Raw genomic sequence first — 72,089 nt, forward strand, 5'->3', positions numbered from 1 at the left:
AACTCCGGCGAGAAATTAGAAATTGCTTCGCAATTGCAATAATGGTAGGCGAATCACTTACTACTCGGCTAGCCAGAGAGCGGCTAGCGGCGCTTAAAAAGTTTATACCGTTACGAGACAGGGTCCGAGAGCAACTTCAAACGCGGCAGCAACTACAAACCGATTTTACTGTTGGAAGCGAACAACTGTTTGCCCCGGTAACTAAAGCGACCAAAGATGTTACGGCGGCAACTGTACCCGTCCTCGATGCGCTTGAAAAGATAGCGGCAGAGACAAAACAAACAAAAAGGTCTTTAGAAACACTCCCTGCGAAAATAGCGGCTGCTACAACACGGAGGCCACCACCACTCGCTATAACGGAACCACAAGAACCTTATGTTACAATGGCCGACGAAGAAGAACTAGGCGCCACCGCAAGAGAACCAGAAGAAGAAATACCGGAAGAAACACCAGAAAAAGAAACACCGGAAGAAAAAAAGAAAGAGGGGAATATACCCCGTAATGTTCTTAAAAAGTCCGCAATAGATCAAATTAGAGACATCGACGACGATGAAGAATTAATTAATTTTGTTGTAACAACATCAACTAAGAGCCTTCGAGATGAGTATATCAGTGAAGGTTACAAGAAAAAAATAACCTCGACGGAGAACTGGGCAAGAATAGTGTATTTAGCGAGTAAACATAGAGACGCATTACCACATCGTGGTGATCCCAATTACGATGAATTCCTCGAGAAAGTTAAGAGTAGAACACCAAAAAAAGGAAAAGGATACTCTGTTGGTAAAGAATCCTACGGCGTTACCTGTCCTGGTAGTGTTCTCAGTGATATATCACGGCTGGAAGTACTAATTGGAGGAAAACGAGCCGGAAATAACTCTCCGGAAATAATCAATGAAGCCGCTGATATTTGCAAGCGGTTATTTGCAGGCGGTATCATGGACATTAATGCATATCGAACGCTCATAGACGAACTCGTGGATGATTAAAAAAATTATAAAATTATCGTTTTTGTTAATTTTTAACCGTTTTTTGACTGTTTTTGGCCATTTTTTGACTGTTTTTGGCCATTTTTTGACTGGTTTTGGCCATTTTTTGAGGGTAAAAACCCAAGGAAATCATTTAGAGAAAATCGATGTTTTTCTGAAAAATCGAGAAAAAAACGACTATAGGCAACAAAAAACGACCAAAAATGACTAAAAATCAAGAAAAAACCAGATTTTTATCGAGGGCAAAAACCCAAGGAAATTTTGATAAAATTTATTCCGGTTTTTGATTCGGTGGGGGGGGGGGTAATCAATCACTGGTGATCACAATCACTAATTGGAAAACTGGTGTTTTTAATAAGGATGATCATACACTACAACCACGATAAACCAGTACTCGTCTACGTGGTAAACTCGCGATTGCCTGTTTACCGCGCGTACTATGGAGATGGTCTCGGTAGCACCATTGCGGGGTTATTTACAAGAATGGCTCCAAAAGTAGCGCCGTTAGCCAAACAATTAGGAATGAAGGCTATTGATGTTATTCGTGATAAGGGTATTAGTGCCATTGGAGATGTTGCCGGAAAGGCGCTTTCAGCCGCGCGGGACAAACTAATGTCGTTGGTGAAATCCAAGAGATTTTCAAGAAAAAAACAGATGCCATCAACGACAGTGATGCCTGCAAACGTCAGTAAAGTAATAAATAACGCCGTGGAAGAAAAACTAGATTCGTTGGCGGCGACTCAGTCGTTGGCGACGACTCCGTCGTTGGCGACTTCGCCATCAGCCGATGCGGCAACCAACGCGCTCATGAACGCGATAGCGGGGAGTGGTCTACGACGAAAAATTCGCAATTGAAAACATCAACATGATAAATAATAAAATGTTTGCGCGAACCGCTGATCCCACGTTTGATATGGACGCCCCAGTGCGCAGGGATGATTCTGTCCGTGATTATCAATTTTATTCTTATTATGCAGCGCAACCTGACCTACGATCGCGAATTGAACTTCAAGTCCAAGATACCAGTAAATATTTTTTACCGTGTGAAGCGTTTATCGAAATTGAGGGAGAACTCGTGACAAATGCTGCCGATAATGCACCATACGCAGATGACCATCGTGTTCGAGTTGGCTTCGTCAACAACGGTATCATGGCGTTATTTGAGAGCGCCAGATATCTTATTGACGGGCGAGAAATTGAGTCAATAGAACGCGAGGTTGATGTTGCAACGACGATAATTGGGTTGGCGAGATACTTGGATGATTATACAAGATCGGCGGGCCCATCTATAATGTTCGCAAAGGACACCACCGATAACGCTGACCATTTTCAGTACGTTAACGTGCTAATAAAAGAAAATACCACAATTGACCAGGATGAAGCAACCAATCCAGATCGCAGAGCAAAACCAGGCGCTAATTTCACTGTTATAAAAAGTCTTAACGATAATTACAATCTAGGATTCGCAGCACGAGTAGGAATGTTGCAAGGACCACGCCGAAAGTTTTCATGCGCGATTCCACTCCATCACATATTTGGATTCTGCAGAAATGTCAGAAAAGTCATCTATGGGGCTAAGCATACAATCGCGCTGACGCGAAGGGGCGATGATAACAATGCAATATGGCATGCTGCTGGCGTCGCTGCCGGTAAAGTCATTTTAACTAAAATGGCATTGTGGATGCCGGTGCTGACTCCATCAGTTACCACGGAAGCACGATTGTTAGCATTTATGGAACAGGGAGGGAAATCGTTGTTGAGTTGGCTAGCGGTAACAACTGATGCTAAAGAGGATAACGTCGCCGATACGTTTACATGGCACCTGGCATCAAAACAAGGTGTTTCAGCCCCGCGTCATATATTCATAGCGCTACAGAATAGGGAACGATTGGGCAGTCAAGAACGCAGCCATATGATATTTGATCAATTAGGAGTCAGGGATGTTTCGCTGAGAATAAACGGACAACAGGAACCATCCGAGGATATACAGCTTAATTACGGCGACAACCATATCGCACGTGTGTACCATCGATTGCTGTCGTATATGGGTCGTGATCAAAACGTCGACACTGGTTTGCAAATATCACAACTTGATTTTAAAAACCTGTATCCGATTTATTATTTTTCGTTGGAGCATCTTGATTTAACGAGACAATCCGTCGTTGATATACACTTCCGAGCTCGTATAGCCCCGGGTGGTGTTAATTATAGAGCGGTTGCTGTCATTCTCAGCGATAAATCAATGCTGCTAGAAGGTGTTGGTGGACGATTGAGAATCGTTGATGCGCCAGTGGAAAACATGTAATTGAAAGCACAAAACGCGTTTACAATAAATGTCGTATAGTGTCGTCAGTGTAGAGTTGACTGATGGTCAAGTCAAGAAATTACGATCAAAGTCGGCTAAACAATGCGGGACCACAATAACGCTGAAGCCGTCGCAGATGGCGGGTGGTAATCATAAGATATCGTTGACGGCGCGTCAAATAAAACATTTCAGTAATGCGATGGAGAATAAAAAAGGTGTTCAAATAGATTTTTCAGCCGCAGCAATTAAAAACATGGAAAAGACCGGTGGGATATTTCCGCTGTTAGCTGCGATTCCAGCGTTGATTGCCGCGGCGGCCCCAGCAGTGGCTAAGGCGGCGGCGTTGGGGGCCGTTGGTACCGCGGCAGGGATGGCATTGAAGAAAGCAACCGGGAAAGGCTACAAAAAAAAACGACCCGTGGCCGGAAAGGGTCTAAGACTACCGGGAACCCCGTATTCATGGTACTCGGGAAAGGGTCTAAGACTACCGGGAACCGTTTATTAACTCAAGAGTCAATGACTCCCATGTCTAATTTTGATTTAATAGACGCCGCAAACGCGCTAGCGATAAAAAACTTCAGAGGTGTTTTTATGAGGGATCAATTACCGGCGGCCCCAAGGAATATTGAAACCGGCATAATTAACCTCGATGGGTCCTCCGGAGCGGGAACTCATTGGGTTGCGTACGCGATTGATCCGCGTACGATCGTCTATTTTGATTCATACGGGTTAGCTCCGCCGAAAGAGTTCATGCGGTATATCCGGGCGTGTTCAGCCCGGGTTTTTTATTCCACGCTGCCAACACAGCGATTAAGCGACCCACCGATATGTGGCCGTGAGGTATTGAACGTACTCGCGGCGATTTCATCATCGCGGAAACCACCTCATGTGGTTGTAAACGAATACACTAGTGGGGTCGTAGAAGCTCAACGGATTTTAGAGAATAACATTTACAATAATAATGATTGACATCTGGGGGCGACCGGTTTCGGCGCTGAAAGAATCCACGGAAACGGCCGCCGCCGACATAAAAAAAATAATTGAGGATGAAATCGCTGATATGTTGAATCTAACAAGTATTGACCCGGGCGAAATAGTTGTATTTCAAGACCGCCAGGGTAAATTGAAATCCGGTAATGTGTCACTGAATGATGTTTTAACATGACAGCGTGATGCCACCGAGGACACTATCGCGTTGTATACCAGCGACGGACGACTCAGACCGGGTAAACATATATTGGAGATAGAGGATATGATAAAATTAGTCCAAGACGGTCTTATAAGGTTAAATGAATTTGTGATCGAACTCAACGCGCATGTGAAAAAAACTACCGATAGTTTTTTTGGGATCCCGACGGTAACCGAACCAAATCTTGCAACAATAAAAAATACTATTTCGGAGTTTACAACGCTGTCGGGCCAATTTTACACGTTACGAAAAAATTTTAACAGGGTTGATAGCGCCGTTGATAAATTCCTTGGTAAAAAGAATGTCAAACCGGATGAGATTACAACAACTATAAATGATATCACTGCGTATAGACAGGAAATAGAAACAATCAAAACTGATGTTGCAACGAACAAAAAGAGTGTAGACTCGCATGAACGGGAAATAGAAATAATCGGCGCTAATGTTGCAACGATCATAAATAATGTAGACTCGCATGGACGGAAAATAGAAACAATCAAAACTGATATTGAAGCGAACAAAAAGAGTGTGGACGCGCATACACAGGAAATAGGAACAATCAAAACTGATGTTGAAGCGAACAAAAAAAATGTAGACGCGTATTGGCGGGGAATAGGATTAATCAAAACTGATGTTGCAGCGAACAAAAAAGGTATAGACGTGCATACATATGAAATAGAAACAATCAAACTTGATGTTGCGGCGAACAAAAAAAGTATGACCGAGAATACACGGGAAATAGAAACAATCAAAACTAATGTTGTAACGATCATAAATAATGTAGACGCGCATAGACAGAGAATAGAAACAATTAACACTAATGCTATAGCGAGCAAAAAAAGTATAGACGTGCATGAAGGGGAAATAGAAGTACTCAAAATTAATGTTATAGCGAACAAAAAAAGTATAGACACGCATATACAGGAAATAAATACACTCATTACTAGGGTTGCAGCGAACAAAAAAGATGTGGACACGCATATACAGGAAATAGGAACGATTAAAACTGATGTTGAAGGGATTAAAGACGGACTACCGAGAGTAGCAGAGCAATTCGAAAAAATAAAAATCCCTCATGAGAACATCATCAACACAGTATACACAATTCGGCATGGATCATTCGATTGGACTCCTACGAATAATACAGTAAATATTACCGCAACTGTTAAGGGTATTTATCGATTGACACTGGTTTCAATGATGCAGTTTAATATATTATCGTCGAGTTCATCCGGGTTTAACAATACAATATCAACAATCATTGACAAGAACGCAACTGAACAGTTTACAATTTATGCCGTTGATAGAAATCTAGCCGGGGCAAACATTACATGGTATGTGGAATTTGTAGCGAATCTAAGTAATTAAAAACACTAGCTCTTTTAAAATAAAAATGACCACCAAGGAAGTTGAATCAGAGGTATCACCGACGTCACATCAATATCGATTCGATACCGCAAAAGAATTTTCCGCAAACTTGAAAACGCTTTCCGAACAATACCGTGCAAAAATAAAAAAATACCGCCGAAAAATAACCGCCATCGACGCGGTCGTGTACTCGGTGTCGGGTATAGTAGCTGGCGCCGGTGTTATTTTATCCACGGTGACCACGATAGCCCCGATCGCTGTTCCAATCGCTGTCTCCGCAATGACAACAGTTGCTGGAGTCGCCAACGCAATCACTAGGAAGATATCATCGTGTTTTCAGAAAAAACTCAACGAGTATACAGTAAAACATCAAATAGTATCCGACGCGTACTCGAAATTATCCGGGTTGATCTCGTTATCGATTGATAATTTGTTCGTATCCGATGTTGTATTCTCCACGATGGTCCAGTTATATAGCTCCGCGATGTCAAAAATCGAGGATTTTCAACTGGAAGCCGAAACCACCTGGTTGTTGAAATTAGACACTAAAGACAACGAATAATAATAATGTCGCTGAACCCCGAAGGGTCTCAATTACTTCAGCGGATCGCGGAGAACACCACTCCGGTACAAACAAATATGATATCGATAACGTCAACGAAGCCAGAATTCAGTGTGAACTTCCCGTCGCCGGTTCCAGTGAAGGAAATAGCGCTGGCAAAATTGCGAATATATCACAGTTGGCCTAATATTCGAGCGAACGCATTTAACGGACAACAACCTAATAACTCGCTGGTTTTTGCACGGACAAATAAACCCGATGGGACCCCAAACTGGGAGGAGGTTACAATACCAAATGGGTCATACCAAATAGAACAAATCAATAAAGAATTTCAACGCAGGATAAAATCGATCACAGGAAAGGAATCAAAAATAGCTATTACGGTTCATGAACCGACGTTATCGTCGACGATTGAAATAAGCACACCGGGGTATATGGTTGATATTTATAACAGTTCAATAAGTACCATACTAGGATGGCCTGAGAATCCACCCGCGGACACCCCACCCCCCCATCAACTATCCTCAGACACGATAACGGAGATGGTGGTAGGCATATTGCTCCATACAACGTAAATATTGCATCGGTGATAGCGATTAATCTAGTGTGTGATGTTATCGAAAGGAGTTACCAGGTGGATACCAAGCAATCAAATCAAGCTCAACAGGGATATATCCTTTATTCGTTTTCACCAACAGCCCCTCCGGGATTTTTAATCGTTGAGAGTCCGATTAATCCGGTCTATATGCGATGCCATGATCGGTTTTTAACGAGAATTAATTTTAGAGTTACCGATCAGTCAAATAACCTAATTGACCTACAAGAGGAGGAGTTAGTGATCACTCTGTTTGTAAGATCATAGCAGCAGAGGGGGCGATGACATCGACGCGGTCGTCGATGTGCTTACCGGACGCTGACAACGCTGGGATCGGCGCGCAGAAGGTGTTAATTAAACCAAATGACGATTGGACGATCCCCCGACGACGACGTCGTTTTTTTTTACCAGGCGCTGACGACACTAGATCGTTGAGTGCAGAAAGTAATAATTAAGCAAAATAACGATTGGACAAAATGTCCGATTCGCCCCCTCTGCTGCTCAACAAACAAAGTAACCAAATTTTCAATATTTAACAAAATTTCATTTTAAAACATTGAATACATGGAGTAGAAAATAATAATGCATTCCATTTTTAGTATTTGAAAAGTACGTTTGCCCCAAAAATTTGCGACGGTGAATCAAACCAAACAAAAAAGAGAGAGAGAGAAGTGTAAATTGGAATGATATTTGTTTGAATGAGCGTGCAAATATAGTACATAGCACATAGCGATGTCAGTACTGACTTCGCAATATCTCATGAGGCTATAACGTAAGGTCAGTAACAATTGGGTGATGTTCTAAAGTTGACTATGTATGTATGTATGTATGTATGTAATGATGTATGTATGTATGCATGTATGTATGTATGTATGCATGCATGTATGGTTGTTGATGGTGATAGAATATTATATTGATAGAAGGTGGCTGCAATGGCTTGAAGGTACATATTTCAACCGAATCATATCAGAAACCTACTCTTCATGAAAGTCCATTTATATATTGTTCTGGTTAACTTCACTGAATTAAATTCCTAACATTCCAGATTCCAGGTATCATAGACTTGTTCTGTATCAGTAATATTTATACTAAAACAATACTAATAATACTATACTATAACAATACAAATACTAATAACGTTGATAAAGTATGGGACTAATATATAATGGTTCCTATGATGTAAGTTTTTGAGGGCCAAATATATGTATTATATACCACGCTTCTCTATATTTAACCGATGTTTTTTATACTGATGAACGTCATTACACGAAACTATAATTTTAGTCAGAACAAAATCTTGCACTTTTATGAAGCTGGTCAAAGGTCAATAAATGCATGAAGGCAATATTTGGATACATATTCCATTTAAATTCTAATACGATATCACATAGAAGTGTAAATAGAATAACGTCATACCATTTGCCTAGATGAATTTAAAGTGTTAGATGACATCAGAGTGAGACTTATTTAAATAATAGCACATAGCTGCATATATTATCTGAGGCATATATATTGTTTAAAAATCATGTAAAGCTCACAATATAATTTTTTTTAGCGCTACTATATATGGCATACTGAATGGAGCTCAATAGCAAAGAACGTATGTTGTATAGTGCGTCACAGAGACCGTGCATAATGTTAGCCGTAGTAAATATACATGTTCTTAAACCGTGTCCTACTGTTCATTCGATCGAGTTGTTATGTAAGGTATAAAGAAAATAATTAGTTGTAATAGGTAATCTTGAATTTGATTAACTTTTCACTAATGAGATGATTACTGATCGAGTCCAACCAGAATTTCAAAGAATGTGAATGAATGGAGTTAAAAGGCCGTTGAGTTTGACTATTACGGATATAGGATGCTGACTTTAAACGTTAGGTTAGTCTCCATCACATAATGAGAGAATGTAATTGTTTTCTCATTTATGTGTTCTATTGGAAACTGATTATAAAAAAAATAGCTTTTATGACATGATTATATCAGAATCAGAATGTATGAAATACGAGCTGCTGATAATCCTGGACACTCGACGATAAATGAGGAAATGTACATAGGCAGGATATACATTAAAACTGATATTTGATATACATTAGGCGAGAGGAGAAGGAACATAGAAAAATGGACCGAAAACCAATTTAATAATTCGATTTTTGAATGGAGAAAGAAAACGATGTCAACAACTCTAAATACGAATATTCTGCCATTGCTAAATCAAAGTCATAGATTTTACAAATATACATTAAATTCTGCCTTATAAACATAAAAATAGACTAAACCTGTTAGCTATCATTCATTATATGTGGCTTTAAAATTCTTATTACATTTTAGTGTTTCCTGGCCTTGTATGGAAATATAATTTCAGTATTTTCATAATTAGACGGTGACTTGTTCTGGTAAAATTAACTTACAAGCTGTCACTGTTACGCTACCATGATATGGGAACAAAATCAATATTCTACTGAGACTATAACTGGAATGAGCGAAAGAAAAAGAAAACATTGCTACAGTTGACAGCGATGCTCAGTAGAGCTTGTATATTGTAGATAGTTTGGGACATATTCGATAGCATGTGAGTGCATCGTCGATGCAGTAGGAACATGCTGATTTGGCACACCGCTACCGAAACAAGCGTCACAGTCACTAACTGCAACCTTTCTTCTCATGTCATTTTTGCTATTCAACAGAGGAGAGATGAACACGATGTTGGGATCACTCAAGGTCGCAGATCAAATTAGGATTAAGAAGACTTGGACTAGCAGAATTTAATCCATAAATCAAACCAATATACATTTTTAAAGTGAGTATGGCGAAACTTCCACCCACATCCAAAGAGAACAAAAATACTAAAATAGATGACCGAAAGGAAAAGTCTTATTATCAAGTGATTATTATTAACACTCTTGCTCAGTTTCAAAACAGTCTTAAAGATTTGAATAAATTTGTCACTTCTCTAAGTTTAGCGCTTTCAAATTGTGTTCCTAAAGCAGGAAATAATGTAGTTGATCAAGACTATTAAGTCCTTCCGGAGACCTGCGTCTCTCCAAACATCCAATGACTTGCCTCTACATATGTATGCCGTTGCACCCAAAAAGCGGGCCTACTTCTCCATTTCAACAAGCAGTATATATATATATATATATATATATATATATATATATATATAGCTTCAACCAACATCACTTTCTTCTTCCACCCAAATCACCACCACCGGACAAAAGAATGATTTGTATGGGTCGACTTTGAGGGCAAAGGTGTTTGAAACAAAATGCTAATATCGTTGTTCACTCAGTCTACAAATATGAAGATATACAAGACCAATTAGGGTAATACGTTACAAGATATTTACAAAGATGGAAACTATGCGAAATAAACTGGAGGAAACTTGTTACGATGAAGTGGTTATATATAAAAATAAAGCAAAACACTTATAAACTGGTCACATAATGGTATAGCATATTTAATGTCAAGCTTTTATGACTGAAACAGCAGAGAGAACATTATAAAATTTGTTAAAGGCCAATCATAGAAAATCGTAGGCAATCATGTGCAATTTTGTTTCTTCTATCGTCAGTATCTTATATTTCATCTGGGAATGGAGTCCAGAAACAGCTTCTGAGGTTGGAGAAACACCTGCTAAACTTAGATGCAGAGTTTATGAGCCTACACAAAGACTTGCTTCAGGATCGTATGAACAGACATAGTCTTATTGAAACATTGAATCATACCATTTATCAGTGCACGGGTAATTGTAAGGGTACGGGTCTTCAAGAAAAAGCTGTTGGATTTATTTAAAAAAATGTGACCGAAAAATCATATATTTCAGGTTTAACTGCTTTATATAATTTTCAGATATTGCAAATATTTGTCCAAGCTGAGAAAGCAAACCGAAGGACTTTTGAAAAGAAACGTGTGGCTTTTGAAAATAAATCTGCAGAGCTGATGTTGAAAGTGGAAAACGTTACAACATTTAAAGAAAAGCAAAATGCACGGAACAGTAAGTAGCAGAGAGGGCAAACAGACTCTAATTGGTATACGCTGAAATTGTTAAAAAAAGGGATCGCGATGATTAGACATCTATTTGGAGACGCATTTCTCTGCTATCATTAAAATAAAAAATTGACTTTTCCTGGAATTAAAAAAATATTCTCCTAAAAATCGATACAATGACCGGTACTAAATTGGAGTTAAGCCCTCTCTGCTGCTATAAATTAAAAAATTATAATATCAAGAATGGCAAATATTGGAGAAGCACGTTCCGTTAGATTAGCTCGAGAGCGACTAGAAGCAATCAAAAAATTTCTTCCTGTTCGTGATTCTGTTAGAGAAAAATTACAAGAACGTCAGCAAGTACAAGTTGAATTTGCTACGGGTACAGAACAGTTATTTAAACCCATTACAGCGGTTACTGAAAAAGCTATATGGGGAGATATTAAGGATGAGGATGAGAGGAAGAGGGGTATTCTTCCAGTATTAGAACATACCGCTGAGCGGGCTAAAAAAACAAAAATGATTTTACGAGAACTTCCAACAAATATAGCTGCAGCTCACCCTCCACCCGTCGGCGAAGAAATACTTGAGGGTATTCAAAAAATTCGTACTGAAATCGGTGATATAAAAGATCGTGTACCAGAAACACAAACAGAACAGAAGCCAGGGCTAAAGTTAATATAAACGAAAAATTTACCGAAATTGGTATTAAATCCATAAAGGCACTTAAAAACAAAACGATTTAGGTGTGTATGCCGCGCTAAGTTTTGATGAACGAGGCAGACTCTTAAAATCCGAGTATACCGGTGATGCTATAAGTCGTGATAATTGGTACAAGTGGATATTTCGTATATACTATAACGATGATCAGGCTAGAAGCATGGATACTAGATATATTGAATTTTCTAATGCAATATATAGATATCTTGCACGAATACAACAACCACAACCTCCTCCCCAGCAAAAGAAAAAAAAAACAACCACAACCTCCTCCCCAGCAACAGATAAAACAACAACAACAACCTCCTCCCCAGCAACAGAAAATACAACGACCACAATCTTCAGAAGAAGAATTTTACGATATATCTGACACCGTGCTACTGGTAGTAGTTTGGGAAGTGGTCTTATTGCTTGTCCTAACAATATCCTCGATGACGTGCAACGGTTACGAGTTCTCATAGGAGGAAAACGGGCTGGAAATAACTAACCGGAAATAATCAATGAAGCAGCTGATATCTGTCGACGATTATTTCAAGGCGGTATCATGGATACCGGTGTTGATCGGGGGCTCATTGATGAAATCGTTGATGATTACAGTGACTAGTTGTTAGATAAATGAATAACAAATAAGATGATTATACACAAATATCACCGCAGACCGATCGCGGTTAGAGTAATAAACTCATGGTTACCAGTATATGACTTACGGAAGTGGAATCGGTGATGATATTAAGGGTTTATTTACGAGGATAGCTCCTAAAGTAATACCGATCATAAAACAATTATCAATGACAGCCATTGATTTTGTTCGTGATAAAACCCCTGCTGCTGTTGGTAATGTTGCTAGTAAAGCGTTTCTGGCAGTCAAGGACAGACTAGAACGATTAATACGTAGACGACAACAACCAGTAAAATTACCAAGTAATGAAGTGACGCCTGCAGATGTTAGTAAAGTAATTAATCAAGCAGCAAATCAAAAAATAACAGAGCTGATAAACCATGAAGATGAGCAAATAAATACAAGTCAGATATTAGGAAGTGGTCTTCGTTTAAGAAGATAACAAATTATAATAAAATGTTTAAACGGATACCCGACCCAGCGTTTGGCGTAGATGCAGCAGTACTTAAGGATGAGTCCTTTACAGAATTATCAATATTATTCCTATGAAGCAGTATCACCAAATCAACATGGACGAATTGAATTACGAGTTCAAGATACAAGTAGGTATTTCTTACCTGCTGAAGCATTTATTGAAGTCGAAGGTGAACTTGTAACAAACGTCGTCACTAATACAGCATACGGAGATAATGTCAGAGTTGGTTTTGTTAAAAATGGTATTATGGCGTTATTCAAATGTGTCATATAGATGATTGATGGAAAAGAAATTGAAACAATCCAAGATAAATGTTGACGTTGCTGCAACGATTGTAGGTCGCGCGAGATATTCAGGTGATTGCACTAGATCAGCTGATCCGACTATGATGTTTGTCAAGGATAATTCTGACCATCCTGATTCCAATAAATTTCGTCTTGTACAAGTGACGCGTAAAACTTCAACTGACCCACAACCTGCTGGAGCGATAGACAGACCAACTGATGCGTTTTTGATGCTAGAAAGGCAGAATCCTAATTATAATTTAGGCTTTGCTACACGTAAATTAATGTTGAAAATGAATCGCAGAAGATTTTTTTGTGCAATCCCATTGTCCCACATCTTTGGATTTTGCAGAAATGTCAGAAAGGTCATTTTTGGAGCTAAACATATAGTTGTACTTGTGAGAAAAGGTGATGATACTGATGCTATCTGGAAGGAAAACTGTGTCGCTGATGGTAAAGTAATTTTATTTAAACTCTCATTGTGGATGCCGGTAATGACTCCATCGATCGCTGAAGAACATCGGTTACTTTCTTTTATGGATCAAGGTGGTAAATCAATATTATCGTCGTAAACAACATTTACCGATATATTTCAAAGTGCCGTTAATATTACATTTACATGGCATATTGCATCACAACAGGGTGTTTCTGCACCAAGACATATCTTTGTTGCTCTTCAAGATGCTGCACGATTAAATAATCAAGAAGGAAATTCAATGGTATTTGACAAAACTGGTGTTACTGAAGTATCTTCAAGAATAAACGGACATCAAGAACGATCCGAGGATATATTATTGAATTTCGATCAAAATTATGTAGCACGTGCATATCATCGTTTAATGACATTTATGGGACGCGATCAATATATTGATACTGGTTTACAAATATCACAGTTAGATTTTGCAACATTGTACCCGATTTATTACTTTTCGCTGGAACATCTTGATTTAGTGAATCAATATGTCGTTGATATACATTTTCGAGTTAGCTTAAACGCAGGTGGTGTTAATTACAGAGCAATTGCTGTTATACTCAGCGATAAAAAAATGTTACTTGAAGGTGTTGGTGGGCAATGAGAGTCGTTAACGTAACTCTGACTCCCGGTCAGGTCAAGAAACTTCAATCAAAATCAACAAAAAACTGCGGGAAAAAAATAACACTAAAAAAGAATCAGATTTCTAGTGGTGGTCCAAATAAGTTATCGTTGACTAAAACTCAGCTACAACATTTTAATAAAGCCCTAGAATGAAAAACTGGAGTTCAACTTATTCTTTCTCCAAGTGCAATCAAGGACATCATTAAAACATGTGGTATTTTCCCACTTCTTGCAGCAATACCAGCATTAATTGCTGTTGATGCTCCAGCTGTCGCAAAAGCAGCCGCGTTAGATGCTGTCGGATATGCTGGTAGCAAGTTGGCGAAACAAATAATAGGAAAAAGATATAAGAAAAGGGAGCGGGTCTAAGACTATCAGGATCTCCGCCTTCATGGTACGGATAGGGTCTAAGACTACCAGGAACTCCGTCCTTATATCACCCAAAACGCCGTGAGCAGACGCAGCGCGTCTCGCAGAGATGTCAAACTTTGATTTGCTCGATGCTGCTAAAAATTTAAATATAAACAAATTCAGAGGTGTTTTTTTATGAGAGATCAGTTACCGCGTGAACCAAATAATCCATAATCAGGAATTATCAATCTCGATAACAGCGATGGTCCAGGGACTCACTGGGTTGCTTACGCGATACATCCACGTGTAATTGTTTATTTTGATTCGTATGCGTTAGCACCGCCAGTTGAATTTCTAAAATACGCACAACGAGTACGAAGTATTCCAGTTTCGTATTCAACGCTACCAACACAAATATTAACCGATCCTCAGATATGTGGCAGTGAAGTAATTAATATACTTGACGCGTTATCAAAATCAACCAAACCACCTCACAAAGCGTGCACGGGTATACCGCGAAACGATTTAAACAATCCCTAAAGAATAATGGTTGATATTTACGGAAGATCTCTCTCAGTAAACGGTAAAAAACGCGACGACGTAGATCTATCAAAAAATATATAACCAAAGATGAAATCGATAATCTTTTAACCTTCTCCGGAATGATCCAGACTAGGTTTTTTATTTCAAGACCGATACGGAAAACTAAAAACCAGTGATATCAGATAGTATGAAATAGTTCGTAGGGTTATTGGAGCAATTCCGGGTAACATCCCTGTGTTTACTGATAGCGGAAAAATCAGACTCAAGTATATAGTTTGCAACCATTAGAGATGAAAATACAAAAAGTGTTGCAAATCGCTTAAAAACATACCGGAGACACAATGACAGGTGAACTCAGCATAAACGGAAATAAAATAGTGGTGTTAAGAGATCCAACATCCGACGAAGACGCAGCAACAAAAAAATATGTAGACGTTAACTACAGTGCCGTTGATGGAAACTCTCTGATATCAAGACGAACATCGACACGATTAAAAAAACACACTCGAGGATATCGTATGTGGCACCTGAGATCGTTAACAAAATTAGTCTGATTATAATTCCACTCGGAGTAACTTCCGGGCATATTTCCAACATATTATACACAGTATCATCCGGGTTCGCAACATGGTTGCAGCAAAATAAAACTATCAAATATACAGCAACAGTCACAGAAGTGTACAGGCTGTCTGTGATCAGTGCTTCAAAATTTGAGATATTTACAACGTATTTCTGGCCTCATTCCACCGACACTTTTTCCGGGTTGTGACTATCATATTAAATAAAGGAACCGAGGAAACATTTATAGTGGAAGCAGCTGATAAGACATTAAACGCAACATCGTACTGGTGGTGTTTGGAATTTGTAGCTAAAGCACCTGAATTGTTTACTGCGTAAAATAATAAATGGCCTTGACAAGGTCAACGACGATTGTCAATGACAGCGTCAACGACAACATTAAATGTCCAGCATGATGTTGTAACACATTACAGATACAATCAAGTACGTGAATGGCAGTAACAGTTAAAACCATCATCGACAAGTATACGATAAAAGTAAAAAAGTATCAACGAAGAATAGTCGTTATAGACGTTGCAGTATACTCAGTATCCGGCTAGTTGTATCCTGAGGAGTATTATTATCAGCGCTGACGCCGGTAACGACTGCAATCGCAGTAACAATATGTGTTTCATCATCAGTGGCAATTGCAGGCGTTTTTAACATAATCGAGAAAAAAATATCAGCATGTACAAATACAAAACTACACGATTATGTTACGCGGCTAAAATACAGCCACGAACGTGTATTCAAAATTATCGTCGCTGATATCGTCAAGCCTCAACGATGAAACAATATCAGATTCAATGGTTGATATATACAAACAAATTCACGTTTTGAAGGAAAATAAAATGAATAACAATGTCAATGTCATCGGAGTTACTTCAGCAGACCGTGACAAACACAACACCGCACAAGACTGCGATGATAACAGTAAGTTCAACCAAGCCTGAATTCAGTATTAATTTTCCAACTGCGATTCCTGTAAGCGAGATCGCACTAGCACAATTACGAGTATATCAAAGTTGGCCAAATATCAGTTTAAAATCATTTGGTGGATTACCAGCAAATAATTCGTTGTGTTTGCAAATAAAAATAAACAAGATGGTACACCCGACTGGAACGTTGCTGCAATACCGACCGCGAGTTATCAAATCGATGAAATCAATGAGGAATTACAACGTCGAATAAAACAATTCACAGGAAAAGAATCCAAGATAGCGATAACAACCCATGAACGAACGCTGTCTTCTGCAATTGAGATAAACTCTTCCGATTACGCCGTGGATATATATCAGAGTTCGATCAGAACAGTGTTAGGATGGCCTGAAATTCAACCACCGGCGCCACCACTGTTACCAGAACCCAACAATTCTGACTATATCACGGACATACAATCTTATCACGATGTTAATCCATCATAAAAACAAAATCTACTTTATATAAAAAGTGCAACGTTGATCAGTAATTTTTACTTTATCAACAATGATTATATATGGTGGGATTTTTTTGAGCTACTTACCGAAGGAGGAGAAGTAATAGAAAAAGGTAAACCCATCAGATAAAGTGATATTATTGAATACTTTAAAGAAATTAATAAAGAACATAAAATACATCTACAACTACTAGGGCAAAATTTCCAAAAACATATTTTTGACTTTTCATCACCACGCAGCGAAATCATTAAACACATAGAAATACTAAATCAGCTCGTATCCGACATGGAATATATTAACCAGTGAGTAATCCAGGTAACATTTGATACTAAAAAGTTAGATCACAAACAAAAATTTTTAAACGCGTATTCGTTGACAGAAGCTACATTGATAAATTTTAAATTCCCTGGGTATAACCCACCCGTGTTGAGAAAATCGGTTAATGATGTAATCAACGAAAAAGTTACAGAAATGATTACAATGTGGAGAAAAACACTATCACCGGCAACTATTCTCGGGTACAATAATGATCCAGCGGGGCAAAGACGGCATGTATCTCCGGAAATCGTAAATATAACCCAAGTGGTCGCTGTCAATCTTGTGTGTAATATCGTCGATAACAGCTACAGCACGGACACAACAATGTCAAATCAAGCCCAGCAAGGATTCACTCTTTATTCCTTTACGCCAAAAGAACCACCCGGATTTTCGATTGTACAAGAACCGATCAATCCGGTCTATCTGCGATGTGATAATCATCTGTTATCACGAATAAATTTCAGACCAATAGACCAGTTCGGGAATTTATTTGATTTGAGAAATTAAACGCTAAGTATTAATTTACTTGTAAAATCGTGAATCGGTAACAAATTCGTGAAAAAGCAAGAAAAAAATATAATCAAATTTATTTTTGATTTTCTAATTCTGAATGGATATTTACAAGTAAAAGTCATGAAAATCATTCGATTTGCTAATTCTGATAGGATATTTATTAGTAAATACCATGAAAGTCATTCGATTTGCTAATTATGATAGAATATTTACTTGTAAAAATCATGAAAATCATTCGATGTGCTAATTCTGACAGGATTTTTATTAGTAAAAATCATGAAAATCCAGTAATTTTTAGTGAACAACAATATTTTCAATGAAAATCCAACCATTTTCAATGAAAAATAATATTTTCAGTAAATAACAATATTTTCAGTGAAAAACTTATATTTTCAGTGAAACATAAAAATTTTAGTAAATAAAACAACCCAAAAAATATTGTAATCAGAAATTTATTTCACCTTTCGTTATTATCTAATATTTTTCTTAATTGTCTTACACGAGTATTAATTATTTTCTTTGCTTCTTATTCGAGAGATAATTCCGATCTAATTTTTTCGCTTGCAAGATAGAGAGACAAATTCTTTATCTGCGTTTCTTCTACCGTAACTAGTAAGTGATACATAGCATTTTGAATTTTCTTTACGAATCTATATTCAGATGGCAGAACATATCTCCCTTCGTGTTTATTCTCCTGTAATGTTTCAAAATCAGAAATGATTTTTTTCAGGATTTAGCTCATCGGATATATTTATAGCTCCATTTTCTAATTTTTTAATAGCAACAATTACATCAATGATATTTTCACTATTCATTATATTAAATATTATATATTTAAATTAACAAATATTTTTACACACGACAATTTTGGATTACAAAATAAACGAAAATATACCACGGATTGCAAAATAATATTGACGTGTATTACACAATAGACTTTTACACAATCCCGGCAGAGTTATCTCAGTTATCTCCGTTATCTATATCTAACACCAGAGGAATATAATAAAACGAAATCCAATTTCCAAACCGGTATGAAAACGATAATTTGTATATTTTATCTGCAACACGTTGAACCGAACGTGGATGAATGCCAAAATATTTTCAAGCCGAATACATTGATTTAAATATTATTTCTTCGCCAGTCTCTACCTTGAAGGACTTAATCGCTTTCTTTCCGGTTGTTTTATATTTACCAGTCCATCCTCGTGTAGGATTTTCACTTTATGTGATAGCCTGAGGATTGGACAGATTATTATTTAATTTATTTCCGTCAATATGATTGATCGCAAGATTTTCTTTATTATTCCAAAGAAACATTCGAATATGAAATGATGACAATGATACATTTTATTCCCAGCGCTGAATCTTAGATAACCTGTGTTACTAACAACACCAACTGTTTTTCGATCTATAATATCTAACCACGCCATCACGATTTGCTTCATAATTCTTGATGATTGGATGCTTCACAAATTCTTGGTTCATTTCTATAATACTATTTGTTTAAATTATTATTTGTCAAAAAACCTATCTAAATAATCCCTCTCATTTTTATAATTCTATCACTGTCATTATTTTTTTTCTTCATATTATATTTTAAGTTCTCTGTATCGTTTACCGCCACATTTGCGCATAATTGTGTTTTTCCTCGGACTCCGACACCACATCGCAGGCATGGTATTGGTCCTAAACCACCTCTACGAACACATTGTTAATGTTGGCCGCAGAATTCTTTTACACATGATTTGTTACATGGAGTTAATGAACCGATCATCAACCATTTACATTGATTGATTATATATTAAATATTTGTCTAAAATACATCATGGATGTATTATCCAGTAATACATTCGATCTTGACAATCTAACCCTGTTACCAAGGCAGGATCTGATTGATATCAAAGACACAATAAAAGAGTTTCATGATGATGGAGCATCTCATGTGTGGTCTACATTCAAAATTATAAGTGATGTCTAAGACGACGACAAAATAATTGATGATACAATGAATGATACACGAGCGAAAGCGATTGTCGACTTCATTACTATTCATCAAGGTGATAAGACATATATTTTTAGAATAAAATTCATTGTGCAAGCAGAAGATTCTGATACGTGGATTATTCGTGACAAACGTGATCCTGTAATTGCCGGAAGAAAAAAAAAAACGCTGTCCTAAGTAAAGATTCCAAACCAGGAATGTTGACTGGGATTGACAGACCATATTACAAACGAACGTATCCTGTGACTGCGGTTGTTTATGGAATTTATCAACCAAATGATAGACCCAACTTTGGAGCTCTTGCTCTGATGAAATTTTCATCGTTGAATTCTGTAGCCTAACGAGTAGTGGAATATTTTACAAATGCGAACATGGAAATGGTTTAACCGATCTACGATGTAACAAAATAGCCACGTGGGCTAAATCGGTCAAAGATACCGGAGCGTCAATAAAAGATCTTGCTGATTTATCAAGTAAATTAAAATATCCAATGGTAGTAAAAACACTATCAGAAGAGATTTTACACGAATCGGTGAATAAATCAAGAGGGACACCAATTGAAATTAATGATCATAATGCTCACGCGTGGACCTCCGTGGTAACAATATTTCCACGAAATCGTGTTGTGAGATTTTATTCCCTAGAGATCTCTGGGAAAGGTTTGTTTGATTTTATTTACGAAATAAGTAAAAACGGTCCCCTGTCAGCATGGTTGTTTAAGGGCTCTGATGAGGAATATGATCAATCTGTAAGACCTAACGGTGATTTATACCGTAAAGAATCCCTACATGAAAAAATGAAAAATCTCGCGCAGAGATATCCAGAAAATACTGAGCAATTATTAACTAATTGTTTTACAGTTGCATCAATTGCTGCTCACGCGGCGAGAGAGAAAAAATTCATGGAAACCAACACGTGCTGAGAGTCTCGAAGATGTTCCGGGGATTGAATTTGGACATGATGGTTTGTGGAATACCAAGTATGATTACAGCGAGATGATATCAGTGGATATTGTCGCGTGTTATCCGGGGAGTTTTCTAGGAATGGGTGAATGTACTGAATATTTAAATAAATTCGGACATCCTACAAACGAAATGACACGAGTAGCGATTAATAGTTCATTACCCGATTTTATCCTGACAGGATTCGCTCGTGTAGTGTCGTTTGAATTTGCTAGAAATCTTCATCCGTGTTGTTATATTTGGTTTGGTAGACATTTCTTGGAGCGACGCTGGGTACCAATAGTATTGTTACGGTATATGCTCGATTGTGCGATGTTAATATCGTTGACGGTTAGTGAAGCAATTATATCATATCAGGCACAGACTTCGGTTTGGTAACCAACACCGGAACTTGTCAAAATATATGAGGTTATTGAGGAATTTGCGCGAGAATGTCCAAATACTCCTATTGATGTCATCGTCGATGATGCTCCTAACATTCTTAAAACTAAAATCAGCAACAGTGAAAAAACAGCAAAAGATCTCGGTAGAAAAATATTCGGTAAATTTACTCAAGGTGGATCATATGATCATAAACGGTATCATTCACGATTGATTATGGATGATGCTGAATTAGATTTTATAATTGCTGATACCGCTGCGAGAAATATATTTTGTAATCGGGAATGTATTTACTTATCAGACGGAAACAAATTAGGAACAGTTCTTAGTTACATCGATGGAGAATTTCCTCAGTATACACATTTAAGATCCTCACTGCTCGCTTATGTTTCTATAAATTTGCTATCGATGATAAATAGTTTTCCTGACACCGCAGTTAGAGTTGCAACGGATTTATTTTATATCGATAAAAAATATTCACAATTACTGGCTCATTTCACAAGCACTGATGAATCAATGGATTTGTGGAGAATAAAAAAAGAAATGTTACATTGTTATTGTGAATCCGCGGATGTTGCGGTTAAGGATAATTATTATCACGATCAGATATTAGAATTATCGTCGGAGCCATCCGTGTATGATCCAGTATCCAGACACAGGATGGTTTATTTGAACGGACCGGGATGTTCTGGTAAGACAACTCGGGTAATCGAATTATTTCAGAATTCAGATATGATTGTGTTCACACCAACACACAGAATTGCCAGGGAGATGAAACAACGATGCGTTAATTACAGCGGCGGAACATGGACTCCAGATCGAACGGGCGAGAAATATATTCAGAGGATTATCATTTGGGATGAAATATTTACTGTGTCGTTGGAAGTATTCAAAACATTTCTTGATTGGTTATTATTGAAGAATACAGCTGTAATAATGTGCGGCGATCATGGTCAACCACCACCCGTAGTTGGACCATCTCCACATGATTGGCTGAAAAATTTTGTTGATTATTACTCGGAGATAAATTATGATCACAGATGTCTTGATGCAGAATTAAGTGAGTTAAAAAAAATTAATCAGACTACAACCGAATAAAACTCAGTGTGAAAAAAATGCGCAAGTTGATTTCAGAAACTTCTATGAACGAGTTTTTACAAACGTGGAGTCCAAACGATTTGATAGTTGCAAGTAGAAAGATAGTTTGTGATAAACTTCAACGGGAGTTGTTTCAGTTACATCAAGTAAAATTTCCAACGTTGCAAGTACCGCTGTGTTATCGACTGCAAAATACTAACGTTGATATACCAGGACAAACCGAGAAACATAATCTTGTCTTGAATGATATTGTCACAGTTGATGTTGATGTTGGTGAGGATGCTGTACACGCTGACTTATCTCCGATACGCGATGACGATTCACTCATCTCAGGGATTAACTATTACTGACACATTTGTTTGGATCGTCGATGATCGCATAGAATAGTCGAACTTAGTTTATCTTGCAGTATCTCGGGTTAGAAAAATATCTCAACTGCGGAGAATCTTCATAGAATCGTCGGTGATCAATGATGATATTGACAATGATATAATAAGAAAAAAAATAGCTGGTTATAAACAAAGTGACAAAAAAAATAAACGCGACTTTGATCTCGATGTTCAATTTATTAAAACGCTCAAACAGCAGCAGAATAATCATTGTGCAAGTTGTAATTATATAATGTTATGGAAGTACTCGAGTAATAATCCAAAATAATTTGCCGTAGATAGATAAAATAAGTCTTGGTCATACACGAGAAAATACTATGTTGACCTGTCTTGAGTGTAATCGATGTAGAGGTGCTAGTAAAGTGATTTGGGTGGAAATTGAGTGTCTTCGGGAATTACTTGTAATTGTTCACGTGTAAATCCACGTTCAGGAGCAGTTGAATCCAGTCTGTAGATTACGGGTCTACCAGTGGATCTTGTTACGCTAGATATCTTGTGTTTCGTAATACTCCAAATAGGATCAGTTGCTCTTTTTTACCGCCTTCAAGTTCACCAGGTTCATATAAATATCTCACAGTGGTATTATCTAATATTGGCTGTGTTGAAAAATCACGTCGTTGTATTGGTATATATTTTTTGTGACTGCGTTAATCGGTTTCATGTTGGTTGTTCAAGTAATTTCATTATTTAATGCAGCTATCACACTTGGTAATTTTTCAACCCATTCGTAAGATCATGTATTATGAATAAACATTTTCGCGTATTGATATCCAAATAACTGCTCAGCAAGTGTTCGATTAAATCATTAAACAATTGCATGATCACGATGAATTACATTATATCATCGTCGTAGTTTGACATTATGTTGTTTCATCAACGATGATACCGCACTTAGAAATTCTTTGCCAGGATGAACTTATAATAATTGTGGCCATTGCAAGGGTCCACGTTGATAAATTCGTTCAAACGCATCGGCTACTTCAGTTGCTGTCTTTGTTGACAATGGTTCTGCTTCTTTATATCTACTTGCAACATCAACTACAGTTAGCGCGTATTTGTATGTTATTTGACGTCGACCAATTTTAACGGTATCATGTGGTAAAAATAATATATCAGCTTGATGAACTTCATTAGGAAAACTAACATCAAAATGTGCAAAGAGAATTTGTTTCGGTGGTGGTAGGTAAATTTGCCATAGTGCTTGTTTGGATAACCATCTTTCAGCGGCAAAACTTTTGACACCTGCTGCCTTAGCGAGTTTACTAATTGCTGCTTTACCCTCCAGTATCCAGTTGGGGAATAATAAATCGATTCCATATATAATTTATTACCAGAACCCAGCGCTAATTTACCTTTCATCGCGGATTTTATTAACCAACTGATTGATCCCTCCTTGAATGATTTATTTTTAATGGAATTTAACGCGTGAATTAAATTTATATCCGCGAGATGTCTATCTTGTAGATTATTACTTCGATAAGCGATATCATGAGCAAGACACGCTTTATCAATAGCATTTATTAGTTCCTCGCCTGGTTTTGGTTGGTCTTGGTTGTCAAGTCTAATATCAAGTCTGGTTCTGGGACCACACTAATTATATCCTGGAAGATGTTTTTCTCATGAGTATTTAACAAAAGGAATTCCTGGTAACTTTGTTAATTTTGCTGTAATATCACCTCCTCGTTTTTTTTTTTTTTTTTTTTTTTTTTTTTTTTTTTTTTTTTTTTAAATTTTGACTGCACTGACTTTTCAGTAGGAATACATTTAACTTTCTTTTTCCCGCATCGTTCACACTTACCCGTAACCGCTGACCTGTTGTTTTTGTTGTAATGGTTGTTAGATCACCTGTTGGGGTACGTGTCCTACATTTTACACAATATAAATCCATATTTTTATATATCATGAATGTAATTGATTTTTCTGCGACACGAAAACGAGAACATGTAAAACATCATGCTGCACTACCAAATTATATCCGAATGATTATTATAGGACCATCTGGAAGCGGTAATACACAACTATTACTTAATTTGATAATGAGGTGGTTAAAATGGAATAAGTTTTTATTTGGTAGCTCCGTCTGTAGATGATCGACGATGTTATGATGTACTTAAGGATCTTAACGAAAATGCAAAATTGTTAAACGGGATGATGTTCTCGAGTTTATCACTGATATCGATGAAGCGCCGAGTGTTGATTCAATTGATGGTTTTATTAACAATTTAGCCTTGTACGATGATATAATTATCGATAAACAATCAAATCCTGCTAGAATATTCTAAAACGGTAGACACAAAAACACCGATGTGATTTATGTAACCCAGCGGTATACACAGATACCAAAAGTGATCAGGGATTATTCTAATATTATAGCTGTATTTAACGGAGTTGATACACACACGCTGAGAAATATTCATCAGACCTGGTGTAGTGGTGATATGGATATAATTCAATTTAGAAATTTATTCAGTCAGGCTCAGTTATCTCCGCATGGATTTATAACATTAAATTTACGTGTTCCTCGAGCACGATATCGTATAGGTCTTGACAAAATATTCGGTTAAATTCACAGCAGCAGAGATGGCGTAACTCCAACTTAGTACCGGTCATTGTATCGATTTTTAGGAGAATTTTTTTTACAATTCCAGGAAAAATCAATTTTTTATTTTAATGGCAGCAGAGAAATGCATCTCCAAATAGATGTATAAACATCGCGACCCATTTTTTTACAATTCCCAGGGTATACCATTTAGAGTCTGTTCGCGCTCTCTGCTGCTGCTTAAGTATATTATGTATCAATTTTCACCGCTAAATATTATTCTTCCGAATAAGTTTCTAATAAGAAGTCAAGAGGAATGCAGTGCATGTACCGTGTTATCATGTCAAAATACTGATTCGTTATGGCTAAGCGGTCATTTCTCAAGACTCAAAAACACATGAGATTAAAGTAAGCTTTGGAGTAGTTTAGCCTATTGGTTTATTCAATATATTGTTCTCATTTATTCAGATGTTGTATGTTTGATATCGAACAATAATATTGTATATTGATTGTGGGATCAGACCGGTTGTCGACCGCTGTTGACAACGTGGTCAAAATGAAAATGAAACGTTAGAATATGAACCACATAGCTGCCCGAAAAACCTATTTTACATATATAGACATTTGCAAGTCCGTAATTTAATATGAGGTCCAATCTAATCAGGTATACGATTGGTAATTGTATCGAAAATGCACTGTTTGGCGACTTGTCTATGGTTGGGAGGCATCACTTTTCAGACCAAATGTTTAAACGGACCTTACACTCGGTAATGAGAACCTGGACATATGATGGGCAGGTCATCGTCCCTTTACATATGCATAGTACACATACAAACCACCACCAAAAAAAAATAACTATTATCAATTATTAAGCTTTTTAAAGAAGCAAATATTCTCAGTTTTAAATTTAGACGAATACAAGTTACTAAAAATAATAAAAAAGAGAAAATGTATTGACTAAAGCTGTTTGTAAAGAATAAATTCCCTGCTATTAGATATAGGCAAGAAAAGACTCCTTAAATAACCCGACAAAACTGGCCCCTGGTGTTAGGCTAATCGAGTGTGCTTTGGGAATCCGATTTTTCTTATCTTGGCGTTCTAAACTCTTTTGCATGTATGCGTAATATATAAAGCTTTGCCCTCTGCAGCGTTGGAGAAAATTGAATCTAAGGAAATGGTTCTGAACTATGTGCAGGTGTTGCCAACTAATTTATAACTGTCCATCAGCTTGATATAACAGAGTGATGATTTTGTTTTTTCGTTTCTTTTCTTGTCTGGTAAATAGTAAATGCCGTTATTCCTTTTGTACATCTAATTTCACAGAACGTGCGCGCTCCATCAATCAACCTTGATACTTACTACTTGCTCCAGAGTTATATATTGGCTTTGCTTTAAGAGCCTGATGTACATTGGCTCTAGCTCATAACCTGTAAACCATCAAAATCCCCATTTTTTATTCACACACACATATGGCATCCGCCTAAGGGTCATATCATAGGATGTAGAAGAGCGTGTTCTAAATTATTACATGATTTCTTATATATTATAAACGAAGTTACAAGCGCTTGCATTGAAATGTCTTATATAGTTACAACTGTTTTTGCTCTGTATTTATTAGAACACAGAAAGGAACTTTGAATTACATATTTAAACCATGACTATGCCTAAAATGTGTGAGTGTGTGTTGGGGGAGGGGTCTCACTCCTATATCATAATACTGAAAACACGTGGACTTTCAAGTTAATAATCATACATAATTTATCCGTCATGCAAAGACAAAATAAGTCGGTGCCTGTAACACTTGCCTAATACTCATATGATAGTGACTGTGTATTTTTGGAGAACGAATTACTCAAGAGTTACTCATCGATGGGAAATATACATTTCAGACGAGGTACGCTATTTTAAGCTAGACACATGGTAGATGCAAAAGGTTTTGGAATTTTACTTTAGAGCCATTCCCTATTAATTTGTCAAATACCCTTTATGTTGTTGTATGGATACAGATACAGATACTGTGTTGTATGGATACAGATATACTCGAAAATTCCACCCCGTGCGCAAGAAATGCCTTAAGGTGCATGTATTGTATGAGAAAATATTGTAATATATATGCAGCCAGTAGCATTATATACGATCAGGTTAAAGTGTCGAGGTTAAAGGAGATACATGCACAAGAACAATCAAACTGACATATGCCAGTTGAGCTAAATGAATCTTATGGAGATGAATAATTAATAGGTATTACTTTCAAACATTGCGCATATTATTATAATATAAATCATAATTAACAAAATCAATGAAAAAATTAATGGCTGCTAACAATATTATACTTATTCAAAGAGTGAATGTGGTCACAATGAATTCGATTTTGCGGCTTGTGAATCAGTCTCAGGGGTCCAGTGGCAACCAGATGGGTCTGATTGGGCTAGCATTGCCTGCTGCGCAAGCACCTTCATATCGTCACGAATACCTTATTAAACGTGTTCCATTCAAGGTTGTAAATCAGGGGCTTGTATGGGCAAAGATAGGCCAAGCAGCCAATGCTGTGTTAGAGATTTCGCATTTAGTGCGAGTACGTTAATTCCGTGGTTATTCTAATTTCAAAATAGGGGAATTATTTGATTTCGTTTTGTCTGCTTTGAGGTTTTTAATACTGTACATCACTGTTTGACAGAAAATATTCCATTAGTAAGTTTTTCTAACAGTCTTAAGATTACAGATGTATCGTTTAAATTATTTGCAAATATCATATCGATAATGTAAAAATTTCATTTTGGTGGAAACACTGGGGAATGTCTCTGTTATGTGAGATATTGTATTAGAAAGGCTACAGCATGCTGAGATTCTAAATTCTTTTCAATTTGCGAATTAATGGCCAATTCAGCTGGCTTACATGGACACATATGGAAAATATACGTTGCATAGGGGGCCTATATGGCGTCAGCTTTAGATGCAAATAAAGTGTACACAGTTGATATAGGGAGGGGACGTGACATTATGAAAATTATAACCTTTGAGCTGTGATCTGGCTACAAAGGAAATATTCGTCGTCTAGAGCTTTAAAGCATACTACAGACAAGAAGCGTGTGCAAAACTTTGACAATATAGTGAATATCCCTCCTGGGTTAGGCTCATATCGACAAGAATGAACACATAATGCTAATATCTATTAGAATCCGTTTCTGGTGTTACGTCACTGCAATGGTGCAACATTTTGTAGAGATAATTTTGCAGTACATACTATCGTGGTAAGCGTGACATTGAACCATTAGGTTTGACGTATGGGTTATATATCTATCTATTTATCTATCTGTCTATTTATAACCATTATGTTTTTATTATTTTTATGATTTAAAAATATATATAGTAAATAGGATTTTCTGGGTTAAAAGTTCAAAATGGTCAGTCAGCGGGTCTTCATGTAGTCATTATGAAATAACTTTTTCGTATGCATTTAGGATAGACATATGAGGTATTTGTGTGTACTTTATGAAAAACATTTTCTTTAATTAATGGAAGATCATTCTGTTTTGATACAAATTGGATTTTCGACCAGAAGCTACACGTGATCCAACGTTTACGGGAATGTCGTATCGTTGTGCAGAATTACCTGACGCGCATAATTTGCCAACATGGTGGTATTTAATCAATACTAAAGATATATACTTATGTATCCATGCTGCTACTTGTATGATAACTTCAGTAAGCAAAGTTTTGTGACACAGTGTTGGACAAACCTGGACGATAACTATAAAGTTGTAGACTATCTAAATTCTCTTCAATAAAGAAGTTTGATACTTTTGCTCTACTCGACTTTCTTCTCGTTCTATCTGACCGCTCTAGTGGTTAAAGCGTCCGTCACAGATGCATGAGGTCACGGATTCCAACCCAGACCGAGTCATACCAAAGACTTACAAAAATGGATCAGAAAGATACATCGCTTGGCGCTCAGTATTAAGAGGTTAATATTAGGACTGGTCGGCCTGATGTCAGGATAATGTGAATGGGGGACATCATACTATATGTCATTGTTTCGCTTGTCGATTAATATATACCTTTTGACAGAGTTTGCAATTGCTACCAGTTTTAAATATGTCAATAAGGGTTTTATTTTCCTCTCAAGATTGCATTTGCGATATCTTCGTCGATACATTTTGTAGTTGTTGAATTTCAATATGCGTTAACACATTTTCAAGTTGCATATATGATTATTTGTAAAATGATACCATATATCTTCGAATCATATTTCCTTTACATTGTCTTTCCATCTGTCATAGTTTAGCAAATTTAAATATAAGGTAGCAACACTCTATGTGTGTGTGTGTGTTGTGTGTGTGTGTGTGTGTGTGTGTGTGTGTGTGAGAGAGAGACAGAGAGAGAGAGAGAGAGAGAGAGAGAGAGAGAGATTTGGATATATAATTGAGCTTTAATATTGTTACAGTCATATCGCTACGTTGTCAATAGTGTTTGAGCTTACGCTGGGACATCATACCGTAGACATTTAGCATGAGGTCCCGCCCAGTTACATTATCATGACACAAGGCCCACCAGTCTTAACACTAACCTTTAAATGCCGAGCGCCTAGAGAGGCATCTGTTAGTACCATTTTTGTAAATCTTTGTTATGATTCTGTCGGCGTTCGAACCATCGACCACCCGCATCCGAAGCGTACTCTCTAAATAATAGACCACGGGAGTGGTCCAAAACGATAGGCAAATTCAGAATAAGAATACGCAAATCTCATAAGCATAGGGTATGTTAATATCGTTTAGGGACAGTACCACGGGTGTTTTTATGCTAAAGTCTTTGTGGTCAAGATTTGTCATGCAGTCATTCACATATCAGACGAAGTTACTTTCATCATTGCGTGTAACTGGGAGTCCATAGGTTCATCAGTTCGTTTATTTAAACTGTATTGCTAAGTTGCTCACAGGCATACTGCTTTATCTAAAGAGGGAAACAACAATTAATAGGATGAACGTTATTCAGATACTATTGTTTCTGCTTGCTTGAAATACGTTTTTAACCATAGATCTGAATATTATGTACGTTTTTCTATTACGGATTAGCTTACATCGTTCCTTTTCTAGTATACATTTTTACGAGTATAATGAAATAATTTATTTATGAATGATTTGATTTTGGGAATCAACTAGAAACGATGTATTGTAAATACAGTATTTTTTCTATGATTTGGTCTTTTTGATTTCTATCTATTTCAGTGATAGGTACACTAGACTGTTTGAACTTTAACCAGTACCAGTAATTTGTATTATTATTATTTTTACTATCACTATTATTATATTTTAACAAGCGTTTACGTTATTATTTGAAAACATTGACATAAATAATAACAAAATAATTGAACCAAGAGCATAGATGTGATAAACAAAACTTTTTATTACTTTGTCTTCGCACTCTCAGGCAGTAAGATTTGCATGATGTGGCCATGTTTTTATTAGGTCGTTAAACTTATGTCCAGGACTGTCAAATGTTTGTGAAGCAGCTCTATGACCATGTAGCGTATAATTTGCAAGTACTTTTAAAGTAAGAATTCCACATGATATAAGGCTGTCTATAGCATTCAGCGCGGCATCACTTGGAAGAACATCATTGAAGTTCCCCATGACGGCAATTGATACTGATTTGGAATTCCATCCATGCGTGTGAGCACCAACCCTTTCCCATCCGCGTGCTTCATACGCCATGCCGTCATCTCCGACTACAAATGAGTAGCCAATATCGTCCCAGCCTGTGGATATACAGAACACATTATTGGTTAAAAATCAACAAGGTTATTCAGTTTGATCTGTGTTCAGTTTGTTTTGCAGTCGTCTAGAGCAATGCACATTTCACCGCCGCATATTTTAAATGATCTTACCCGCCCAACCGGCGGACAAATAAGCTGCAATTAAGAACTGGACGGTCTATATGAATGCAAGAGCGGTTTTCTTGAAGATGTAAACGCTGACTAAATTCTGTATATGGTTGATTCCGAGAGTGATTTTTGTTTAACATGGAATGATATAGAAAAAGTCATTTGAATAAATTAACAAAATATAATACTGCAAGGCTCTTCTCAGAAAATTAATTAGATTAGTTTTATGGCGAAATATAAATTTTAAGTGACAGACGGTCTGCCTTTTGAATTTCAAATTACACATATGGTATCGCCATCGCATAAATTGTTGCACAGAAAAACAAATAAAAAATAAAAGGGGCCTGTTAAATACTCCAACCAATAGCTCTTGGTTTAATAGATATCCTGCGTTTAAAAATGTACCCACCTTATCTTATGAAACAACAGGTTGCCATCTTTGCATCCTTTCTTAAGTAATTCTATCGAAAACAGTTGCTTTGCTTATTTTAGCTCTGCCAAACGTATGTCACAGCAAATGATAAAATTCAAATAAAGATAACAATTTAGAAATTAAAATTACAAGATGCTTAGGAGATCAGGATCCCAATCAAATGATCGATACTTTTTTAACAGTACATGTTGCATTAAAACGCAATCACAAGTACAGGCATAATATATTTTCAACACATTTTTACAATCGATTGTGTTAAAATAAACAATGATGATAAGGATATATTAAAGGTGCTGAAGATTTTTATCGTTGCGGTTTTTAGTGTTGCGTAACGGTTTACTCACGTGAAGGACGCGAGCATTTGCAAATAATGAAATCCACGCAGAATTATTTCATTAACTGTTTGTCATACGTGCATCACCAACTTACCAGTTACCGGTTTGTGCGTGTGTGTATGTATGTGCGCTCGATTGTAGTTCGGAAAGAGGAAGAGACTCACTTTATTTCGAAGTAAATGAATGAAACCACCGAGTTTAAAGTGATTCTACTGCGATCGGGGCGAAAACGGTTTGGGAAAGGGTAGCATTTTAGGATTAGACCATGACTCGAAAGAGATAAGATTGAGGAAACATCTAATTTTAAACAACAAAACATTACACAAAATGAAAGTATCATGGATTTATGTGTTGCTTAAGAAACTAAATATAACTATATGAGAATGTTATACGTATCGTAGCGCTTTAATGTTAAATAACTGCAGTGAGATTTATCATGACCATCGTATGAAAAACAACGTTTATTTAAACGCTCTTTGTAACTAGCGTTGCACTTATGTAGCTGCAGAGAAGTTGCACAACCACCTCTAAGAAGTGTCACTTCGCAAAAATAAAGCTTCCTAAAACGAAAATACAAGCGAAACCGAAACTTCTAAACGACCGAGGTTTCTCTAATTGGGTTAGCTCATTTGTGTTATTTTATCTAGGAGGTTGTACTATGCGTTCTATTTTACCTATCCGAATATTAACTGTTGGTAGTCACCCTCTCAGCTGCTCCTGTGTTGTGTAAATAAATCAGTATTATATGAATAATCGAATTTCAAACAGCTAAACTGGCTTGACAGCGACAAGATGCACTTAAGAAATATCTTTCAGTGAGTGATTCTGTCAAGAAACATATACAAGCGCGTCAGGCGTTTCAGTTGGAATTTACAGAGGGTAAAGAACAGTTATTTAAATCAATTGTTGGGCTAACCAACAAAATCGCTGCGCCTACAATTGCATCACATCAGGTTATCGGATTAATAATAATAATAACAACAATAACAGTAATAATAATAATAATAATAAGGACGTTGCATATCGCCTAATATTTAGAATCTCTAAGCGGATTACAACATTAGACAACACATATACGATAACAAAACATAATAATGATATGTTTAAAACCCAAACACCATGAAGTTAGAAGAAGAAAAAAAAAACATGCTGATAATATTTAAGGTAAGAAACATAATTAGGTATTTCAGTTTGTTCCTGCAGTCGATATGAGTGAGTTTTGATAGCACTCTTGAATGTGATCACTTTGTCTTTGTGTCTACGTTCAGTGCAATTAATTCCACGTTGCTGGGCCCTAATATGCAAAAGAACGCTGTCCATATGACTTGGTTTTCATAGTGGGGATAATGAGTATACGATAGTCAGAAGAGGAACGTAAGTATATTGCTGGTGTGTACACATGGGTGAGGTCGGATAGGTATGTTGGACTAGAGTCCGTCAGTGAAACGTAGCACATAGAACAATGTTTGTGTTTGATTCTGGATCAGATGGATAGCCAGTGTAGGGTACAGAGCAGCGGGGATGTATATTGGGATCGTGGTACTCTAAGTATGATCCGGGCATTTATGCTTTGAACTTTTTGGAGTTTTTGGAGTAGATATTGAGATGAACCAGCCATAATTGAGTTACAGTAGTCCAGTCTTGAAAGTAATAATGAACACACATGTGTTTTAGGGGCATCAACTGAAATATATTTGCGAATTGAGCTGATGCGTCTCAGCCCAACATATGCATCCTTGCATATGTTCATGACATGTTGGTGCAATGTGCTAGTACTGTCCAGAGTAACACCTAGGTTTCGTACTGATTGTGTGAATTTAATGTTGGTGTTGCTAATATTTATTGTTTGAGGTAAAGGATGTGAAGTAGAATGTCTTTGTTTGTGATCAGAATGGCCTCAGTTTAATCATCATTCATCTGCAGATTGTTACATGTCATCCATCATTTCACATCAGAAATGCACTTCTCTACACCTTGGATGGTAGCATCAACTTCAGTTGGGTGGTTATATTTGTGTATTTGGGTGTCATCAGCGTACAATTGGTGATACACTGGGTGATGATATATGACACTTGAGAGCGGCTGAGTGTAAAGAAGAAAGAGAACAGGTCCAAGAACATACCCCTGTGGAACACCACAACATTTATGAACTGGACTGGAGTCTATTCCATTTGCAGACACTATTTGTGTCCTGTTGACCAAGTAGGACTGGAACTAAAGTAAGGCTGTATCATCAATGCCAAATACATGCTGGAGGCGGTGAAGTAATATATCATGGTATATTGTGTTAAATGCTGCCAACAAATCAAGGAGGGTGAGGGCTGGAATCTTTCCGATATCCAAGAGAGAATGTCATCAACTACTTTTAGAAGAGTAGTTTCAGTACTGTAGCACGGGCGATACGCAGACTGTACATTGCTTTACAGACTGTTTGATATCAGATGAGACACAAGCTGGGATAGAACAACCGTTTTTAAGATTTTTTATATGAATGGGAGATTATAAACTGGGCTGTAGTTCTTTAAATCATTAAGGTATAGTCTTGGTTTCTTCAGCAGAGGCTTTAAAATGGCAGATTGTAATAATGATGGGAATTCCTCGGATGAGAGAGAGGTAATAATAACGTCAGTTAGTGAAGGCAATACTGGATCTAAGATCTCAAGCAGCAGTGATGTTGGAATTAAATCAGGTTCACATGACTTTGGTGTACTCTTCACCAGGATTGTACGTACGAAATCCAAAGAGACATGTTCAAATGCTGCTAATGGTTGCCGCTCCAATTATGTATCCAAACTGTATGGTGATGACGAGTCAATTGAAATTGTGGTGTCATGCTTATCTCTAATAGTTTGTACTTTGTAACGTAAGAAATTTGCAAACATGTCCGGAAGGTCGACTGGAGAGAAGGTAGTTGGAAGTGGTGTAGATTTGTTCCTTGACATTAGCTTGTTAGTAATCTCGAACAGCTCTTTGCAGTTGAACCTTTCCATGATGTTATTACTGTAGTGGGATGATTTCGCTGCATGGATTATATTTGTGACATTCTTGTTAGCGGTATCATAGATTTACTTTTGAATACTGAGTCTGGTGGAAAGCCAAAGCCTTTCAGCTTTACGGCGGTCTCTTTTAGCAGTGCGAAGCTGGTCCCTAACACTGATATACCATGTAGAACACTTTTGAATTTGAATTTATACTCTGTACGTGGTAGCCGGGGCATGTTTGTCAAACAATGAACGCAGGCAGTTATCGAGTTGATCTGATGTAGGAGGTAAGCAAGTTGTTCGGTTTACTTGGATGTCAGTCATTAGTTTGGTTCTATTTATCATACAGATGTTTCTCTTAGTAGCAGTTAGAGGTGGAGTGTTTGGGACTAATACGTTAAAATGGCATATAACGCAGAGGTGATCTGATGTAAGTTCATGGGATACCATGGATGACCCTAGAATGTTATCATCAGGTCTACGTAGAATTCAGTCTAAAATGTGACCATATTTATGGGTGGGTTGCTTAATTGACTGTTTTAGGTCGAGTTTGTAAATTGTCGAGCCGGAAAGGGGATAAGGGAGATAACTGGACTTATTCTTGCTGTTCTACGCCGGCCAGCATTGAAACATTTATTTATTTCGCTTCTGTTTACATTTAGACAATGATGAATGTAGTCCCAGTTCGTTTAGTCTAGAGCACAATGTAGTGTGGAGAGCCAAGGAGTGGTTATTTAAAGCATTTCATGAGGGTCCATCATAGCATAAACGGGTTGACTGTCGAGTATCACGTGATGGCGGGTTGTTCAAATGGAAGTTGTAGCAGTGGAGCAAGACAGCAGAGAAAATGTATAATTGTTCTCGTTTCCAAAACAAGGCGATAAAGAAACACATACGAACTGAACAGCCAATACATAATTAACACAATAAAGTAGACGAAGAAAGGCAACAAGCACAAATATCATGAAAACGGCTCAAACAACGGAACATCTGCATCAAGCCGGTTAAGCGATAGCGGCCATTTTAAATCATTACCAAATAAAATTAAAGAAGTTATGGAGTCTTCCGACAAAACACGTGCTGAAATTCAAGACGTTAAACATAGTGTCGATGATCTGTCTCAACCAGAATTAAAAACCGGGTATTTTACTCGAAAAGTTTATATAAAAGTTATGACTAATATTGTCAACGTGCTTCGTCGGGATATTAGCTGCGGCATCAGTTTCTAAAGCTAGGGTTTTATAACACTCCAGAAAAGGGTTGGGTTGCTAGGGTATTTCGTGAGTATAATGATATTCCACAAGTCATTAAAAATATAAAAAAGAATATGATAATTTTATTGATGCAGTTTATGAAATGAAACTACGTGTTGGAACGCCATTTATATCACCAAGAAGGTAGCGATCGTGACAAAGTCGACAACCATCACTTCACCCCGGTGCAACTGGAAAATGTCTTTGTGCAGGTAAAGAGGGAAGTGGTCTTAATACCTCATGCCACAGCAACATTCTTGTCCATGTTGAAAGACTAGACATTCTGATTCTCAGAAAACGACATGGTAATAATTCTCCAGAAATCATTGATGAAGCAGTTTCTCGGTCACTCATGGATAAAGTCATCGATGAATACCACAGTGACTGAGGGCATGCAATTCGATCAGTGGCAAGAAAATAAGATGATTATACATAATAGTTAACGTGGCCTTGAAATGGCCTGGGAGCTATATTCGTTATCACCTACGTATATAGCGATATACGGTGATGGACTATGTGATGGTTTTCAGGATTTATTTAGAAGAATAGCACCAAAAGCAATACCGATTGCAAAGCAACTGGGCTATTGACGTATTCGTGATCAATGTATTGGTGATGTTGGTGATGATGCCAGAAAAACATTCTCAGCAATCAAGGATAGACTAGCAAGATTAATACAACGAAATTCGCAGCCAGTAGAATTACCCAGCACTGAAGTTATGTCTGCAAATGTCATTTGAGAACTAAATCAACATGCAAATCAAAAAGCAGAATTATCTGGTGAACCTCTGTCAGAAGAAAACACAAATATAGCTGCTAGTCTAAAAGCAGGATTTGGTCTTCGTGTTAATATAAAATGTTTAAACGTGTATCTGATCAAGCATTTGTCATGGATGTACCAGTTCTCAGATATGAATATGTCCGCGATTATCATTATCAATTATCTTACAACGCACGAGAACCAAATCAGCGTGGACGAAGCGAACTGCAAGTTCAGGAAAAGAAGCAGATTTTACTTACCCGCTGAAGCATGTGTTGAAGTAAAAGGTAAAAGCATAAAAAAACAGTTGGTACTGAATATAACGTAGATCTTAGAGTTGGATTTGTTAATACAGATATTATGGCGTTATTCAACAGTGATACATACATTATTGACAGAAGAAACAGAACGACTCGACATTGCCAAGACGATAGTGGCTCTAGGTAGATATTCTGATGATTATTCAAGACCAGCTGGTCGGTCAATGATGTTTGCCAATGACACTTCAGACTACGCCGACAAGAGACAGTTTAATGTAAGACGACCAAGGAACAATGCAGACGCCACTGACGGTGGTGTGTGGCCGGTGGTTTATGGTGATAATCCAGAATTCAAGTTAGGATTCGCAGTACGTCGATCTATGCTAAACGATGGAAGCAGACTATTTCCATGTGCAGTTCTACTGTCACATATCGTTGGATTTTGAAGGAATGTCATAAAGGATTTATTTTGGAGTCAGGCACACAGTTCTATTTGTGATAAAGGCTACCGACGATGATGTTTATGGCGCCCTATCGGTGATGAATGTAACGTAATGCTGACAAAACTTTCATTGTGCATGCCAACATTGATACCATCACTCGCTGGAGAAGAACGATTGCTCTCTTGTGTGGACTCTGGTGGTAAATCAACATTATCATGGTTGCCGATTACCACAGATAGTGTTCAAAGTAACATTAGTGTGTATTCACAAGGCAGATAACATCACAGCAAAGTGTATCTTCACCGCGACATATATTCGTTGCTTTCCAAACTGCCGCACGAGTAAACTCACACACAACGCAATTATATTCGACAAAAGTGGTACTTCTGAAGTTTCATGACGGATAAATGGTTATCAAGAACTAGCTGACGACGTAATACTGAACTTTGAGAATAATCATATTGCATAGCATCGTTTGGTGATCATGGCATGTGATCAAACTGTTCTGGTCTTCAAATATCACAACTAGATTTTACAACGCTGTATCCGATTTGTTACTTTTCACTGGAACATCTAGATTTATTTAGACAAGCTGTCGTGTATATACACTTTCGAGGTCGAGTGGCAAGAGGAGCTATAGCTAATTACAGAGCAATCGCCGTTGTACTCTCAGACAAAGCAGTGCTACTTGAAGGTGCTGGTGGACGAATGAGAGTTATTGAAGCTGTGCCACTGACTGCTCAATCAATTTTAAAAACCGGTACTAGGCTGGTAAAGTATATTCTACAAAGGTATCTTTGTTCCTGCATTGACTCAAAATCAGAAAACGGTTTTGGTCCTAGACTCCCTCTTCGCACGCTTTGCATATGATATCCACATAATTCGCTTACACTGACTTTGTTACAGGGAGTTGTAGAGCCAATTATGAGTTATTTAGAGTTATTCATTGCTTGAATCATCATCTATTAAAAACTAAACTTCAATTTAGATATATATTTGCCATAACTAGAATATGGAGGACATCCCTGCGATTAAACCCTCTCAAGCTAGACTCGATATTGACAGAATGCGCCGCCAAGTTGGCGATTCGAAAAAGTTAACGTCAGTAAGCTCATAACGTTTATGCCGGCGAATAGCACTCTAATCAATCGTATCCGTGAATCCAATAAAGAGTTTCGCAACGAAGGCCCGGCTCATGTGTGGTTAACATTCAAAATGATACGCGACGTTATGTTACAATGAATGACCAACGAACAGCGACGATTATTAATTTTTTTGACGAATAAAGATAACATATTTTAATAAAGATGATCATGGAGACAGACAATACATGGATTATCCTTAACGAACGTGAACCTGTCGTTTATATATCGCGCTGGAGATATTGTGACAATAAGTAAATATTCCTAACCAGGAGCGTGAACTGGTATAAACAAACCATGTTATGAATGAGCGTATCATATGACTGCAGTTGTTAATGCGATATTTCCGCTGAATGATAAACCTATCGTTGATGATCTCAAACCGATGAAATTATCTAGATTAAATTGTGTAGCTGAGGTAGTTATATTACATTTCATAAACGCGATGCGTGGAAATGGATTTACCCCGTGATAAAATAATTAAATGGACAGAAACGACGTTGCTGGACTGGAAAAGAACTTACAATGTCTGATTACGGTGAAGACGTTAATCGGCGAGATTTTGTATAAGTCATCAAAATATGAATCAAGAGGAGCTCCGATAAAAATTTTCGTTCATAACTAACACGCATGGAAATCGGCCATAACAATATTTGCGCAAGATAAAACTGCTATATTTCGTGATGATTATATATTTTGATATCAGAAATATCAGCAAGAATGAACCCTTAACTGTGTGGTCATTTAATTCCGATGTAGGATCTAAATATTCCGATTAATATATTTATCGATCGTAAGATCTTCACGATAAAACGAAAAATCTTGCAATGAAAAATGCCGATGATACTGAATAATTATTATGTAATTGTTTTACGGTTCCTGCAGTTGCTGCCCACTTTGCCAATTAGAAAAAAATCATGAAAGCTGAAACGACTGGAATTTATTGAAGATGTGCGGCTAAATTCAATAAAATACGGACATGGCAAATTATGAAATACTAAATATAATTATAGATAAATTATCAGCTTTGATATCATTGCATTTTATCCTGGAAGGTTTCTTATGATGGGAGAATATGTTAAATAATTTAAGCGATTTTGACATCCAACACACGATATAACCAAAGTTACAATTCATTGATCTTTACCATATTTTGGTTTAACTGGATTTTCATATATTAAATCTTTTTCGTTTTAGGAAGGTTCGAATCCGATTGTGTATGTTCAGTTTTGTCGTCATTTTTCAGAACATGCTGGGCTCCAATAGTGCTTTTTCGATATATGCTTGATAATATAATTGTATTATTGTTAACTCTAAGCGAAGCAATAATATCGTATCGCCCACAAAAACAAGCAGTGTTACAAATACCTGACAAGGGAGTTGTCAGCGACGATGTCAGAGAGAAAACTAATCTTTGTAATCCCAATGGAATTGAATATGAAAATAAGCTTTCAAATGATCTCGGCAGAAAAAATAATCGCTAAGATTAATCAAGGTGGTTGATATGATCACAAAAGACATTGCATAAGATTAATTGTAGAAGATGCCAAACTAGATTTTATAAGTGTTGATACTACGGAGAGAGGCATATTTATAAGCCGGAATAATGCTGTTTTGTCGGGCGGAACTAAACTAGGTACAAATGTGAGCTATACTGATTGTGACTCATTGCAGTTTTCCCATTTAAAATCTTCGATGTTAGCATATGATTCGATAAACGTATTGTCGACGATAAACATATTTCCCGATCCCTTGGTTAAAGTCGCTACAGATTCGTTTTATATCAATAAAAATATACGGATTTGTTAAAGATTCGTACCGATTCGTCATAGGGAGAAAGGAGAATAAAATCAGTCCACGTTGAATCTATATATACTACTGATTTGATAGTTGCAAGTAGAATGATAGTTCGTGCCAGACTTCGAAAACAATTATTTATGTTAAATAAAGAAAACATTTCAAATCTACCTGTACCATTGTGTTATCGTTCAGCAGATAGACAAAAACAGAATACCAGTGTTGAAATTCATGTAATTAATGACAAACAAAATTTTGTATAACAAGATATTGCTGTAGTTCCTGTGAGTATTGTTGAGAGCATGTTAACGATGGATCAAGCTTCATGGACTCTAGGGTAATGATTAAATCCTCACAAAGATTAACTAATTCTGATACAAATATTTGGCTTGTAGATGAAAGTACTGAATGGTCAAATTTAGTTTATTTTGCAGTGTCTAGAGTCAGAAGAATGTCTCAGCTGCGAGGGTTATCATATACTTCTCAGCAAATAATCAAACTACTTGCGACACTGAATGTGCTGGCTATGATGTAGTAAAGACAAAACCAACTAGCTATAAGCAACAAACAATTAACGCGACTTTGATTTTGATGCTGAATTGATCATGCCACTGAAACAGCGAAATAATAATCATTGCGCGAACTGTATTACGGTAATGTTGTGGCAATATTCGAATAATAATCCAAGACAGTTTACCGCTGATAGAATTAATAGTAGTCTGGATCACACGCGCGAAAACGTGGTGCTAACCTGTCTTGAATGTAATCAACGTCGGGGCGCTGGAGCACTGCTTTCACAAACGTGAAGTCGGTGGTAACTGTGTAACCTCAGGAATTACATGTAATTGTTCACGTACATATCCACGTTGCGGAGCGGTTGAACCTAGTCTATAAATTGCAGGTTCAGCTTGAAATGTTATGTGGTCACACTCCAAATAGAATCAGCCGCTCTTTTCTACCCCTTCAAGTTCAAAATGTTCATATAAGATTCTTACCTAATGCTGATTGTTCTGACAAGAAGTTATATCATTGTATTGGTATATTTTTGTAATCGCATGAATAGGTTTCATATAAATCGCACGGGTAATTTTATTATTTAACGCAGCTATCATACTTGGTAGTCTTGCAACTCATTCACGAAATCTCATTTCTTTTTCAACTTTGTTCAGGAATATTTCCTGCGCATACTGATATCCAAACAATCGTTCAGCATGTTTTCGATTCAATCGCTCAACGATTGCTTGATCGCGATGAATTGCAGTGTACCTTTTTCTGATTCTGGTGCTGTCATCGATACTACTGTACCAAGAAATTCTTTGCCAGGATCAACCTGTAATAACTGTGGTCATCGCAAGGAACCTCAGTTGCTGTTTTACTTTATAACGGCTCTGCTTCTTTATACCTTATTGAAACATCAAGGACCGTCAACGCGTATTTTTGTGTGGCGATTCACGTCTGCCGGTTCAAGAGGTATCGTGTTGTAAAACAAAATATCAGCTTGTTGAACATCATTATCAGTGCTGAGATCAAATGCATACTGAGTTTGTTTAGGTGGTGGTAGGTAAATTTGCAATGTTGCCTGTCCTGCTAATCAATTTTCAGCAACAGAACGTGCTACAACTGCTGCATCACCAAACTTAGTAATCGCTGTTCTACCCCTCCAATATCTCCTTGGGCTATAATACATTGATTACATGTTTATCATAATAATTGGTCTACGAATCACCAGCTCTAACACTAGTTGCATTTCATCGCATATCTTACCAACACATTAGCAAATGATTCTATGAGAGATTTAGTTTTACAGACTGTAACATGTGTATCAATTTCACGTGTGCAATATGTCGCTGTTGTAAATCTGCATTTTTATACGCGACAACATGAACGTGGCTCGCTTAATCAATCGCATTTATATTGTATACTTTCCAGTCCTTGGTTGATTTCGTTGATCGAGTATGATATCAAGTCGGGTTCCAGAACCACGATAATTATATCAGGAAGATGCTTTTTTTCCTGGATACGTACCCCTATGAACCCCTGGTAATTTTTCCAGGGAAGCAACGATATCTCCACGTGTTTTATTAGAAATAAATATGCATATGTTGTACCACTTGTTTAACACTTGCCTGTAAGCGCAGGTCTTTTATTCCTCTTCGCTATATATTGGTGTTAATTCACTGGTGGGGTTAGGTGCTCTGCATCGAACAAAGTATAAATCCATATAATTATTATATTTCTACATCATGGATGTCAATGATTCCTTAACGACACAAAATCAAGAGCCAGTCAAGCTTTATCCAGCGCTACCAAATTATATCAAGGCAATTATCATAGGTCCATCTGGATCTGGTAAGACTCAATTGTTAATTAACTTAACCAGATATTGATATTGCTTAAGTGGGATAAGTTATATGTAGTGGCACCATCTGTAGATGATCAGATATGCTACAACGTACCTAAAGATTTTAATGAAATTGCAAAGTCGGAGAATTAATAAGAAGATGTTATCGAATTTATCAACGATATTGATGATGCATCACCCATAGACGAATTAATTAACTATCTCGTAGGATATATTGGTTATATCTATATAAGGGAGTAATGTAGCATTACTCCAAGCACTGGCCTAAGGAGAATTACTCTAAAGACTATATACTTATAAATATATATATTTTATTAGGAGGATGTATATTAAGATCCCTATGGTTGACGAATGTAAGGACATTAATTACTACTAATAGTACTAGAACTATTCCAACCTTAGCGCTAAACAAGCATATCAATAATTCGCTCCATATTGGGTTTCTGCTTGGTATCGAACCTAGGACCTCTGAATGTCTCGTGGGATACATTGGTGTTATGCTGGACAAACAATCAAATACATCTCAGATGTATTCTCGAGGCAGGGGCACTAACATAGATGTGATTTATGTTTCTCAGAGGTATACACAAATACCTAAAGTAATCACTGATACATGCAATCTTTTAGTTGAATTTCATTGAGTTAATACATATACTCTGCAAAATATCCATCAGACTTGGTGTTAGGGAACACGGATATGATTAAATTCATAAATTTCTTTCAAATGTGCAAGGTACCTCACACGGATTTATCACGATAAATTTGCATGATCCTCGGTCGCGATACAAGTTTTGGTTGCGAAGCTGCAGCAGAGTGGGTGAGGACCAAAAGTGTTTGTCCTGGTAGGTAAACGAGAACGCGCAGTACAAGGTCAAAAGAAAAAACAAATAAATGAACAATCCCGTTTAGAGAGGCGTCGGTCGGTTAGAGGCCTTTGCCGGTTAGAGAGGCCTCAGTCAGTTGGAAGCCTTGGTTTTTATTGTATGTTTATTTTTTGTCGGAATCTTTACTTTCGTGAATTAACTCTTCTAAAAAGTGTTCTGTTTATCCTCTCTGCTGCTTAGATTAGTAGAATAATACTGAATTGGCCGTGAATCGATTTAAAATCCTTTTCACAATTACCAAATAATTATTCAAAATCATTGCACCGTGCGTGGAAGGGGTTTGATAAAAGATATAATAAAGTAATATCGTCATTCACTAATGCTTTACAAATGCAGACATAATGATAATGGCCGAAACAACAACACATTTAAATTATAATTATAAAGTGCGTTCATAGACTATATAACGTAGAAATCAGTAAAACAACAGGAAATGTGTGCAGATCGAATTATAGCGATGGATTTATATTTCATTGATCGATCTATACTCATATCTGTTTACACGTAAATGTGTAGCAAAGGTCACGCATATACAAATATAACTAGATGCGTACGTTTTTATCCATTAACACATGCGTAACAAAACATACATTAAATGCCCACATAAAGTCATGTTTATTGCTCTCTTCAATAAGAGAGCATTATAAAAAGGCTGGAATTTATCAAAGTGGTATATATAATAATTAAATTTAGATGGTGTTCAAATGCGATGGATGTTAAAGTGTGTCATTTTCCTGCAGATAAATCCTTGAACTTCAGATTGTAGCTAAAATAGTAATTCAGAAGGCACGTAGCTCGAGCACACACACAAAATCGAATATGCACTAATGTTGAGAAATAAAGGAAGAAAAAGTAAAATGAATTGAATAAAAGCAGTAGGCTTGGACTTAACAAAATCTTGAATAAAGAAACAAGGGTGATTATTGAATGGGTTTTATAGCCATCACATCATCGACCTCACCAGCGAGCATGACGCATTGATTTATATCAATACCTCACGCGGCGATCAATACCTTGCAAAAGGTGTCTTTTTATGCACTACAGAAAAATAAAAAAATTAATCACATAAGTTGTGCCTATCTATTATATTGCCTGTAGGAGGAAGCAACAGCGTCAAACACCAACCGTTCAACAATATGATCCAAAGTCGATTCTTTACGTGGATTGGGGGGGGGGGGAGGGCAAGGAATACTTATAAATGCATTTAATGACTTATTATATAAAGATAATGCCAATATTGTCAGATTTATTCGTCTTTAGTATATTATTTGACAGTTTTTATTATTCATTTCAACTGAATTTCAATTTTAAAAAATTCTGTCCTAACATACTGATAATTGTATTATTTTTCGTGTCTTACTTATCTGGTGTGTAATGTTGAACTTAAATGTAGTGCAAAACTATAACGAAAATAACAAAGTAAGTTTGATTTTTAAGGGAAAGCTGTAGATCTCTGGCTTTGCCACATTATTGGTAAATAATCATGATTGTATTCAACCGAAGGATCTTAACGTTTTTTAAAATAAATATTTATTATTTTATTTGTATCGTTTGTGTTTCTTTTATCTTAACTGAAAATTGCTTTGTTTTGTGTTTTAAATCACGATGTGCATTCTGCGATTTTTCAGTTTATTTTTTTTTATTTTTGGTAGCAAGTGACAACAGAAGGAGAAATGTTTCAAGTGGAAATTAACAATTACGTTCGGATCAATAATGTTTTAAACATAGATTGCGACCTACTAACAGCAGTTTATACACTCCCAAACAAATTTTGAAACTGCTTTGGCATGCATGTTATCATTAACTCATACTGTGTAAAAAACAATACCCGAATCCATTATGCAGATAAAATAACTTAAATGAACATAAGTGTTGACTTACTTCGCTGAGAGTATGACATGTTTTGAAAAATTAGATTAAAAGTATAAAGCTATAACAGAGCTATGTTGTATTTGTACGTTCATTAGGGTACCTTTATGAGAAGAAAACAGCAAATATGCTGAGTGTAAGTAATGGTATATTTCCTTTATTGGACTCCATATGTAAGTGCCAGTATAACTTACACACGCAATTTTTTTTTTTTGAATTTCAGCTATAGAGTAATTTTGTGAAACGCATTGCTAGGCTATGCAAAGTACTGTACGAGAGAATCCTGTCTGTAGAATTCCCGCAGCAATAAAAGTAAAATCATCAGCATCATAAACTATAATATACGTTTCTCAAACGATACGTAACTTTATTATACAATTCGATAAAACACAGTAACACTACAGTTGCAACAAATAATGTTGCATGTACTAATATGATTGTGTTGAATGCAAAACACAGCAGTGATATAAATAATAATAGTCTATAATCTTTTATCTGGTTGAAGGTTCATGAACGAAGATTAAAAAGGACAATTCATGGACAATAGTATTTAGCCAGAAAGTATGAAGTCTAAAAGATGTACATACCTATTTTACACACAAATAGAAAAGATAACTCATCCCTAAGTACAGCAGATAACATGTTAAATTTCTAGTTTGCATTGTACGTGAGACAAAATATACGTAACTTCCAGAAGTGCGAAATCTTGGCTATGTTAGATGCGTGTGTGGTCTTGGTTGCCCTAATTTGTGCTGAATGGAGAAAGAAGCAGCCAGGTAGAAAATGATTCGATCATTATATTGTACATATGGTGATCTGAAGATCGTGGATGCGAGGTTTGTAATCGTATATCTTCCTTCAGCAACATATGCCGACATGCATTCAAAACTGTTCACTCAACGAAATAGTCTTGCTCAAAAGAGGAACTTACCATTGCATAATCAACCTAAGTTCGAAGGTTATGGAATAAATTATTCACAATATGATAAGTTATTCTTTGTCTGGCAGCCAAATGAATTTATCCAGCCGGGAATGATATTTTCACATTAGAATCACCATGTCTTAAAGCCTGACAGCAGTATTTTCAAAACATTACTCGTATTTGTGCATTATTTATCTTTATCTGTGGATGAGATAATTGCGCACCCTTGTGCTACATCCTGAAAATATTAGGAAACTAAGGAAATGAGATTGATTTTATGCTATTTATCTTTATTCTCTAAAGTAACCGCAGTGAGAACAGGTGGTTGCAACATTCCTAAGGAACAGAAAGCAATTCAGACAGGACTATGCCCGACACAATAAAAAGATCGTAAGAAAACAAGGACAGCATGTACTACTTAAAACGACATACACCTAATTTCGTCTTAGAAACGATTATAATGTAAACAGGTTTCATCATGTTCTTGACGTAAACTTGTAGTTCGTAACTGTGTATCAAAAAATTGAAATCTATTTCATCATTTTACTTACTTGTCATCTGAAGAAGAAAAAAACATCTATCGTACAGTTTATATGTGATTTATTGATTTTGGCCTTTTAAATGGGGGAGGATTTAAGAAATATTAATAATTATTAAACTACAGTTTGTATCCATATGCAGATCCTGTATTCTCCCCATCTCAAGCATACACTCCTGCGAGGAAAAGCATCGTTGCATTGCTGTATGGTGAATGAAAATAGTGCTGACGGTCTTATTCATATAACTAGCACTCCGTGTGTCACGTGCACCCCATTCTGCACGTGATACGATCACTGAACATGGATTGGCAAGAAATGGACGATCTCTACAGTGGCCTGTAACATGGCAGGAATGATCTGTCTGATAATCCAATCCGTTACTTTCAGATGGTTGTTGTTCTGCAATAATAATAATACAAATACTACTACTACTATTAATAATAATAATAATAATAATAATAATAATAATAATAATAATAATACTAGTAATAATAATAATTGTATTATTATTATTATTATTATTATTATTATTTGTATTATTTTTAACAGTTATGACCGATACATTTATATATGGAGTTCAGGTATAGATACTATTAATATATGCATTTATCAACATATACGATTTATGAATGGAATTATTCAAGATGATTACTTGCGATAACATACTTATTGACTGACGTATCAATATCACACATACCATATTTAATGCAAATTTTCTTCCAAACCATGATTTAAATGATATAAGGAATTATTAGAAGCAAAACCTATCTAGCACGTTTATCTTTTGAGCTGTGATTTGCAGTATCATCTGGCAGAACAAACGTAATACATTTGTATGCACATTAGTCTTAAAATTATAAAGTCAGCATTGCATAAGGTCTCGAGGAAAGGACGTAACTAATGCAGAATACATTTTGTACTGTTAAACTAGTGCTATTTAATCATAAGAAGGTTTTCTACATTGACAAAATATACTTGTTTATGCCGATAGCAAGGTTATTTTAAACCTAGCGTTTATAGTTTGAACAAAACTTAATTCTTTTAAAAATTACGCATTTTGGCATTTAATATCAGCATCAGTTTGAATGTTCCTTCATTAATATTTTGGGTGTAATTATTTATTAAAATTATTATTAACTGAAATACAGTGTGCTAATCTATACAATTTTTGGAGTGGAATATTACTTCGGAATTATAGTATTTCAGACAAGAACAGTTCTAGATAATGTTATTGTGATAAGATAAAGACTGTAAGCGTATCGCCACACTTCAGGACACTGACACATTAATATATTCGAGATTATAGGCATATCCCATGTTCAGTATTGGAAATCATTTGGAATACCACTGGCATTCATATGGAACTTGATACATTTTGATTTTTGATAAATCTTGTGTAACTATTTGGGTCTTAATTTGCATTAATGTAGTCTATGTTAAATATTCCCATTGTGTTGTAGAAAAAGAAATTATTTGTTGAGCTTTACACAATTTGTTTTGTTTTTGCGATCTTCCGTTACTTAGTTTAAGACGATATAGTTACATTTACATCCATGTTCCATATAATTTTAATAAATGTGCAGCGTTTGTGTATTTATTTACTTCACACGTAAAGAGGATTGGAAACAGGTTCAATACTAGAGTTGAATAGTTACCAAAAGTTAGATGGCACCAGACTTATCTTCGAAATAGTATGAAAAACTGAACAATATTTACAATTGAGGTCCTTAGTTATACATGTTTAGTTCATGTTTTATATCGCGTCTTGTAAATATTAGGTGACGACACTATGGTCACAGACTAAAGAAACGTAAGAAACTCAAAACTATCAAGTTTTATAAAACTTAACAAATAATTTAGTTATTAAAGTTGCAAATGAAAAATGTGAGAGGAACTTACAGTACCATGAAGTGAATACAAATTAGGCCTTATAAATGTAGACGAAAGTCATAAATGAATGGCAAGTTCCTTGTACATTTCAATACCGGAATACAAATTAGGCCTTATAAATGTAGACGAAAGTCATAAATGAATGGCAAGTTCCTTATACATTTCAATACCGGAATACAAATTAGGCCTTATAAATGTAGACGAAAGTCATAAATGAATGGCAAGTTCCTTGTACATTTCAATACCGGAATACAAATTAGGCCTTATAAATGTAGACGAAAGTCATAAATGAATGGCAAGTTCCTTGTACATTTCAATACCGGAATACAAATTAGGCCTTATAAATGTAGACGAAAGTCATAAATGAATGGCAAGTTCCTTGTACATTTCAATACCGGAATACAAATTAGGCCTTATAAATGTAGATGAAAGTCATAAATGAATGGCAAGTTCCTTATACATTTCAATACCGGAATACAAATTAGGCCTTATAAATGTAGATGAAAGTCATAAATGAATGACAAGTTCCTTATACATTTCAACACCGGAATACAAATTAGGCCTTATAAATGTAGACGAAAGTCATAAATGAATGGAAAGTTCCTTATACATTTCAATACCGGAATACAAATTAGGCCCTATAAATGTAGACGAAAGTCATAAATGAATGGCAAGTTCCTTGTACATTTCAATACCGGAATACAAATTAGGCCCTATAAATGTAGACGAAAGTCATAAATGAATGGCAAGTTCCTTGTACATTTCAATACCGGAAATGCACTGGACCTCCAAGAATCCTGCTGTTGTCAAGATGGCTTTGACCAGGATTCCTTCGAATATTTATAACAATTCCAGAATAATATTGTAGTGCAAACAATGAGCGATTTATATTTCAAATGAACAGTCCAAATACATGTTTCTCCTCTCGAATAGTATCTAAGAACAACATAAGACACGTCTGCAGACTTAAACAGCAACACAATGGTGGATCTCTCCAATAATCGGAGTGAATCTTAATGCTTTATTTTCTCATTATATACGACACATAGTGCCACTATATTGTGGAGAAAAACAGCGTGTCAGAATATGCTACTTATTTTGCGTCGAATTGGGCCTAATCACGTGATATTGTACAACCAATGCGAAATTACATAATAAGTCTGTGAAATTCTAAATCCCATAAGTTTCTGAGAAATTACGACATAGCAACCATTTTAAATGTTATTATTAACATTATTATTAATACTTTTCAACAGATACATACACATACATTTATAGATCATATGCAATTTAAGTCCTTACTATAGCCAGATAACATACACAAAATGTGCAACGAAAGATATTCTATACAGTTTAAAACCACTAATTAAAAAGAATTTACAGACAAAATCATGTAGCAGAGTTGCAACAAATATCGATATTCATAACGATTACAATAGACAATACTATTTCATCTGCGCCACAATTCATTAAGTTGAACAAAGACATAATTAATAAATACGGCAGTGATCATACTTTTAAGTCGAATGAATATAGTATGTTCCCGACAATTAAATATTTTAGGTCACCAGCATTTGATAGAGCATATACAATCCAGCAGTTTATATTCAAAGAGAAAGTTAACAAAAGGATCTAATAATTCACAAAACACTGTCGCAGAAGCTTATACACTATGCATCTGTAGTTTGCAGATGGAAACAGCAGTAATGATACACAGTCTGTGTGTGTGTGTGTGTGTGTGTGTGAGCGTGTGTGTGATTTTTGCGTAGCTTTAAAAACAAAATCAGTCATATCGCTACGATTTATGCAGTGTGGCAGTCTATACTGATGTCGAGCACTGCATCATCAAACCGCAGATATGTAGCATCATGTCCCACCCAGTCACATAATTCTAAACCAGGACGACCAGTCAAAACACTAACCTCTTAATGCTGAGGCAGCTGATATTACCACTTTTATAAGTCTTTGGTATGACTCGGCCGAAGTTCGAATCCGCGACCTTCCACATCCGCGGCGAACGCTCTAACCATTAGACCTCCAGAGCGGCCAGTAATACACAGAGGATGAAATTACACAATTTGATGAATTTTACTTAACACTGACAAATTTCATTAGATCATTCTCAGAGCAATATTGACATAATCTATATCGGACAATAAATATAAACTATTATAAGAATGCTCCATGACTTATTTAATGAAATGACACAAAAAATATGTATCGCATTCTTCTATAAGAAAACTACGAGCCTCTATGCAATGACAGCGACAGAAATACAAAAAGGCTGAGAGTGAGGAAAATCAACTTCAGCTGTTTAAGAAAACCTTGTATAGCTGACATTGACAACAATTCAGTCTGATTCAAGTAAGGTTGGATATATATATATATATATATATATATATATATATATATATATATATATATATATGTGTGTGTGTGTGTGTGTGTGTGTGTGTGTTGACGAAAAGTTGACCATAGCAACTGTAAAGCTGAACCATAGCAGCCGTAGAGATGAGCAAACAATGCTGCTGGTCGAGTTGCAGGAGATTGGGCGTGGCTGACCGATTGGTGGGCGCTGATTGCTTGATTGGCCAAGGAATTTGATGATGGTCAGTGTCTATCTGGAATACTGACTGTTTGATTGACCAGTGGGACTGGTAGCCAAGTGTTCTGGTGATGGAGTGTCTAACACCATACATGTAATCTTTTAGCCGTGGTCCGATTTTCATGGCTGTGATGCCTAGTGTTTAGGGAATGTAAAGATAGTTTGTATGATATCTGTTCCTTTATTTTCATCATTTTTATATTTGGTTAAATGCTTAATTGTTCACTATTTGAATAAATTCATTTTCACTATTTGAGTAAAACCCATCATTTTTAAGTCGTGTGAAATTACTATCAATCATTCACCTTTGTATTTGTACTGTGTAAGGTCGTTCAGTTTATTTGCATTTGCTGCATTATTAGGTTCGTGAGGATACTGTTAATTTATTCAATATTTGGATCTTGTACATGCAAGTACTAATCATAGTTCTTTCCTCATTCAAGTCATTCATCATTAAATATTGTATTTGTATCACCATCAAAAGTGTTCTGTTGTAAATCCAAAATCCTACCTAGTTATGTTTTTGCAATGCGCCAGTGCTAGGCATCATTATGAACTGCCACACTGGAAACATTGTAGAGGTATGACTGAGAAAATAGTTAAAGCTACGTTAATAATCTAGATCACATACATTCTCTCCCTCTCTCTCTCTCTCTTTATGTATATGTATATATATATATATATATATATATATATATATATATATATATATATATATATATATATATATATATATATATCTACCAAACTCCCAACATCCTTATTCCAAGAACAACGATCATAAACCCATTACTCTCCTATCAATCTAGCAATATTTGTCATACCAAGAACGCATCTTGATGCTGTAGCCACATGATACTACGTTGACTATTACTGTCTACTTCTTCACTCAGGCTTTTTCTATGCAGCTTCTTATTGTGATGAAATGAATTGCACAACAATGGCTGTGTAATGCAGGTATATGTGCCATCATCATCGGCAGATATGTTGGATAACTAATTTAGGTACTATGATAACGTTCAAAAGCCTCATCTCGCGATACAAAGAATTCCCTTTATTCTTGCCTGCATGTATGATTATGTCGGCAATCGGTGAGCGCATAGCCCCTGTTTTAATTATGCTACAAAACATCCAAACCTATGCAAATAACTACAGTGTTATACAACAAGAACACTCTAGCAAAAAGTCTTCAAATGTCACACACATTTAAAAGACAAATAAATATTGTCAAATACATGACATTATAAATAAGGAAATTTAAAAACAAATGTTTTCTTTGCTTCTTAAACAAGTTTCCACATTCATATGTATATATATATATATATATATATATATATATATATATATATATATATATATATATATATATATATATATTTGCAATGCGCCAGTGCTAGGCATCATTATGAACTGCCACACTGGAAACATTGTAGAGGTATATATATATACATACATGTGTGTGTGTGTGTGTGTGTGTGTGTGTGTGTGTGTGTGTGTGTGTCTTGAAGGGTTATGAGCTGGTACCTGATGCATCTCGACATAAGTTTCGGAATTGCAAAAGAAAATTGACAAACCCATGACGAGTTTGACAAGTGTTGTACATTTAAGCCAATTAATAAGGACTCTTACGAACCTAAAACACTTATTCAAAAGTTATGTATATTTTGACGTCAAGATTGTCCCTGACGAACACCAGCTAGAGACTCACACAAACGCTGTTGGTTCAGCTGACTATTCCATGGCTCACAATTTTACATTTTTCAATAAATTTTCCTCGTAGGAGATGCTTAGTAATAAACCACATCAGTCTCAAGCGAGACCTTACAAGTTTAAATCTGGTAGAACTTATAAAATTCAAATGGTTGATAAGATGGTTGATTAGACGGATCACGAATATCTATATTTTCATACATGCATATATTGTCATAAAATATGGCACGTTTTGTCTGATTGTTTATCAAAGGTTAAGGTCTTGGTCGTCTATTGGAAAAAATACATTTGTTGGGTCAAGCTAACCCAATCTTACTTTATTATGCAAATATTGAACCGTTTACGTAGAAAGATTCTATAACACTTGTTGGTGATTCGGCCAATCATATCTATATTAAAATATTCAGAGACAAAGAAGCCTCTTAGAATATTCTACTATCAGGTACTTTGTCTTCGTCTGAGAACTCGTTTTCTCCTGAAAGTGGTCTTTGTCAGTTATTTGAGTGCGGTTGATTTCAATTTATAGTGCATGAAGTTAATTTAACATGAAACGTTTCGTCTGGATGAGTGAGTTCTTTCCCATTATGGGTTCTCGTTGTTCATTTATTGCTGGGCAATTACCTAGCTCGAGATTAGGTTTGAATAATCTACTTCAAATTTACAAGCTTGGATTTGATCAAATAGATGATCCTATATCAATTGAAATCCCTGATTTATACCCTGCCTGTGCAACTACATACCATGTTAAACGTAGGTCTTGAGAATAAAGTTGATCTGCAGAGCATGACCTTGGCTGACACGTGTTTTTGGTCAAGCTTTTCATGAGGTCACTCAAAAGTTATTGATTATTGTGATCCTCTTTCAACACTCATACTATTATTTCTAATAAGTACGACAAACGACAATTTTTTGTCGTCTAACTCGAAATAGATCCTGCTATATCATGTTTATTTCAGATGGCTATTTGCAAAGCTAATTCCACAGAGGTACAAACTTGCTATTTTTTAACACTTGGGGTCATTATGAGAAATCGAAAAGAGCAGAAGCTGGTGACGAATGGTCAGTAAGTTATCCAAATTGTTGTTAATATGACGTATATAGGGGAAATTCTTAGTGTAGCCAAGGAAACTCATTTGACTTGTCATTTAGGGCTCGTTAACACTTATCACAGGAACTTGCATCAATTTTCGTGGCCTAGGGTTAATGCATATGTTTCAAAATAGTGCATTAATTGGCCAGTTATGGTCTTTTGATCTAACTTTCATATATGTCCATGGATCATTGGAATTGTTTAAATATGTCATCTCTTAACAGCTGATTTAGATAGTAATCGCTCTGATTATAGATCTGATTGTGAAGTGGCACGATATAATTTTCTGTATATTCACTCACAAGTATAATTAAGGCAGTTAAAATCTCCAAACGTAAGAACGTTTAAACCAGGCGACACAGTTCTGTTTGCATTACCAATACTACACAATCCTCTTCAAGTTAGAAAAGAAGGTCCTCAAAGATCAATATGATGTAATTTAAATTAATATCGACACTCCTGCGAGGCGGAACGAGAACTAACTAAGTCAGCAACCTTTTAGATATGTTCAAGGAGGACCTTGATTGACATAGCTCTGCAAATGATCACGAAAGTTCAATTGTTCCCGTCCCAATCAAAGAACATTCTAATCATGTTGTATATTTGGATATTAGTAACTATGGTTCAACTATATTCAAAATTCTAAAATATTAAGGAATCTGGATAAACAACTTTTACATCTACTGCCTTACGAAATTAACGAACTAAAGTAGATGATATATTGATATAATATCTTTTCCCAGGTGTTCCATCTCGAACATACAACATTAAATATGACTTTGACATTGTTGATTATAAACCTTTAATACACCACAGCCACATAATGTAATGATTCCTCTGAAGCAAGTATTTTTGTAAAAGAAAATAGAATATTTGCTTGAGAATGACTTTATTGAAACTAGCGAGCATAACCGGATTAACATTGTGCCTAATCCAGATAATTATTTCCGTATGTGAAACGATTATTAAAAATGGACATTGTCACCACAACAGACCCATTCACAATAGCCCGAATTGCTGACTTTGTTTACAACATTTCAAATGCAAAATGTGTCACCAAATTTGATATGTAAAGAAGATTATGACATTTTTCAATTATAGATTGAACAAACGAAATGTCGGCCTTTGCAACTCCATAAGGACTCTACCAAGACCAAGTCATGCCACTTGGCACGAAAAACTTCCACAAAACTTTCCGTCGGTTCAATGAGGCAAAATTGACATTTGATTTAAGTAAAAGTGAGATCATGCATCAAAATTACAGAGCATATTGTGGAACATGGTCAAGATAAGTCTGTAGAAGCCAAGTTTAAATCCATCTCTGAATTTGACGTACCGTCAGTAATAAAACTGCTCTAATGTTCGGGTACGATTGGATATTATCGGCCATTTTGATCCAATTATTCAAAAAATGCAGAACCTCTGACCAATTTAATGGCTTAGTAGAAAAAGGTTAATTGGTCTGATAAATGCCAGGAGGCATGCAAGAGGTTTAAGGACATAACTAATATCCTACCATCTCTTTTAGAACTAGGGTTCAACAATCATTTAAAATGTATGTTCATGAAGTAAAGATGGGGTAAGTGGCAAATTAAATCTGCACGAAAAACATGGCGTGGATCATAAAATGTGATATTTCTCTTAATTATTAAACAGCACCAAATCAATTATTCTACTATAAAGAAGGCATGCTTGCCGTTACATTTGACAACAAGAGACTTTAAAGTGTATATTAGTTCAACTCCTCCGATTATTGTTTTCAGTAATGACAGTCTTCTTACTTGCATTGGCAAGATAATATAGACCAATCAGGGATTGTTGGAAGAGATACATATTGCAAGAATTACCCATGTAATTAGGAACATCAACATAAAAGAAAATTGCATCGCATATGCATTTTCAGGTGTTCGATATTTTATTGTAATATATTTTCATACATTCATTAGTGTAATTTTCTTTTTACTACATGTTGTGTATTTTAATTAAAATGAAAGTATGTTATATCTATATTTGCGTACCTTCTAGTATATGATATTGTAGTATTTATCCATGAATGTAACTTGAAAAGAGTATCCTTAATTGGAATTATCATACGTACATGGTTCTAGTCGCAATGGTACACCAGACAATTCAGAGCTCAAATCATCTTGATCAGCCACTCACGTACTCGTAAAAACCAGTCCAGTTAGTGATGTCATTGCCATCTTCGTACTTTAAGGACTAACAAATATCGATACAATCATTTATAATCAAGTTCAAGTGGGATCGGCAAATACACACAAATAATAATGGAGAAATTCATACAGAGAGCCACACTGTCGAATAGAGTGCTACATAGATGGTGAACATTTCTCTGAGAAAAAAAAAGAATTAAAAAAATACGGTGCTGTCTTAAGATCATAGTAGATACTTCCTCTATTAAAGGAATTGTTACAGCCCATGTCAAGTCAACCACTTGCCCTGTCAGAGGAATCTATCACTATTGGATTATACCCCTGGATGACACCACAATACAATTTTATATACACTGTAAGTTTCAAGCATTTTGGGTTTCTGAAGTAATGGTCATCGTATTTTAAATGGTTTCATGCCCGTTTGATGAGAATCCAAATGGTAAACTTAATAAAACAAAAACACATAACAAAACACGCAAACTAAGAATAAGGTGTGGTTTATTTGAGGATAATGTCATCAACCGGGAGGAGAGGTTGTGAGGGTCATCATATCTTGGTTCGCAGGCGGGTCAATATTGTTCACTAACCTAATGCTTAGATACTATTAACCTCAAAAATGTGTTAATTGTAATAAAATAAAATGCGCAGTGGATACTCTATTTTGTTCTAAAACTAGAACATGCTATAAATTTCGGAGATTCCAATAGTAGAATGCTTTTGATTACTAAAAAAACGAAATGAATGAATTCCAAGCTGCATAATAAAAACAATCAGGTGAACTAAAGCAATTAGTAGATACGTATTTTTTTTATTAAAATAAAAGTAAAATTGCATTCTGCTTGGAGCGAATAAACCGAAAGCATCCGAATTTTTAAGATTGCGAGCAATGTGTTTTGAATACAATGAGTGCATCTATAGAATGATTTTTAAAACAAATGTTACGTCCCAAAAGAGGAAAATTTATAGATTAAAAAGGGTATGACAACGTATCCATATTACCTTTGCCCCTTATTATAGAAATGCTAACATGTCGGCAATAGACATGTGTATGAGCCCTGTATCCTACATACAAATTTGAAAGAGAGAGGTTTTATCGGTCATTTTGTGCCATTACTTACTATAACTGATTCAGGTAATGTTAAGTTACTCATAGAGTGTGTGTTTAGAATTGGGTCGAAATTAAAAATTTCAAATGAACAGAAGAAGAGCAACGACGTTGATAAAAGGAACTTATGTTTATTTGAGTATTTTTGCTTTTATAATAAATTTATGTGTTTTGCTCTGACTTTACATATAATTAGATCAATCACTCCTTATTGAAACACCCGTTTCCAAATTAAAGAGCCAATCTGGGTCTTAAGTGATGATTAGGAAAAGGAGTTTAGGACAATTACATTCCCTTGCATATCTAACAATGTTAGAAAATAAAATAAATCATTACATATGTTTGTAGTAAGGGTTATTTCCCCAATTAGATTAACACAAAACCTCTCAGGTTTGTCTGATTGGATGTAACACGACCGAAGTCAACCGAGTCAAGGAAATTAAGAAAATATACATTTTAATAACATATGATAAAGGTTTGGTAGTCTGTTTCTTAGATTAACTTAACTATTCCAGCGATGCGAAAACGGAACTTTTAAACAATGAGTGCGATGATGAATTAGAACAACCTTTCTAGAATTCCTTAGAGTATAGTCGCATGCATAAATTCAACAAACAATGCACAAATCAGGCTACTTCAACGTGAGATATGATAGTCACGTACTAGTATTTTGACGGATGACATTTAAGCAGTTCTTGTTTAGGAGGGTTTTTTTTAGAAAAGGTGTATTTAATTTGTGTCAGCTGTCTAATACTTCGGAAAGTTGATTTCACAACATTATCAAAATGGTCTGTTCATAATCCCTTAGATATTTCGACTAAAAAGCAGTTCAAACAAACTGATGTTTCTTACCAATACCTCATGTTAATGGGAATAGATCATTCAAATTCACATTGTTTCCCATCTTCCTTGTAACAACCATTAAAATCCCCTTCATATAGTCAATGGTTCAATAACTTTTGGTCTGAAAATATGAAGTAACTAATTCGACCAGAACATTTTATAACCTTTGGACAGCAACATCAATACCCAATACTTTACTATTAGCGACAAATTTCCTCTAGACCAAACAAACACCAGGACGATCAAAATAAAGAGCAGGTACCTAATATGAGCCAAATTATATTTCAGCAATGTCTATATTACAGCTCATGTGCCCTAAATGGTTAGAAATAGTAGCAATTCGGCTGAAAAGAATAAAGCAAAGTTAAAAATCACACACTCACAGTACTGTTTATATTCATTACATACTAACCAATCATTTCCTAGTATTTTATCCAAATTCACCCATATAAACATCGTATGGTGTATGAAATTGATGTTTTTTATCGACTTAAAGCCAAAATATTATTTCCATTATTTATAAAATCTCATTATTTTAATTATCATTAATGTTATTATTATTATTAATAGTAGTAGTAGTAGTAGTAGTAGTAGTATCAGTCTTAGTAGTTGTTTTAGAGGAAGTAGTATTAGTTTTTAACATTTGTTCTATTCTGGAAAATGTATCAACGGTTATTGTTGGGAAGAAAGGAATGACATTACATGCTTTTCGGCAATATCATAGTGGAATTTTGTCCGAAATTCTAAACTGATTTACAGATGTTTCTGATTAACATTTATACGAGATATAAAAGAGCAGTTAACGGAAAGATAACGCTGTAAAAATGTAATATTTTGTCATGATAACATGGCACATGTATTACATTCTATACCACATGTATTATTACTCGAACTTAATAATTCATATTGCAAATTGTTTCAAATGACATTATAATATTCTTAATTTTTACCAATTCGGTCAACTTGATACATGTTCACTTGTTCCACGGTTGTCGTCGGCTCTGTAACATTCCTTACGATGTCGTTGACTTCCCTCTCAATGATTCTTTCAAAATTACGAGATACCAAGACGTCAGAGCCATGTTCTAGTAGTTTCAGTTTAAGTTTGTTATCAACAAGTTTATTTTCTTCCATAAATTCAGCATATTCATTTTCAGCATCAATCATTTCTATATCATGCAGTCTTGGTTCGAATGTCTCTTCCTTTCCAGATTCTTCCATGACCATAAACGTTTTCAAATTAGTCTGTACTTCCATCGGAAGGGCATTATACAATATTGATGATGCAAAAATAAATAATACACAAGACACAAGTCTATAAGTTTCCATATTAATCATTCCCTATATTTTAATAATCGCGTGTCTGCCTTACAATCCGTTGTTGCTTATAATAAAGTCGTTATAAAGTGCTAATTCAGAAAGATTTACCCATGTATAAACTATACGATCTCCGTGTCAAAGACCGTAAAAAACCAAGCACGCATTTTGAAAATGAATGACACATGAGAGGCGAATCGTTAGGGTAAGAAGTGTTTATTGACGATAAATAAGGTAACAGTTACAAGTGTAGGATGATGTTATTGACATGTCGATTAAGGTTTGTTACACGAAGCAAGATGTATTTACTCCAAACGATAGGGTTGGGCTAGAGATCGAGAAGTCAGAAATGTCAACATCACATGTTAATAGGACAATTATCGTTGCAGCCCAAAGAATGTAGGAAAATTTGAGCTTAAGAAATGATTGCGTTAATGATACTTCAAACAAGATTGTATATATTACTGAATAATTTGGTGAAAAAATCTACATATATTGCTACACGTAAGAACAAACGTACATAATAAAAGAGAATGAAAGGGAATGATAGATAATCCAATTGACTTTACATGTATACTGAAGTGGTTTTGAGCATTCCTAACTGTATTGTTAATGACATTTTTAATGAAAGCTACCTTCAATGCTACAGTGAAAGACATTATCACACCATAATAGTACCACTGCAGACCTATTTTGATGATATTGTTGTAGGATGCATCACTTGTGACATCTTATCATTTACTCTTCTATGCTGATACGCTTTTCTAAGTTTACGTTTCATTTATCTGTCCTCTCTCATATGTTCCTGACAGTAAAATAACAGATTGTTACTTTAGATCATATAGATCATTCATCGTATATTTGAAGCCCATATCCGATCCCATGACTGATAAATATGCAACAGTCTGTCATTAAAATGAACGTTCACAATTTGAAATACTTTCGGGTGTCATTAGACTACATCTGACCTCATGTAACCAATATTACTTTACATTATGAAAAATGAAGTCTTTAGCAAAGATTGTCGTGAAACTGTATAGAAACATGATTTAATAGGTCCTTTGAGAGGTGCGAAAGGATGTTGTGCTGCATAACAGATTATTAGCTAAACTCAAAAGAGAGATATATTGCACAGGTTAATAATGTAAATATGTTTGGAAATGTTTCTGCAAAAATTGTACTAAGGTTGTCGGACGAATATAACGGAATAAGCAAAGCGGTTGGCTGCATATTTTTTGATTGCTGATTTTATCTAAGAGCGTCTGTATTGCTAACTGAGGTCAATCTATGTAAAGCATGTTGATGTTTCTAACTGTTTTAATGTAACTGACCACCAACAATTGTGAACAAGGAGCGATTAAGAGCAAGATATTAAAATGATCTCTTATTTGATAGAACTTTAATGTTGGTGTTATATTGTGACTTTGTTATATTGTGACTTTGTAAGTTTGTACACTTTGTACACTTATTACATTAAGTTTCCGTTTAGATTTTACAGTACCTTTTCCGTTTGTTAAACGTCGGGAATGTCAAAGGAAGTACTAAATAAGAGGAAATCTGTAGTAAAAGCTGTCAAATTCAGCAGAATTTACAATTCCTTACATTTTTTTACGATGTGACGTAATTGAGCGCACGAAGATAGCTTTCATTATATATGAAGAAAATATTGATTGCATTTTTCCTGCTTAAGCATTACTCGGGGTGAATGGTTTTGAGGCTAACGATTTTGAAATACGGACTTCCATACATTATCTGCAGCACAAAGCAAGCTCCTGATGTGGAATAACTTTCTAGCATGAGTTATATGGCCGTAGGGGAGACCACGAGCATTTTACTCGTAGTACTAATTGTATATGGATTCCAACAATGCAGCTGAGTCTTGTCGGGATGCTATCCACCTTTATGGAAGCAATATTTAGCTTTTACGAAAAGATATACTTCATTCTTTCTCGCAAGTCGTTAGATGTGACGAAATGGAAATAAAACTGATAACTATGTCACATACCACCATGTTTGTGGATACAATATAGTCTGTTCCAAGTTAGACATTTTATAGTTGAACAGACAAGGTCAATTCTAGTATAAATTGTATGCATTACATGACGAAACGCATTCTATATTTTATGATATAGTGATATTATCCCTGGCAAATACAGATTCATGAACGTTGCGATTACAAGAACAGTCTAGTCTTACGAAAAGATTATAATGTACAAAAAAGTCAGATCGTGTGCACCGTATCCCATATGTATATTGTACAAGGCCAGCTATTGCATTTTCAAGTGCTAATGTGCGGCATCAATTTACGGGTGATTGTGCAAGCCGAATATTGAGGTTAATGTTTGGTTTGAACGACGATGTTGCTTAACTCAAATATATGTTGAAAACTCCATATATCGACATTGATATAATTCATGCATCTACCATATCCGTTGGAAGATGATATTATGTGTCATTAAAGTCATGCATCGACCATATCCTTTGGAAGACGATATTATGTGTCATTAAAGTCATGCATCGACCATATCCTTTGGAAGACGATATTATGTGTCATTAAAGTCATGCATCGACCATATCCTTTGGAAGACGATATTATGTGTCATTAAAGTCATGCATCGACCATATGGACTACATAATCAACATCCAGTGCAATTAGCAAAAAACTACCATAACCCGGTCAGTAAAATACGAGGATATAAATCCGTGATATTTTTATATTTTACTACTTTCACTCTATGTTCTTTGCAAAAACAACATTACTTCTCGTCATACTTACAAATTCAAGCAAATATTGAATGTTTTAAGAAAATGATGGCTTTAATGGAATTAAGTCTGAAACACTATTATCAGTATTTATTGCGCTAGCAGAAGTAATTGCATTAGTAGTGGTTAGGGATGTCATGTTGTTGTTTTTATTATTGCTATTATCATTATTATTATTATTAGTAGTAGTAGTAGTAGTTTGTTCTTGTTGTTGTTGTTACAGTCTTTATCTTGCAGTAAATGTACATGCGGTTATTGTTCTCAGGTGTGTCGAGATCTCACCTGTTTTTAAGCGTTGACACTGCGGCAATGTGTTTATTCGAGATTATAGACTAACTTAAACCTGATAATATTTTACGACTGTGTAAGTGACCTTAGACTACTTGCTTTGGTAGGTAGAATATATTGATATGTCGATTACCTTAAGTATACATGCGAAATCACGTGTTTAGGGTTTCACCCTTTTAGAAAGAAGGACAAATAAAAAACAGCGAAACATAGCTGGAAAATTTACAATATTCACTGCTCCACGTCTGAATATAGTAAGTTATAGAGTTTAGGGAATGACTGAATTGTAAATATGTATATCAAGAGCGTATGTAATTTGTTGATATTTTACTGAGCAATTTCAGTTTTCTGGCAACATAAAGTGCTACCGATATGAGTAAAAGTATAATATTATAGAGAATGGTTGATGATCTCATGGCAGCTACATGCAAACTAAAGCAGTTTTAAGTATTGGCAAATAGTTTTGCGGTTACAAAACGTCTATTAACGCAAAAACTGAGAGTATGTCTTCGCCCTTTTTATGTTACGTTCTCGGCAAGGAGAGGTTGACAAAGACAGTTATCATTGGTATAATTATTTATATAAATGACTATAATGTATTACTTAATCATTACTCGGGGTGAATATCTGCTTGACCTTAATCATCAAATGTTGCATCAAAGCCGCTTGTTTTGTACATAAGCAAGGCAATGACGGAAGAAGAAAAAAAAAACGCAGGATCATCTTTTCTGCCCACCACTCAATGTGTTAAATTTACTTTAAAGAAGTTATTAACACAAAGGATGAAAGCCCAGGAGGGCAAACGGTTAAGTGCACTCGCATTTACAGATGACCATTGTCTCACCGATTTCTTTTGTCCATTGTTAATAATGGCTGATATTACCGTCGGTGGTTCTGTCGGGTTTTGTCAGCATTTTTTCTCCACCAGACATACCGGCCGTCATATGGATCTATCACATGATGCAGAATGACTTTAAACTCAGTATGATAAGATAAGCAACATTAACGATGAGTTTGTCAAAGGTTATGGGCGTTTAATAAGGTATATATTTATAGTTTGCATCATTTCTCAATTGTTCATCGTGTGTAGTATAAATCTGTTGGAGTTTATACCAGCAACGTTTATGTAACAGAAAAGTATTAAAGCTGTAGCTGTTGAGCTGTTAGCAGCTGCTATGAGCCATGTTGAATAAGCAAATACGTTATAATAACGCCTGAATTTGGAATTTAAGTCGGTACTTCCAGAGCACCACATATGTAAGGAAACAGCAATATAAACTAATACCTTAGTTTGAAAGAGAGCTTGTAACTGATATTCAAATATCCAGCACTAAAAGACGTGTTAAAGCATGTAACAGTGGTATAAGTCGTCTTACACACTGTGGCACAACAACGTTTACTAGATTTTACATAAATAGGGTATATGCCCATTTTATAATATAATGGTATGATATGTCACTGACATTTATGTACCACAAAGGAATGATGCATGTATAAGAGACTAACTGTGATAAATTAATCATGACAAAAACATTTGCAATAGACTTGGATGATTTTTCACCCACGTATATGAAGCAAAGAGATATATTTGTTGTTTTTTTATTATTTGGAACAGTAGGGTATTGTTGACATAGAAACATTCGCATTCGAGATTGCATTAAATAATAAGAGGTATATTACGGCGGAAATGTGCTGTGGTAGGCTAGCGTCGTTTGGTTTAGAATTGGGTTTCTCTCCACATTCTACAGTGAACGGAGGTGTTTCTTTTTACTCCGTTTGTTATCATTTATACCACTCTTTTATATAGCTTAGATTCCATGTTACAAGTATACCCCATACGTTTCCACACGCACGCTATCAGTGGACCTATTCCCTTAGTTTATTTGTTATTATGGAACCCCGAGTGGCCTAGTGGTCTAAAGCGCTCAACATTATGGGTTGCTGCCATCTCAACTCTGCCTGCGTTTATTCGAGTCTCGGGCTCGGCCGATGTGTGCACGTGAGAAAGCTCGCCAGTAGCTTCTCGTGGGTATGTGGTTCTTTCCTGGGTATTCAAGGGATCTTCCTCTAGCATTTATAATGGCCGCCATGTATAGCCTATCTTATGCTAAAATAATGGCGTTAAACACTACAATAACAATAACATATTTGTTGTTGTTGTTGTTGTTCTCGCTAGGGGTTGATCTCCATATAATCAGGGCATGATAATCTATAATGACGTGAAGAATCCACGTGTGGGGTAAACGACCCGTCATCTGCACAACGCCCTTTGGACAATAGATTTGAAAGCATGGCTTCCAAAACGATTGCAGTTATAATAAAAACAAAACTTGTTATAATATTAAACAAATAATAAACTGAACTGCACACTATAGGTAACATATACCGTCTACCTGATAATAAAGGAATATAAATCTGATATGAGTGCAATATTCCACTGTCTGCATGGTTGTGTATTCACCTTGCTTGGAAGTGTTTTAATGTCTCCTGCTGAATAAGGCAGGTGTTAAAAATAAAGTATGACTCGATTAAGCGAAGAGATGTATAAGCCTTACGTGTTTCTTAATTTTACTGATAAATGGTGTTATTTACCAATCACGCTGTGTTTCAGACTACTGGTACCAGCCATCATAACTGATGATTGTCTGAAAAGTGGCTTTTATGATATTGATAATGTTTCATGTGGACATTTTATTTTTAAAGTTTGTTATACCTCGAATTTATTTTACTAGTCATTATCTCTGTCGGTAACTGTGATTGCTCTAAGTAAACAAGGACACGAAAGTTTTAATCTACCAGACACATTGATTTTATAGGAATATACGTAAAATCAAAACAACTCTTGGTTAATAAAAATTTACTAAAATGTGGTATCATATCATTACAAGGTCGCATTGATTCTGACAATAATTAATCGTCGAATGACTAAAACTGCGGTGAGTACATTTCCGTAATAATAACATTTGATCTCATACCAATTTAAAGGCACAATAGTGCAGCTGAAAGTGAACTATCTTACAGAACTATTTGGACATTCATCTATATTAATTGATTAAATGGATATGTAAAATGCAAATCTCGGTTATTATCAAGTACGTACAGGTTCTCAGTATGAAATACGAGTTCTATGAAATCTTCGTACGTACATTAACAAATATATGGTCTACACATTCAAATCCGCTTGGATATTATCGGGAAGTAACGAATGAATGATTCGCATTATTCAGGTGTGCGAGTTATGCATCATTATATCCCAAATTACGCACATGGACGTTAAAGACGTAAATCACAACATATTACGAGACCGGGCAGCATATTAACACCGGAGAGTCGATCTTCTTCTGATTAAGTTAATTTTTTCTTATCCTTTTCATTTCTACATTTTATTTGAAGCGGAAACGTTGAAAGTTATTTTGAGCTAAGTCTATGGTTATGTTTAAATAGTTTTGTGGTGCGATAATTATTTATATCGAGAAGATTTGTAAGGTATTGCAAAATCCCAAAAGTGCTTGATTTCTTCTATAACATTCGCACATCCTCCCGTTTGTTCCCCTCTCCCATTGATTTTGTACACGTAAAGCATAGAAGATATTTAAAAGTGATCGAAACAAATTAATTTCATTACTCAATTTATCAATTCTGGAAAGATTTTCGCCAGTGGGGCTCTAAAACTCTCATCTTACTGGCATTTCGAACAAAGCATAAAAAATTGTGTTATGTTGTACAAAGTTAATACCTTGCATACACAATATATTAAGAAAAAAGGTTTATTAAAACTGGATACTGAATTATTGAATCCGTATCCAAAACTAAGGGCCAGAACAAAAGGATGGCGGTGTTTGGTCCCGCCCCATAAAAGTACTCAATTCCAAACGTGCATTCACTTGACAGATGGAATGTATCAAATGTTTTATTCTTGCGCATGTTTACTGGGTAGTATCCACACTGAGAAAATAAATAGACACATATACTTTGCTTAGGCAACCATTCGAGAAACGTCGGGGAAATTTTTACATTTTAGAACCCTCAGAACACATGTCCTGACCCGGTGCAGAAAACGTCAATCTAATCACAATCTCGCGTGCAATAATATCTGATTCTCAACTAGCACTATATTCCTATATGTTTGATAAGTAAACAGGAATACATCATTTGTAAAATTCTGAAATGCCTCTAAATATCAAAATTCATTACAGAGACACCAAGCCCAGGGTAACATTTATAATGTGAAATAGAGACGATACACTCAGATGTAAAAACTTGATGTTATTACCCAGCCTGAAATAGCTAACTTTCAAGCTCACGTTCAGAAAGGTCTTTAACAGGAAGGAGAGTGGAAGAACGAGGCGTGGAGCAAGAACCAGAAGGGAGCAATGAGGAAACCATACAGTGTAGTCTAAAAGCAGAGTTGACCAAGCTCTACGCACAGTTCAAACAATGCATTCGACAATGAGAGCAATTCTTTATTTATATGATGCAGGACAATTATTGATATATATTGAAATTTGTTTGGTACTTAGCAAACATGATATTCATCACACTACCATCCGGCACCCCATAAACACACATACAAAACTTCGTGTGTTAGCTTAAAGTCTAAGAACAGGAAAAAAAATGATTCAAACCTACAATCACAGACACACACATACACACACACAGACACACACACACACACACACACACACACACACACACATATATATATATATATATATATATATATATATATATACACACACCCACTACCTATATCATCCAATAACCCATACTCACACATTATGTAAAACAAATTGTCATAGCTTTGACGATTAAGAATACACCACGGCTCAAACACTAACTGTCCCTTTCTTTATAAAAAATAACCATCACTACATCTATACCAGTCCACACCAAATAAATACTCTATAGAAAATGCCATGTTTTAGCCTAGAATGGAAGAGAAAGAGCATAAATCGCACAAACATAAGATCAAAAACATCACTTATACAATTCTCTACCACACATCCACACACACACAATATCCACATTGTGTTAATTTTGGGATAAAGCGCAGGAGGTGAAAAACTCATAAATATACAATTATTCGCCACCTTCACCATCCACTATTCCTGTTCACACACTATCCATAACGCAATGGGTTAGCTTAAAGAGTAAGACAAAGAGATAATATCTAACAAACATACTATTACACAATACATAAGACAACCTATATCATGCACACACTATAGACGGAATCAAATTAATATCTTTGTGACACCACCCATACTAGCCAACGTCCAATACACATGATCCTAAATGTCTTGTGTTAGCGTAGTTTTACAAATATCATCTCAATCTTCACACACAGTCTAATGCTCCTAGATGAAAGGGTATAATATAAACAAAGGTGGTGCAATGGCACACACATACTATCCAGCACACATTCTGTACAATCCAATACCCATAAACACATTCCTAAATTCCTTGTGCAGTCCTTTCAATCCCCACCTACCATCTTTAATAAGGGTTAGTGTGTAAACGAAGAAGGTGGAACTGAACAAAGATAATAAGTAGTGAGGTTTTTTAGCACACCCTGGGACACTCTAGCCTCAAGGAGGACTGAATATGGGGAATACCGGGTCTGAATAGCGTTACAAGGAAAGTGGAGTTGTTGAATAAGGACAATAATGATGGAACAGGTGAGTGACGTCACGGTACTGAAGATTGGTAAATTGTATTCCCAAAATATTCGAGCCATGGAGAAAAATTGCACCTCCAGCATCTATTCTCAGATATAACAATGATCCATACGGTGGCGAGAGTCATATATTTATGTATTTCTGCCTTGGCAAAGTCAGATTTATTTCTGCGTAACATATATATTATGTTGCACATGTACAGCTTGTTCTTCTACCTTGATTTTGTCTGTAATTTAGAAACCATAAATTACTCTTCTACTAATTTGAACTATTATACAGTTATGTTACTTCACATATATTAGTTATAACATATATAGTTAATTAATTCATTACCATGGCAACATTGATTACGGCCTACGAAGAAATATATACTACAGAATTATCTCACTTTGTACAGAAATATCTCTCTTAGAGTAGTAGAAAATTGGGGGTTTATGAAGAAATATATACTACAGAATTATCTCTCTTGGTAGAAAATTATCTCTCTTGGAGAGTAGAGAAAAAGAGGTTTTTATACTTTCCGTCTACAGACTCTCGCGATGAGTTTTTTTTTTAAATCAGCTTCAAATGATACATTGACAGTTGTATCATATTAATTAATTACTATATGATGACAAAAAATTATAAAATATAGGTAAAAAGTTAGTAATATAAACGAGATAATTACTTAATTTCTCTGCCGGAGTGAGACAGAGTTATCTCCCTTAAACAAAACTAAAATGTAATTTTTTGTTCATTTTTCTTAGAGAGAGCAGATTTGTATATTTTATCATGCCTCAGTGGATACATTATTAACTAATTATCAGGAATGGAAAGATCGAATGATGGGCGCGGTGCCAACGTAAATTTAATCTAAATTACCATGAAACGTGGTGAAATATAACTTCCCATGAAAGCCGTATATATGGATGGATCATCAATGCCACTTGCGATGTCAGGTAAACTCTTAATGAGGTAATAAAACTTGTTCAGTTTTTGTTGTTGTTGTAGGGTTTAATGCCAGTTTTTCAGCACAAGATAGGATATACATGGTGGCCAGTGTAAATGGCGGAGGAAGAACCCAGGAAAACGCTGGTAAGAACCACCGACCCACATTAACCGAACCCGAGATCGAAACCATTCAGGACTTGTTTGGTAATGAAATAGCCAGTTTATCTAGTACTCTTAAGAAAAGAAATTAAAATACGACCAATGATTCATTACAGTGAGAATTCTTTTTGGCAGCTCTTTTCGCACTTTCACTAGATTAAGCAAATGTGTGCATCGTAGTTGCTGTTGCTCCAAGTATAGTAGCAATTGACACGTGTATCTTTGACAAATGGTTTAGTATCTCTACCTGATGCATCTTGCTTCATATACCTTTAGTTATCACCATATATGATCTGCGAAATTGTTTTCAAGTTTCTAGAAAGTTCAAATTAGTTGTGACTCGATAATTATAATCTTGTTTAGTTGATGTTTGATTCGAACGTTACGAAATTTTACAGTCACTGGACTGAAATTACTCCGAAAGTTCAAACGTTATGGAATGTTTATACTTATATGATAGATAAAACGAACTGATACTTACCAATGCAGCCTTTTTCCATACCCACCGACCCCAACACAAAAAACTTAAACTAGTTGCCACAAATATCAACCACATCCGCCGAGGCCACTGTAAGCCACATTGGAAATTTGTCAAAATTAGTATGGACACATCTTTATTAATGAATACGGTTCTTTTAATACAAGATGATGTTGCGCGGTCCAAACATGAGATTTTGATACTGCACCGAACAAATTAAGACCAAGACTGACATCTTATCTAACTGATCAAGTGATTCATATCAACAACATGCCATGTCATGCCATTTATACTTCTATGCTCCAGCAAGACTGGGGGACATATGGAACAGGAATGCGAAACAGATTCGGTACTTTCTCACGGCTTTGTGATTACACAGTGAAGCGAATTCCATACATACTGCTTACATAACGAATACTTCTATTTCACATGTTAAATTTGAGATTTTGACAAACATCGTATTTAACTTGGTGACAATGGTGCCTTAAGGACGGATCTAAATTATGAAAAATTTAGCAAACAGGAGACATTGCGTGCCAACTACACATCTATGGACACTATTACTTACAAAGTGTATATTTAGATACGGCCAATAAAAGAAAGAGCTGAAACGGCCACAATTATCTAATTTACGCAATCGATAATACTCAAGAACATAAACTCTAAATGGAATGTTTCTATGTATCCAAGTAACAAAACGAGATACCTTATCATATTAAGTCTCTTTTGAATATAACGGACACAAATATCCCGCGGGAACCTTTAATATTGTAAATGGGATTTACTCGAAATTTTTAGATTAATACAGTCTTACTGAGCCTGTACCTAAACTAGGAAATATCTTCCTTTCATATTCTGAATACATATTTCATCATGCCGGTGCTTGTTTCTGCGAATTAGTTTAAGAGAGCAGTGTTTCCCTTACATCGATTGTTACTATTCCGTTTAAGACATTTATTATACTCTGTTTTTTCTTCTCAACATTTCATTTTAAGATATATTCTTTTATACGTAATTTTAGTTGTCGAATTTCAATATGCGCTCACATATTTGCATGTATTATATCGTAGTTACTTGTAGAATGATATAATGTATTTTGGAGTTATATTTTTTTTTACGTTTCCTCTCCATCTGTAATAATTTAGCAAATTTAAAAAGAAACTAGGATTATTGTGTGTGTGTGTGTGTGTGTGTGTGTGTGTGTGTGATTTGGATATTTAATGAAGCTTTAACATTTTTTCAGTCATATCGCTAAGATATATGTAGTTTGGGAATGTAAACGTGGACATCTTGTTGCAGACATCTATACTGATGTCCCACCCAGTTGCAATAACCTGGCACCAGGCAGACCAGGACTAACACTAACCTCTTAATCCTGAGCACCGAGCGAAACACCTGTTAGTACCATTTATACATTTTTTTGCTATTATAAGACCTGGGTTTGAACTAGCGACTACCCGCATCCGAGGCGACGATCTAACCACCATGCCACGGCAGTGTTCCGAAAACATAGGAACCTACATAATAAGAATACTAAAATTAATATCATTTAGGGACCCTACCACGGGTATCCTTAGTGCTAAGGTCTTTGTGGGCAAGATTTGTATTGCAGCCATTTACATGTCAGACAGAAGTTCCTGTCAAAATTGCGCGTATCACGGGAGTCATTGGGTGCATCAGTTTGTTTATTTCAACGGTATTGCTCAGAGACATAATAATGTATGTGAAGCAGGAAACTAAAATAAACAGCATGAAAGCTATTTAAGAAAAACTTTTTTAATAAACAGTAGTATATGCTTGCTAGAAATAACGTGTTTCAATTATATATTAGCATATATCATACCTATTGAACTAGTATAATGAAATAATATATTTATGAAAGATTTGATATTTTGGAATCAATTTGGAACGAAGTGTT

General features: G+C 35.8%; 1 protein-coding gene across 1 annotated transcript; it reads right to left on the minus strand.

The window, feature by feature from the left end:
• Nucleotides 1–26,465: 26,465 nt before the first annotated feature.
• On the minus strand, nucleotides 26,466–59,779 carry LOC149783484 (peptidoglycan recognition protein 1-like). The gene is made up of 4 exons (XM_089932850.1): nucleotides 59,509–59,779; nucleotides 47,265–47,540; nucleotides 30,732–31,035; nucleotides 26,466–26,580 (listed from the first exon to the last, which is right to left on the minus strand). Exons 1-4 carry the CDS (start codon nucleotides 59,777–59,779, stop codon nucleotides 26,466–26,468), a joined length of 966 nt encoding a protein of 321 aa, XP_089788976.1.
• Nucleotides 59,780–72,089: the final 12,310 nt, after the last annotated feature.

The sequence above is a fragment of the Sinohyriopsis cumingii genome, chromosome 14 (genome assembly GCF_028554795.1).
Source record: "Sinohyriopsis cumingii isolate HCF-2022 chromosome 14, ASM2855479v2, whole genome shotgun sequence".
NCBI lineage: Eukaryota > Metazoa > Mollusca > Bivalvia > Unionida > Unionidae > Sinohyriopsis > Sinohyriopsis cumingii.

Coding starts and splice junctions, on each gene's coding strand:
- LOC149783484 (XM_089932850.1), bottom strand. CDS start 59,779: ATGGAAGAATCTGGAAAGGAAGAGACATTCGAACCAAGACTGCATGAT. Junction 31,036..47,264: donor TCTGCATATGGATACAAACT/GTAGTTTAATAA, acceptor GTATATCCACAG/GCTGGGACGATATTGGCTAC. Junction 26,581..30,731: donor AACGACCTAATAAAAACATG/GCCACATCATGC, acceptor GATGTACAAAAG/GAATAACGGCATTTACTATT.